The sequence below is a fragment of the Electrona antarctica genome (genome assembly GCF_951216825.1).
Source record: "Electrona antarctica genome assembly, chromosome: 13".
Lineage (NCBI taxonomy): Eukaryota > Metazoa > Chordata > Actinopteri > Myctophiformes > Myctophidae > Electrona > Electrona antarctica.
The window spans coordinates 3,417,692-3,489,780 of NC_136794.1; the positions used below are offsets into that span (position 1 = coordinate 3,417,692).

General features: G+C 45.1%; 2 protein-coding genes across 2 annotated transcripts; both read right to left on the reverse strand.

Annotated features, from left to right (window-relative positions):
• Positions 1-17,458: 17,458 nt before the first annotated feature.
• Positions 17,459-44,098, reverse strand: olig1 (oligodendrocyte transcription factor 1; the record flags this gene model as incomplete). The annotated part of the gene is made up of 4 exons (XM_079518277.1): positions 43,938-44,098; positions 18,713-18,908; positions 18,498-18,552; positions 17,459-18,372 (listed from the first exon to the last, which is right to left on the reverse strand). Exon 4 carries the CDS (start codon positions 18,338-18,340, stop codon positions 17,459-17,461), a length of 882 nt encoding a protein of 293 aa, XP_079374403.1. The 5' UTR covers positions 18,341-18,372; positions 18,498-18,552; positions 18,713-18,908; positions 43,938-44,098.
• Positions 44,099-47,007: 2,909 nt separating this feature from the next.
• Positions 47,008-48,015, reverse strand: olig2 (oligodendrocyte lineage transcription factor 2; the record flags this gene model as incomplete). The annotated part of the gene is made up of 1 exon (XM_079518626.1): positions 47,008-48,015. The coding sequence occupies one exon, from the start codon at positions 48,013-48,015 to the stop codon at positions 47,008-47,010; it is 1,008 nt and encodes a 335-aa protein (XP_079374752.1).
• Positions 48,016-72,089: the final 24,074 nt, after the last annotated feature.

Here is a 72,089-nt window from a genome sequence, read left to right on the forward strand (position 1 = left end):
CTCCATTTTCGTCACAGCTAAACCCCTTATCCCTAAACGTCTTTGCCTTTTTTCACTATTTTTAAAAACATTTTTGAATAGTTCAACTAGCCGATCTACATTGACACGTTGTGAGCTTGTAGACTGGCCATTTTAACTATTCAAAAATGTTTTGCAAAATAGTAAAAAAAAAAAAAAAAAAAGCAAAGAAGTTTAGGGATAAGGGGTTTAGCGGTGACGAAAATGGAGCCCTCAGGGTTTACGAATCCCAACCAAATGGAACGGTTTCCATAAACAAAATACATTGATTTGAGAGGCTGTATAGCTATAGTGATTTGCAACTTATGTATTCATTATTAACATAATTGTGCTTTGGAATATTTATAGCCTAATTGTGTCATGTCTTTATTGTAAACGTTGTAGTAATTTGCAATCAATGTTAAGACCAAAGGAAATTGATGCAAATAGGGAATGCAATGCATACCTTTTATTTGTTATTTAAAACAAACAAACAAACAAACGTGAGGTATACATATGGTTTTCCCTGGAAGATGTTTCACTTGGTTATAACGTTGGAAAAATAAACAGATAGACAAACATTGTGTGTGTGTGTCTGTGTGTGTGTGTGTGTGTGTGTGTGTGTGTGTGTGTGTGTGTGTGTGTGTGTGTGTGTGTGTGTGTGTGTGTGTGTGTGTGTGTGCAGGCGCGTGCGGCATGCATATAGACGGACAGACAGACAGACAGACAGACAGACAGACAGACAGACAGACAGACAGACAGACAGACAGACAGACAGACAGACAGACAGACAGACAGACAGACAGACAGACAGACAGGGCCGTATATAGGCCGAGGGCGGGGGGGAGGAGAGAGTGATATGAAGGCTATCTCTTAAAATGAACCAAACACAACGATTCTCAGAGACCTTTTAGATAACAAATTCCATCTATTATAATTTCTTTTAACAATTCAAAGTTTTATTGATTTGAAACCGTTTGCTATTGTATTATTATTTCCTATTTAGCCCCCCCCCCCCCCCCCCCACCCCCACCCCCCTCCTCTGACCATGCATGTGCACTCATGCAGCGCTAACGGTGAAAAACTAACCCGTCCGAGTGAACACAATGCCGGGGCGCTCCCTGTGTGTGTAGAGAAGACCCCCCCCCCCCTGCCGCCCCGCAGACTCCCCACGTAGACCCGCACTGTCTGACAAGCCCGCCTGCCAAACAACTCAATTAAGCAGAAAAGGAGGGAAGAAAGAGGAGACCAAACAGAGAGACGGAGAGAAAGGAAGGGAAGAAAGGAGACAGAGGAAACAGAGGAGCGAAAAGGCCGGTGCCTGTCAGCAGTTCAGCACGGCCCTGTGTCGACACCCGGGCAACTCTGGCTGGGGAACTGGAGACGCCATGAGAGAGAGAGAGAGAGAGAGAGAGAGAGAGAGAGAGAGAGAGAGTTGTAATGTGTTAACTGGAATTCCTGACTCCGAGGCCACCAAGGGTTCACAGGGCAAACCGAGGACCAGGGGTTCATTACCACTGTCGTGATAGACGTAGGCGTGCACACGCACACACGCACACACGCGCGTGCACACACACACAAACTAACAAAACAAAAAACATAATAATGGATGGATGTGATATAGAAATCAAAGTTAAAAGAAATTAAACATATCCCTATCTAATAGAAGCCGTGCTAAAGCATAAAACATCAGGTATATCTTTAGTAGCAGTGTCAGGTGCATGTGTGCAAAGAAGCAATTAAGGCACATCTCACTTGATCTGTCTCATAATTTCCATACATTCTTTTTTATTCTTGTGTTTTAGCTTTTTGACCATATATCCTCATTTAGAGCTCTGATAGGGGGAAGGGGGGGGGGGTATCTCTTTCTAACCCTTGCCCCGTGGGCCGTGAGCTGTGAGGTATACAGGTATATCTCCAGCGCTTCCCGGAATTTCATATATCATCATGGTTTGTTGCTAAGATGATCTTTGTCCTTCATCATTATTTTTGCCCTGCTCGTGCACCTGCTCTCATACACGAGAGAGCTCCCTGTGTTTACAATTTAGGGCATCTGTCCAATGAAACTATGAGTATACACTCTATAGAGTGCTAATATAATCTAAATTACAGAAGTTTAGCCCATGCGTGTGCCTGTAAGGTCGTCGAGGCTAGTAAAAGTGCTACGGGTGTGTTTTCAGACTATGCCGGAAGATTGGGAGTGAGTCTGCAATTCTGATTGCAATTCATTCCATAGTTTTGGAGCCAGAAGGGAGAAGAGTCTGGTACGTGTGGAGCGTTGTCCAGGGTATTTTAGAGAAGGGAGAAGAGTCTGGGACGTGTGGAGCGTTGTCCAGGGTGTTTTAGAGAAGGGAGAAGAGTCTGGGACGTGTGGAGCGTTGTCCAGTGTGTTTTAGAGAAGGGAGAAGAGTCTGGGACGTGTGGAGCGTTGTCCAGTGTGTTTTAGAGAAGGGAGAAGAGTCTGGGACATGTGGAGCGTTGTCCAGTGTGTTTTAGAGAAGGGGGAAGAGTCTGGGACGTGTGGAGCGTTGTCCAGGGTGTTTTAGAGAAGGGCGAAGAGTCTGGGACGCGTGGAGCGTTGTCCAGGGTGTTTTAGAGAAGGGAGAAGAGTCTGGGACGCGTGGAGCGGTGTCCAGGGTGTTTTAGAGAAGGGGGAAGAGTCTGGGACGTGTGCAGCGTTGTCCAGGGTGTTTTAGAGAAGGGGGAAGAGTCTGGGACGTGTGCAGCGTTGTCCAGGGTGTTTTAGAGAAGGGGGAAGAGTCTGGGACGTGTGCAGCGTTGTCCAGGGTGTTTTAGAGAAGGGAGAAGAGTCTGGGACGTGTGCAGCGTTGTCCAGGGTGTTTTAGAGAAGGGAGAAGAGTCTGGGACGTGTTGGAGCGTTGTCCAGGGTTTTTTAGAGAAGGGAGAAGAGTCTGGGACGTGTTGGAGCGTTGTCCAGGGTGTTTTAGAGAAGGGAGAAGAGTCTGGGACGTGTTGGAGCGTTGTCCAGGGTGTTTTAGAGAAGGGAGAAGAGTCTGGGACGTGTTGGAGCGTTGTCCAGGGTTTTTTAGAGAAGGGAGAAGAGTCTGGGACGTGTTGGAGCGTTGTCCAGGGTGTTTTAGAGAAGGGAGAAGAGTCTGGGACGTGTTGGAGCGTTGTCCAGGGTGTTTTAGAGAAGGGAGAAGAGTCTGGGACGTGTTGGAGCGTTGTCCCGGCTGTTTTACTGAATGATCTGCCAGCCTCCCTGTGTTGCACTTGCAGCCGACCTTCTGCAGCAGTCGTATCGGTCCTGGGAGTCGACCACTGCATGTCAGTGCCATATTGTCATGTCCCCTGACAGGATTCTCGGGGTTGTATAGTATAGCGGAGTAGAAAGATTTTAGGACCTTTTCCGACTGCCTGGTGCGGTGCATCATGGCGTGTTGCCATGGCTTTCTTAGTGCCACGTACCACCTGTGTGTGCACGCTCCACGTTGGTATAGGTCCGGTCCAGGGACGTGCACACATAGACATCAAAGGGGGCTTCAGCCCCTGCCCTTTTACCCGTCTGTAAAACAACTGCCCTTTCCAGACCATGAATGCAGCATTTACTACATGGTGGAAGAAATGCAGATGCCTCTCCTTTCCTTCCTTGCCATGCCGGAAGGCAGCATTCAGGAGAATTGCTTTTTTTCCCCGAAGTCTCCTGAACGTTTACACAGTATTTTTCGTTGAACAAATTCGTTTAGAAATCCATGTCGTACAACCGCATCTCCACTAGATAAAGAGTGCTGGGTTGCGCCCCGAAAATAGCTAATCTACAAGCTCTCAACGAGTCACGCTGCAACGCGTTGTGAGCTTGTAGATTTTAACTATTTTTGTCCAAAAGTGCCCTCTTAACGGTCCATAGGCCAAACCATATAGGCCGCAATTCACAGCTGTCAACACTTCCACATTGTCCATGGCAATTAACCGCTCAAGGGCTCTAAAGGCCGACCAGTGACTTTTCTGTTTTCGCTCTTCTTTAAATATCTTTAACGCTGCAGGGTTCAAGTGGTTAAGGGCACTATCATTCACATGTAAATGTTCCAGTCATGTAAAACATTATAATGTTTAATTGCTTTCCAGAAGGTTATTTAATACATTTTAATAAACACTCAGGGAGCCCATTTGGTTTACATACATGAAGCTGTGCGATTGTGTGATGTCAAAATAATCAAATAATAATATAATATTTTTTATATATACAGTGTCAACAAATCAACACGAAAACATATATACAAATTAATTTCTGTTGTTGACTATAGAGATTAGTCAGATGAACCATTTAAGCCCTTGCAAAAAAAAAACATTTATTTTATTAAAATATTTTTTTTTTTGTATAACCGATCAAATAGAATATATCATACTTGGATTTAACTGTTGCACCCCTATAATGACCCAGCTGTTTCCATAAGTCGTCGCGGCGCTCTCGCTCGCATATATATACACTACAGGTGGTTGTATATAGCGGGGTAATGAGCTGGTGCTTCATGGCCGCCTGTAAAGCCTGTAACGAGCGCCAGCTGCCTGAATGGGAACGGGTGGGAGTGAACACGAAGCGAAGTGAGAGGAGACGAGAGGGCCACTGGGATCAGCGGTAACACCGTTTGTATTGCGCCTCTGTGAGATATAGAACAGGGGTGGGCAACGTCGACAATGGAGAGGGGCCACTATAGTTCCACACTCACTCCAGAGGGGCCACTATAGTTCCACACTCACTCCAGAGGGGCCACTATAGTTCCACACTCACTCCAGAGGGGCCACTATAGTTCCACACTCACTCCACAGGGCCACTATAGTTCCACACTCACTCCAGAGGGGCCACTATAGTTCCACACTCACTCCAGAGGGCCACTATGTCTCCACACTCACTCCAGAGGGGCCACTATAGTTCCAAACTCACTCCAGAGGGGCCACTATAGTTCCACACTCACTCCACAGGGCCACTATAGTTCCACACTCACTCCAGAGGGGCCACTATAGTTCCACACTCACTCCACAGGGCCACTATAGTTCCACACTCACTCCAGAGGGGCCACTATAGTTTCACACTCACTCCAGAGGGGCCACTATAGTTCCACACTCACTCCAGAGGGGCCACTATAGTTCCAAACTCACTCCAGGGGGGCCACTATAGTTCCACACTCACTCCACAGGGCCACTATAGTTCCACACTCACTCCAGAGGGGCCACTATAGTTCCACACTCACTCCAGAGGGGCCACTATAGTTCCACACTCACTCCAGAGGGGCCACTATAGTTCCAAACTCACTCCAGAGGGGCCACTATAGTTCCACACTCACTCCACAGGGCCACTATAGTTCCACACTCACTCCAGAGGGGCCACTATAGTTCCACACTCACTCCAGAGGGGCCACTATAGTTCCACACTCACTCCAGAGGGCCACTATAGTTCCACACTCACTCCAGAGGGGCCACTATATAGTTCCACACTCACTCCAGAGGGCCACTATAGATAAGTGTTTTTTTAACAACACTCCTCTGAAACAGATTCATGACTACGACTAAGTATTTGGGTTAATATACAGTATATGACTCTTGGTTTCGCTTTTTCTGTGACGCTCATAACCAGCCAACATTATTGTCTGGCTTTCCTAATCATCACCTTTCCAATATTGTTAATAGCCCTATAAATGTCTGTAATCTTACATACATTTCATGTATTCCAAATACCATATACACAGCCATATATCAGTCCTATCAGAGACTGACCACATCAGCATGTAAACTTGTAGCACTGTGTGTATACTATTACTCACCCAGTAATTAATTCCTAAGACTTTGAGTCAGATATTGTCCTCTATAGTTTCATATCCATGTGAAAGTTCTGGCAGAAAACATAAAATATCGCCACTTTTACATGAGGAAAAGCTAGGCTGAAAATATAAAAACTTCCTTTGGGAACAGTCAATGTTTGGGAAGCACAAACATTATGGCGCACACAATTGACAGGTGTGTTGCGATTGCTGTGGGGTAATTGATCACACAACCTATTTTGTGTGCCTCATACATTTGTGCTTCCTAAAGTTTTGATATGTTCAGTCCTGCACTCATTCCGTAACCTGAATCCGCCAGATGGGGCAGCAGAGAGTACACTGGGTTCCCCCCTCCTGCTCCCATCTGGGAACTCTCAGGCAGACTTGATGCCCGGCCACAAAACGGCCTGGCCAATCAGCAGCAGCTTCTAGCAGCAGCTTCTAGCTTCTAGCTGCTGCTGATTGGCCAGGCCGTTTTGTGGCCGGGCATCAAGTCTGCCTGAGAGTTCCCAGATGGGAGCAGGAGGAGCGTACTCTCTGCTGCCCCATCTGGCGGAGTCAGGTTACTCATTCCGGGCCCCTCGGCGGAGAGAATGTCGTCCGTGTGCAGCTCGTGGAAAAGTGGAGATATTTGACTAAATACATATTTTCTGCCAGAACTTTCAAATTAATATGAAACTATAGTCCCCAAAAGTCTTAGGAATTAATTATTGGGTGGGTGCACACACTGCACAGGCAGTGCTATAAGTTAAAATGCCGGCGAGGTCAGTCTGGTATGTGGATAGGACCGATCTATGGCTGTGTATTTGGAATACATGAAATATATGTAAGATCACAGACATTCTAATTAAATCTAGGGCTATTAACTTGAAAACGTAGAATATTCACCTAATATACAGTTAGTAAGTTATATGTGTGCTCGTGCTCCGGACAAGAGACTTTTGTGCCCGGACAAGTGAATGGGAAATGTACTTGTCCGAAGGATAATATCAAGCCCCGACTTACACCCGCCTTCTAATGAGAGCGCAAAATCTGTCTTGGAAGAGCAACCCATCGACTAATCTAATTTTTTTTTTAACTTTGTTTTTATTTAAAAAAGAATTATTTCCACCAAATAATGAATAAATGAACAAAAATCAAACATAAATATGAATTCGACTAATCTAATATACAGCAACCTTCCCCGTGTTTCTTCACTAGTCCGATCCAGAAGAACACAGTTTGCCGGCCACTGCTACAGAGCTGACAATGAGGTTATATCTTCCCTTCTTCTTCTTCCCTGATGTCATCGCTATTGGGACACATGCATCAGTAAGCAGGAACTGGGGATGTCAATGAAGGACCGGAAAGTCTGGCATGGCATTGTGAAATCCATGATCTCGACCGCGGTCGAAAAACGATGATGATGATAGTTCCACACTCACTCCAGACGGCCACATTGCATATTACTGTAAATATGCAAATATAGCCGTCTACAAGCTCAAAACTATGCTATATTATTTTAATTGAAATCCTGAATTGTTTGCTATTTTTGAATTGGAATCCTGAAAAGTAAACATTTTTATTTAATTTCAAATGCTTTTCAAATGCCTTTAACTTTATGAACTAAATACAAATACTTTGGACATAAAAAAAAAAGACAATAACATTTTAATACTACTCATTAAGCTACTAATTTGAGGGCCACATTAAGTGAAGGTGCAGCAGGGGGCCGCATGTGGCCCCCGGGCCGCCAGTTGCCCACGCATGAGATAGAAGGTAGAGGAGGAGGAGGAGGAGGGGGCATGGGCGAGGGGGGGGGGGGGGGCAGGAATGTCAGGGTGGGATAGTGGTACAGGAGTGTCCCGATGTTATTTAGGGGAGGAGGGGGATTGAATAAAAGCAGGGGTTAGAAAGTAAATGGGGGTCCTGACCAGCCCCTCTGCTGGGGTCTCATTGAGGAAATGAAATTTATGGCTCGGGACTTCCTATAGGTCTGCATGAGGAGTGAGGACTCCCCACGTTGACTGGTTAAGTGCTCTGGCGGGGGGGGGGGAGACGACGACACTATGGCGTGCAGGGCGCAGAGACAAACGGAACTCTCCGAGACGAGGGCCTGCACAAGTGTGAGACAATGCTGTGGATGTTAAGAGGCGGCGTTGATGTCGTCGACTGATTGCTATGACGAAGAAACATTGCGACTGTCGACTATACCTTTTTTTCACCGACGAAAACTCAATGGCAACTAAAAGAGAACTATAAGCTATGATGACTAAAACTATGAGACTAAATGTATTGACAATTTCGTCGACAAATAATTAAAAACTAGACTAAAATGTTAAGAAGGGACTAGTGGACAAGAGATCCAGTAAGTAGAAGACACAAGTCATGTTAGACTTGGTTGCATGCTGAAAACAGAAGATCTACAAGCTCGTTGTGAGCTTGTAGAGCTTGTAGATCTTCTATTTTTTTTAGCTATTTTGTGAGCTTGTACAGTAGGTTGGCTATTTTCAGCATGTGTGAAATCTGTCGTCTACACGACGGCATCAAAGCCCGGCAGAACACATTTTAGTCGACTAAGTGAACTGCATATTTAGTCGACTAAAATCTTGTGATATTTAGTCGACTAAACTATACTAACATTCCAGGTGACTGGAATGGATGCGGAGTCAGAATCAACCCTGTTAAAGGTATATTCAGTGATTTGACTTAATTCAAATATCACTTATTTTTTCTTTTTTTCTGGATAATCCTCCCTACTATAGAGTGTGCTGACCATATAAGGAGTTCCTCCCTGTCCCCAGTGAGCCCCTGGGGTCAAAAAACCCTAGTTTCAGTTTTGGTGGCGGGTGGCAAAACCTTCATCCAATCAGGATGAGTGGGGCCTTCCTCCAATCATGATCGAGTGGGGGCGGGCCTTGGTGCACATGCTGTTGGCCTGTTGCACTTCCCCCCCACTGTAGAGAGTGCATGTGCACATTTTGTTACCGGGGCGGACTGGGTGGTTTTCCAAATCACCCAAATCACTGAATGCTTCTTTAAGAGGGCGATATAATAATGCTGGAATGCGAGGTGACAGTGGAAGGGATACTGTGGGGCCATGAGGCTGTTGGGGCAGGTTCCCAACCCACTGGTACCACTGGTGGTACTAGTACCAGTAGGAGGGATACTGTGGGGCCATGAGGCTGTTAGGGCAGGTTCCCAACCCACTGGTACCACTGGTGGTACCAGTGGTACCAGTGGGAGGGATACTGTGGGGCCATGAGGCTGTTGGGGCAGGTTCCCAACCCACTGGTACCAGTACCACTGGTACCACTGGTGGTACTAGTACCATGTGGGAGGGATACTGTGGGGCCATGAGGCTGTTGGGGCAGGTTCCCAACCCACTGGTACCACTGGTGGTACTAGTACCAGGGAGGGATACTGTGGGGCCATGAGGCTGTTAGGGCAGGTTCCCAACCCACTGGTACCACTGGTGGTACTAGTACCCAGTGGGAGGGATACTGTGGGGCCATGAGGCTGTTGGGGCAGGTTCCCAACCCACTGGTACCAGTACCACTGGTGCTACTTGAGCCCTAGGGACAAATGTGGAATGAAATATTTATATTATTACAGGTATAGTTCTTCTGACCAAGCAATTGGTTGAAATAGGCTCTCCGGCCGTGCTGAAATGAGTGTGACAGGCAGCACACCCAGAGGCGTATCTACAATAAGGCGAGGGCAGGCGTCCGCCTGTCCAAATCCATTTCTGGCCTGGCCAAAATCCATACAGTGAAATCGAGTGGCAAAGTGAGTGGCAAAGTGAGTCCAAACAGAAAAGTACAATATGATTGCATTAAACAACGTTAAACTCACTTTGCCACTCACTTTGCCACTCACTTTGCCATTCACTTTATGCATGCGCATACCCTCTATAGAAGATTTGAGGACGGATAAATCACATTCGAAATATCATCAGTTGTGCTGATTAGTGATTAGACAGAGTTTTGTCAGAGCTGCAGCATTATTGGCTTATAGCAGGGGTTCTCAACGTTTTTGGCCGGGGACCCCCGGAAATGCTTTGGCAATGTCTCGGGACCACCGCCCCGCCCCCTCCCGACCCCCAATATAAATTGACTGCTACAATAACCTTAAACCATTTTGGGCGGGAACCCCTTTTGGTGTTTTAAGCATTGTTATAATTTAGCTATTGAAAAATAGCAGATCTACAAGCTCGTAGCGCGCCACCGAGTGGCGCGCTACGAGCTTGTAGGTCTGCTATTTTTGAAAAATCGTTTTTTTTTTTTTAAATAATTTGGGGACCCCCTCAAATAATTTGGCGACCCCCCGAGGGGTCGCGACCCACGGGTTGAGAACCCCTGGCTTATAGGAATGGAACAAAGAAATGGCAGGTATATACGCTCCTGTATTTTAACATCAGTTATTATGGTGGTATACTTGGAGAGCCAAATATTTTCTGAGGTGGTACTTTTTGTTCAAGTTTTATTTATTCTGAGTAATTCAACTCATTTCCAGTGTCGTCGAGTAATACAATATCATATTAAAAACATCACAATACATCAGAAGACCAGGGAAAGAAAAACAAAGGTATGCATGTGAATTACATAGGTTTACAAATAAAAAGGGAAGACAAATTTCAAAACGATCTAAAAACAGTTACATATTGTGGGGGTCTGTGTGCTCACCAAGGTTTTAAAACCACTCAGGGGAACCAATGTGGTCAATTTTAATGTAGTGTTCAGGTCATTCCATGTATTGGGGCCACAGAAGCCAAAAGCAAGTTCAGAATTAACTTTTGGTACCTTGAATTTGGGGAAATAACTTGATCTGGTGTGGTGGGGTTCAGTGGTAAATGGTAAATGGTGCATTTATATAGCGCCTTTATCCAAGGCGCTTTACATAGATTGTGCATTACATTCACCCACGGAAGCCATGCAAGGTACCAACCAGCACATCGGGAGCAATTTGGGGTTCAGTGTCTTGCCCAAGGACACTTCGACATGTAGACAGGAGGAGCCGGGATTCGAACCGCCGACCCATGGATCATTGGACGACCTGCTCTACCTCCTGAGCCACAGCCGCCCAGTGGTACTTCAGTGGTACTTCAGTCAACTTCAGTATATAAAGATGTTGGATACCAATGTGTTATATAGGGCAATGCATGGTTGTTTTCAACCCTTTTCAATATCAAGGCCCATTATTTATTTGACATTTGATCCACAGACATTTATCCTCTCAGACCCATTTGAGCCACGGACCACCATTTGATGACATTAATCCTCTCAGACCCCAAAACTAAAGAATATTTTGTTGTCAAGATTTTGTCCACAATTCAATGCTGTTGCGGCAAACGTTAATGAAAATAACAATTCTTCTACATTCCCAAATTGTGTAGACTTCTGGTAAATTAAGTAATGCAGATGTTTAACAATAATTTAACTCTTGAGAGCGTAAAATGAAACCAAAATATACACCCGTACGGGTCCGTTTAACAAGAGTTAAAGATCTATAAGGGTCCATTTGGTTACCAACTCTCCATCATTTAGCTGGGGACCACCTGGAACCCCCCTCAAGGACCACTGGTGGTCCCCGGACCACTGGTTGAGAATCCCTTATAGGGGACAGTGGAAACATGGCCACACCAGACCCATCAGTGTTGATTTTGTCGACTAAAACGAAGACGAAAAATGTTCGTCGACTACCTTTTTCCACTGACGAAAACTAACTGGAAACTAAATAAAGCTATGATGACTAAAACCAAGACTAAATATATTGACAATTTCGTCAACAAATAAAAACTAGAATAAAATGTTAGGAAGGGACTAGTGGACAAGAGATCCAGTATAAGTCATTTTACAATTGGTTGCTTGCTGAAAATAGCCGATCTACAAGCTCACAACGTGTCGTGCTGCAACGTGTTGTGAGCTTGTAGATCGGCTATTTGCAGCAAGTGCAAAAACAGTCATTACGACAGCATCAAGGCCCGTCTTATACATTTTAGTCGACTAAATCAACTGTAGATTTAGTCGACTAAAATCTTGTGATATTTAGTCGGCTAAACCTAGACTAACACTAGGACATTCCAGGTGACCGCAAGGTCGCCAGTTCGAACCCGGGCTCCCCCTGAGTTGGTGTCGAAGTGTCCTTGAGCAAGACTCTGAACCCCTAATTGCTCCTGATGTACAGGTTGGTGCCTTGCATGGTTTCCTCCAGCATCGGTGTAATGAATGTGTGTGTAAATGGGTGAATGTAATGCACAATCTATGTAAAGGTGTGTGAATGGGTGAATGTAATGCACAATCTATGTAAAGGTGTGTGAATGGGTGAATGTAATGCACAATCTATGTAAAGGTGTGTAAATGGGTGAATGTAATGCACAATCTATGTAAAGGTGTGTAAATGGGTGAATGTAATGCACAATCTATGTAAAGGTGTGTGAATGGGTGAATGTAATGCACAATCTATGTAAAGGTGTGTGAATGGGTGAATGTAATGCACAATCTATGTAAAGGTGTGTGAATGGGTGAATGTAATGCACAATCTATGTAAAGGTGTGTGAATGGGTGAATGTAATGCACAATCTATGTAAAGGTGTGTGAATGGGTGAATGTAATGCACAATCTATGTAAAGGTGTGTGAATGGGTGAATTTAATGCACAATCTATGTAAAGGTGTGTGAATGGGTGAATTTAATGCACAATCTATGTAAAGGTGTGTGAATGGGTGAATGTAATGCACAATCTATGTAAAGGTGTGTGAATGGGTGAATGTAATGCACAATCTATGTAAAGGTGTGTGAATGGGTGAATGTAATGCACAATCTATGTAAAGGTGTGTGAATGGGTGAATTTAATGCACAATCTATGTAAAGGTGTGTGAATGGGTGAATGTAATGCACAATCTATGTAAAGGTGTGTGAATGGGTGAATTTAATGCACAATCTATGTAAAGGTGTGTGAATGGGTGAATTTAATGCACAATCTATGTAAAGGTGTGTGAATGGGTGAATGTAATGCACAATCTATGTAAAGGTGTGTGAATGGGTGAATGTAATGCACAATCTATGTAAAGGTGTGTGAATGGGTGAATGTAATGCACAATCTATGTAAAGGTGTGTGAATGGGTGAATGTAATGCACAATCTATGTAAAGGTGTGTGAATGGGTGAATGTAATGCACAATCTATGTAAAGGTGTGTGAATGGGTGAATTTAATGCACAATCTATGTAAAGGTGTGTGAATGGGTGAATGTAATGCACAATCTATGTAAAGGTGTGTGAATGGGTGAATTTAATGCACAATCTATGTAAAGGTGTGTGAATGGGTGAATGTAATGCACAATCTATGTAAAGGTGTGTGAATGGGTGAATGTAATGCACAATCTATGTAAAGGTGTGTGAATGGGTGAATGTAATGCACAATCTATGTAAAGGTGTGTGAATGGGTGAATGTAATGCACAATCTATGTAAAGGTGTGTGAATGGGTGAATGTAATGCAAAGCTCCTTGGATAAAGGCTATATAAATGCACCATTTACCTCACTATGTTTTAAAACGTACTAGTTTTCTAGTTTGTGTGTGTGCGTGCGTGTGCGCATGTGTGCGTGTGTGTGTGTAACTATGCATGTGTGTGTGTGTAAACTCGACGGCAATGCAAATGAGGGCAAACCTCAATGCCCTTTTCGAGAATAAAATTAAGGTTTCAATCAATCAATCAATGCGTGTGTATTGGCTACGTACACGTGATTCACGCGCACACGTAGCGTCGACAACAATCCCCTCTCAAGTTATAGCCACCAAACTTCAGTTTCCCATATTAGTTAGGAGTGTGATATATCGCACATCAGCGCTCAACACACACCCTTAATAACTCACTGGGAGGATGGCGGAGCCCTCCGTGATGGTAGCAGAAAGATCCAGAATGGGAGAAGATAAATCTGAGAGAGCCGTGTGTGTGTGTGTGTGTGTGTGTGTGTGTGTGTGTGTGTGTGTGTGTGTGTGTGTGTGTGTGTGTGTGTGTGTGTGTGTGTGTGTGTGGAGCTGAAAGGACGAGCAGGCCTACTCATCCATTTCTCCATTCAGAGCGCAGGAACGATTGATGGCCCTCAATCAGTCCTCTGAACAGACTTGGATAATTTAACTCCCTGCATGCTGGCTGGTCTCCCTGGACAAGCAGGCCCAAACCTTCAACACAGGCTGTGGTGCTTGGACATGGGGGGGGGGGGGGGGGGGGAAGAGAGAGAGAGAGAGAGAGAGAGAGAGAGGGAAAGGAAACAACACGGTTTCTCTGGGAGGAATATAAATCTTTGTATTGCAATTTCCTTGAAAAGAAAATACAAAAGCTTTCTGTAAAAGACATTTCTGTATACCAGCATATTCTCATGATGCTGGTTAAAAACCGTGGAATAGTAATGTCAGTGAAATGAGTATAGGCCCATACAGTTGGAGGCCATCGATATTGTCCTTTTCTTTTTGCTGAGGTTTGCGTGATCTGCGCAAAAGGACAGTTAACCCATTTTGGGCGGGAACCCCTTTTGGTGTTTTAAACATTATGTTATAATTTAGCTATTGAAAAATAGCAGATCTACAAGCTCATAGCACGCCACCGAGTGGCGCGCTACGAGTTTGTAGGTCTGCTATTTTTGAAAAATCGTGAAAATATTTATTTCAGAAAACTGGAGGATTTAGAAGGATTTTTTTAAATGTTGAGGTCAGGCCTAAATGGGTCAAATGATAAGGGACAATATCGGTGGCACCCAACTGTATGTGTGTTTTCCTTTTAAACTTTTAAACCGTTCAAATCAACAGTAGTGGCCCGCACCGTCGCACACACACACCACGACTTCAGTTCAAAATATTTCTTTCATTTTTGAACAGGGACAAACGTTTCGGCTCTCCAGCCTTCATCAGTGTTCCTTCATCAGTGTCAACACCGATGAAGGCTGGATAGCCGAAACGTTTGTCCGTGTTCAAAAATGAAATAAATATTTTTTTGAAAGTCGTGGTGGTGTGCATGCGACCCACTACCGTTATTTATTCCTTTTAAACTTAAAACTTAGTTGTTAACAAACCCTAGTATACAGCACCTCGCTTCACATTTATACAACGGTTTCAGTGACACACTTAACAGCAGCTCAACCTGAGCTGCGTGCGTGCGTGGACTGCGTGCGTGCGTGCGTGGACTGCGTGCGTGCGTGCGTGCGTGGACTGCGTGCGTGCGTGCGCGCGCGCGTGCGTGCGCTCAGTGAACGACAGTGATGAAAGGAAGATGAGTTAAAGTGTGGGCACAAAGACTGACCAGATAGCCCTGCGTGGTTCCAACAATGACACCATACCCAGCACACGATGTGAGAGCCTCTCAGAGAGAGAGAGGGAGAGAGAGAGAGAGAGACCTTGCGAGTGCATGGACGGGGGGGGGCAGGGCAGGAGGAGAATGAACGCTATAGGTATAGGCCTATACTGTAACAGCCTGGAGAGCAACACGGACACAAAGAATATAATATAGCAAGGTAAGTATAATCCCTCACATACACCCATCACAGACATAAAGCAGCTATATGTAAATGACATGCCCCCAAAGTTTGGTCTTCTCACTTTGATGTGTGAACCGACCTTCCAACCCCCACCCCTTCCTTATACTCTATTCGCCACCCTCCTTTTTTTTCTTCCTTGTAAGAAAATCAAGCCTTATTAGGCCTAATCTCACTTAATGGCATCTAGCTCTGCCTTTGTCGTTGTCGTCCCCCCACACCACCTCCACCACCTCCCCCCCCGATCGACAGCAGATTCTTTCAAGGACCATTCACTCATTCACACGTCCACGCACCCCGACTGGTAATCCTCTTACACCGGGGTGGCAATTATTTGGAGTATTTTATCAGTATTATGATTATGATTATTTTCATTCTTATTATTCATGCAGGGCAGGGGGGCCAGGTTGTTCCGGGGCCCGGCCCGGCCCGGCCCGGCCCGGCCGCGCCTTGTGGTCGCATGAGGAGGAGGGAGAAAAAATACCCTCCTTCTTCAACCAGCCCAAACCTCTTGTTCTCGCTCAAATGAAGCTCGGCCTGCTTTCTTCCAGAGGGGTGGAGAGCGAACCCCATTCAAGGAGACACATTTTCTGGGCGTTTGAACGTATTGTGAAGTGCGTGTAATGAGCAGCACCAAAGCACCCCTCCTGGCCCTTTTAGCGGGGCAAGAAACATCAAGAATTTGATTAGAAGATGGATGAGGGGGGGTAATCAAAAGACCTCCTTTATGCGCGGGAGTAATTGCACGGGTGGCTTTCCCTTGATTTATTCTTGGTCGCAGCACTGTGTTGGAGCACTGGAAATATACCAGATCTACAAGCTCACAATGTATAGCGCTGTGACGCGCTGTGAGCTTGTAGATTGGCTATCTTCAGTGGGCGACACCAGTGCAACGACTAAGCATATAACTCAGGCTTTTTGATCTCTTTGCATGTTGAAAGACAGTGGTGTAAAGTAACTATAGGTACTGTATTTATGTACATATGAGAAATTTGTACTTTACTTGAGTATTTCCAATTTCCAATACTTTTACTTCTACTCCACTACATTGCAGGTCAAAAACTTGTACTTGTAACTTTAGTTACAAAAAAAATCATTTTGATTAGAAAACATACTTTAATCACTTCAACCCTATACATTTCGGCCATTTGAAAATAGCAGATAAAAGACACAATGTGACGCATTGTGAGCTTCTAGATCGGCTGTTTTCAAAAGATTTTGTAGACATTTTGAACTTGTGAAATGGGACATTCTGCAATATGAGTGCATTCACTTTTAGTACTTTTCTTACATTTTGATGCCGATACTTTGTACTTTTACTTGAGTACATTTTGAATACGGGACTACTTGTAAGGGAGTAGTTCTACATTGCAGTATTGATACTTTTACTTAAGTGAAACATTTAAGTACTTTTTCCACCACTGTTGAAAGATAAATAGAGGCAAAGATGGAACCGGCCAGGGCTCAGAGGTAGAACTGTGTCATATTTTGTAGTAAGGTTTGGAGGGAGGGATATAAGAAGCTTCTCAACTGAACTAGGCCCTCGATCCGTAGCATCAGACTTTTATCATAATAATATTAATAATATTATCATCTCTAACGAGAGAGAACAACACATGGCAATGGCTGAGATGCTGAGCTAACTTTCTGCTGAGTGGACGAACACATGTGTGTTCACGTGTGTGTGCGTGTGTGCGTGTGTGTGTGCTCATCTATGCACACAGGTGGCACAATGCACAAATACTAGTCATCAATTAATTATAGGTGAACATGACATGACATCGATTGCTCGTATTCTCTCACAGCCACACTCATAGATGTACAACATGTCTCTCAACAATTCAATACATTTTTATTCCTGAAAATATGGAATGTTTATAGATTCATTCATGCATACTATTCTTCCAAAAGGAAATCAGCTTACAATATATAAAAACAGATCCATATAACGTTTCTAAGGGTCACCCAAAGGCAAAAAGTGTGAGTAATTACCGTAAAACACAAGGCACGAGTTAATTAAAAATGTTAGAAAAATAGCAATATCATAGAAAACAAACCCCATTGCATACTGTACATAAAGTCATCAAGTGCATTCATTTGTCGCTGTCATCTCTGTCCATAATAAAGTTAGACGCTTCGGTGGTGGTGGTGGGGGGGGGGGGATCCGCGGACGGACGTCACTTGGGGAACCTGGGACCCGGACTGGACCCGTGACTGAACCTGGGCAGCCTGCACACCCCACAGGGGCACAGCAGGGACCCTCCCGGCCCCCCTGCAGAGCCCCACTGCGACTCCATGGGGCCGGGCGGGGAGAGCAGGGGGCACTTCGAGGTAGAGGAGGAGGTCGCGGAGGAGGAGGAGGAGGAGGAAGCCGCCGCCGAGGCGAGGAGGGACTCCGGCGAGGAGAGGAGGAGCTGATGACCCGGGGCGGCAGAGATGAGGGGCCACCCTCCTCCCGCCGCGTGCAGCAGCAGCCTGGGCATCGGGCCCCCCGAGCCCACCCCCATGCCCATCCCCATCCCCACGCTCACCTCCCCGAGCAGCCGCCGCATCTCCTGCAGCGAGGAGCCCAGGAGGAGGATGTAGTTCCTGGCCAGCACCAGGGTGGAGATCTTCGAGAGCCTCCGTCCCGGAGGAGACGAGTGGGAGGAGTGAGAGGAGGAGGAGGAGGAGGAGGAGGAGGAGGCGAGCGGCGACGGCGAGGAGGACGGGCCGCCGCCGTAGGGCACCATGACCTCCCGCAGAGCGTCCATGGCCACGTTGAGGTCCTGCATCCTCCGCCGCTCGCGGCTGTTGATCTTCCGCCGCAGCTCCTGCTGCTCCTCGGGGCTCATCTCACGCTGAAGCTTGATGTTGTTGTTGTTGTTGGCCGATCTGTGATGCAGCATGGAGGGCCCGGGGGGGTCGACGACACGGGAGGAGCCGCCGGGGGGGCCGCCGAACACCCCCGGGGGGCAGCGAGGGAAGTCCTGGACGGAACCGGAACCACCAGGCACGCCACAGAGGGGTAGAGAGTGCTCCTGTTGTGCTCTGATCATGGGGTTCAGTTGAATGTTCATAGTCTTGTTAGTCAGTGGAGTGAGTCACTGGTCTTCAAGGTTCACAAAAAAAAAGATTTTTTTTTTAATTGAACAATGAATAATACAAAATATTCTGTCCAAAAACACAAATACAGGAGATCTAGTCCTTTGTGTGGAATACAATTCTTATGCTGACCTTCTCTCACAGCAGTTGAATGTTCATAGTCTTGTCAGTCAGTGGAGTCACTGGTCTTCAAGGTTCACACACAAAAAAAGAAAAGAAATCTTACAAAATGTCTTCACTGCAAGTTTTTGTAAGTTGAACAATGAATAATACAAAATATTCTGTCCCAAAAACACAAATACAGGAGATCTAGTCCTTGGTGTGGAATACAATTCTTATGCTGATACCTTCTCTCACACCAGGTGTGGCTGTAACTCCTGTGTGTTAAAACGATCCTCCTTGAAGAAGATAAGTGCCACCCTGCACAATATACAAGCGGTTGGCCTCGGCTGTCTTCTTTTGCTGTGCGGCGGGCGGGCTGTGCGAGTGTGTGGTTTTCCTGAAGGGCCAGCTCAGTTTTATCTCATTTCCACGGGAGCCCGTCTGCGTTGAATGACAGCTCACAGAGAGGAGAAGTGAGCTAAACGCTCCCCTCCTCACACACACACACACACACACACACCCACCTCGGCTCCAACTCCTCCCCAAGGCAAAAACGTGAGGCTGCTTTTTATCAACACACAGATGCATTCATATGATATCATCATACAGACACCCGCCATCCAGAACTCCAGTTAATTCATGAAAATCTATTAAAGCAACAAGAAAAGTCAAATGTGAAATGGAAAAGTGCGATCCATTGTGCTTTTTTCCCCCCTGTCCCCCGGCTTTTACAGAGCTTCTGAAAATCAGAGCTGACAGCCACTTAAGGCTCTCAGCAGGAGAGTCCTTATACATAACAGGCCATGCTAGGCGAGATAGCCGGGAGTCTCTCCCCTCTCTACAGTAGTAAGGATAAAGGATAAATGAGGACATTGTCGCTCTCACAAGCGGCTGGCATGACAAGACACTAGTGTCTTTTACAACAAGGCCTCCTGAGCAGAATCTGCTCCAGCCTCCATTCATTGCATGATGTGAGGTGACAAGGAAAAGGAACCCTGGAAGATTTTACAATCGAAAACTGTGCTCAAGTTAACTACAAACAACCGTGTAGTTAACACCGTGCTTTGAACAACAAAGCACGGTACTTGAAGGACCATAGTGACCTCAGTCCTCTCGTGCCAATTTGGAAACCTGCACTCTTTGATAAGCCCTATTTTATATTCAGTCATATGAAAATTCCACAAGCTTACAATATGTCGTGTTGTGAGTGTGTAAATCGCAATTTGGAAACTTAAAAAAAAACTTTGATGTTGAAAAATGTTGACACATTTTGAACATTTCCACCACTTGCCCAAACATAGGGATGTCGGTATATACGAAAGTGGCTATAATACGAACTCATTCGCAATCCATTAGCCTACGGAGAGTAGGTGTTAAATGGTATTAACATGGTTTTACAAGTCGTTCAGTTGGCTGCCAGTGAATAGCTACACGTCATTGTGTTATACGGGGGGAGCTAATTGACACTGTCGGGGGTTGGAGGTTATTGTCACTCAATTCTGAGTGGCCCCCGCTAACCAAACTGGGCTCGCAGAGGGTGAGAGAGAGAGAGCTGGGCACTGTTCCAGGCATGGCAGACGAGACAACGGGGCCAATTGACTCCGACGCCACACAGGTGAAGCTGCATGGCGTGTTGCAACTAAGCGAGTCAGGGCTGCGAGACCTCAGTTGTGCCATTCATGGGACGCACAAAAGGCCCTCGCCAGCATCGACACCATCATCACCATCACACATCCCGTCCGTTTTACTCTCAGTCCTATAGCCCCCCCCCCCTTTCCATAGAGACGCCCCCCCCCCCCACTCTTCTCACACACCACCCCCACATACAAACAGAAAGCAAGTTGTTTTGCCATGAAAGCAGAAGGACATGCGGAGGAGGAAGATCCTTTCTCTTCTTCTCCCCCCCCCCAGAGCCCCATTTTTCCATCTTGTCTTGTGCGGGAGTGAAAGATGCGCGCGGAGGCGCTTCCCGTCCCTTTCCCTGCCAGTGGTCCGGTGGCGTGCGGCTGGTGCTGTGATTGAAGCTGAATGGAGGGGGGGCTGCAGACGGACAGGAAAAGAGGGGGGGGGGGGGGGGGGGGTGTCGTGAAAAGGGGCCAGGCGGATGGCCCCAGCACCTGCAGGAGAACATAGTGCAGGCAGCCAGGATGAATGTGTGTGACTTTGTGTGTGTGTGACTGTGTGTGCGCGCGTGTGTGCGTGCCTGCGTCTGCGTGTGTCCGTTTCTGTGCGCGCGCATGTTCAATTTGATTTCTAGCCCCAACGTCTGACAATGACAAAACGCACACACAGGGCTCAGACGAACGGCGACGATGAAAGAAATCTATCTGAGATGCTTTTGACCCTCGTCGGAGAGACTGTGTGTTTTGTGCGGCGGAAAAATAAATCGGTTTGTGTGTCAAAAGAAAGGAGGCCACCTGCAAGGAGGGGGGGGGGGAGGGGGGGGAGGGGGGGAAGAAAGAACCTGGTGTCCACCAGAAAGCCACCCCCCCCCCCCCCCCCCCCCCCTCTCTTTCTCTCCCCTCCACCTCTTTTACGACAGGGAAGAAAAGTGGGTCTGATTTGGAGCAACAACAAAAAAAGGCCATGCCATGCAAGCACATCCGGCCTTCTCTCCCCGAGAAAATGGGAGCCCCAGCTTCCAGGGGCCTTTTGATGAGTCTGGACCAGGGCAGGAGCACCGGTGGCTTCAGGGCTAAGGGGGAAGACTAGCGTCTTTATGGGGGGGTGGGTTGCTATCCATCTGGGCAAAAAGCCGTCCGATGGTGGGGCTGCACCTGGGTGCTAAATGATGCATCTGTGTGAAGCCATTTCCTGGGGGGTGGCGGAGAGGAAGATGACTGAGCCAAATGATCCTGGGTCAAGCCAACCGTACAGGACGGGAAATACACCGAAAGCAATACCACAATCTGGAGATATAGTTTTTTGACTTTTTCCTTGTGTGCTACAATGAATGCACATGATTCCGATGGAAGTGATAAGAGCATAATGTGGTCTAATAGAGAGAGCATGAACGTTTTCCTATACAGGCAAAAATGATACAACAAAATCTATTTGGCTTTGAATCAGACGTGCACAGCAAAAGCTCTATTGTATTCTAAATAGAATATAGTTTTACATAATTACACACTCAAACCCCCGGCCTACCGATTATTGCCAGTATTGTCAGTTATGAAGCTTCACAACAATGTATTCGGGGACAAAATATTCTGTGAAAATTGCTGATCTATAAACTCACAATGCGATATTTTGTGTAGATTGAAACATGGGGCAAGGGGCATAGTGCTGCCAACGAATATTCCATATTCGAATGTAAAAAATAAAAGAATAATCAAATGTATTAAATAAAAAATTAAAGAATATAAAAATAAAAAAAAATTGCTTTGTGTGAGTTCTGGCGAGACTCTGTGCCACGTAAACTAAAACATTATACAAAAATGTGGCTATTAAGATGATTATGAATCATTAATTTGATCTTGCAAGAGCGCATTTCTCAGCACCAACCCATACAGGACCGGACCATAAAGAAAGAGAAAGTTTTACCGCATATTAGGCTGCAATATTCACATACAGTACATTCAAAATCATTTGAAATTCGTTCGAATCCATGTGGTGTTTTAAAAGGAATATTCGAATGTCATTTTTGGCCAATTCTGGCAGCACCTAGAGGGGCATAGTATGTATGGAGCCCTTGGAAATCCGGTGAACAAAGTATAAGGTGGTTAACTCTAACCAGTGAACCACATTCTGACCAGTGTTGTTTTCGTCGACTAAAACCAAGACGAAAAATGTTCGTCGACTACCTTTTTTCCACACAAAAACAAAAACTACATGGAAACGAAGTTATGGCGACTAAAACTAAATATACTGACAATTTCGTCAACAAATAAAAACTAGACTAAAATGTTAAGAAGGGATTATATAGTGGACAAGAGATCCAGTACAAGTCCTTTTACACTTTTGGTTGCATGCTGAAAATAGCCGATCTACAAGCCCACAACGCGTCGTGTAGATCGGCTATTTTCAGCAAGTGAAAAAACAGTCATTATGACAGGCCCGCCAAAATACATTTTGTTCGACTAAATCAACTGTAGATGTTGGGTGACGGGAGCGCACTCGCCTATTAGTTTGCATTGCACCGTGCGCTCAGTGCGTTATTTTCCGAACGCGCCCTTAGTCGACTACAATCTTATGATATTTAGTCGACTAAAACTAGACTCGCACTAAAACATTCCAGGTGACCAAAATGTGACGTGAAAAACTATTCAAGAGAATATGACTAAAACTAGAATCCAAATTTGCTGCCAAAAACAACACTGATTCTGACTGCTGGACAGTGCTGGTGCAGCACTCAACCATACCTCCTGCTTAATGGAGTCAATTAAAAGTAACGAGGTATGTGATTGAGCTCTTTGTAGTCTAGGTGTGAGGAGGACTCACCACATTATCATCAATTGAAGGAGTCATTCCAAATTGGACGTGATTAAAGGACAAACAATAAAGGAAAAAAGGCCCCTATATATTCCTGCATCCTCGTCTGCTGGCCCTTAATACGCTTGCTTATTGCTATTAACGTGATTCTGAAGGAAGACAGCATGACAAATAAAAGATCTTCTGGCTACTTTCTTCTACTACATGAATAATGGAGAGACTTCTCCATCTGTATATGAAGGTCAAACCAATCATGCTAACTACATGTGTCCCACGTGCCAAAGCCACAGCAACGCTGGAGACTATTTAGCGCTCAAAACAAATACCTTGCGGCAATGCTGCTCACAGAAAACAACACGACCCAAAACAGCCTTATTGTGTTTTTCAAAGTGCAAAGAAAATCTAATGAGAAATTAACAGATGCCAATGACTAAATTTCCCCCATGTGTCCCTGTGGGTAAACAGGTGCAAAGAGGAGTGACAATGGAAATATAACAAGCCCGGGCTTTTTCAGAGGGAAATGTCTGTGTCGCATCAAAGCCAGAGACAGAGGACAGACTTGTCTAGCTGTTCCCCCCCGATTTCTTCTCTATGGGGCCTATAGCCAAGGATATGAGAAGATTACAAGCTGTTAATAAGGTGGAACCAATCGGCCGAAGGCCTGCTTTTGTCCTTCCCAGCATGCTTTGGGAGAGCTGGCCTGGGATTCTGGGCATTTGGTGCTGAGCACAGGGTGGTAGGGGGTGGTAAAGGTGGGAGGAGGCGTGAGGCTAACCTCTGGGGGTCTTTTGTGAAATGGAACCAAAATGCTTTGCTCTCAATAGCAGCGCACACTCCGTTGGTCACGGCTGGTTAAATACAGATGGACGTTTGCCACATTCATGTTTTCTGTTGCTAACTGCTCCACTGACACGCCTGTCATTTTAAATAAAAAAAAGAGGTTGCGCATCAGCAATGGTTCTCTCAGCGGAGTGCAAGACCAGGGTTGCCAAGTCTGCTTATTTCGCACAACTTTTGACTTATTCTAGTCGCAGATTGCGTCTGGTGTCTCTACTTTTAAGCCCTGGCTAAAGTATGTGTGTAATAGTATAATAAATGACCAAAACATTCATTATTAGTGACATACATCACATTCATAATGATAAATGCATCAAATCTTTTTTGGGGGGGATTATATGGCCATATAATTGGGCTTGTTTTGGCTTGTTTTTTTTGTTTTGTTTTTAAGCGAGATTTGGCTTTATTTCTCTCGCAAGACATTTTGGCTTGTTTATGTTGGTGGGTTGGCTTATTTGTCTCACGAGAGATGGCAACACATGTGCTAGACCCAAAATCCAGTATACATCAAAAGTAGGAATCGAAAGAATCCCCAAAACGTAGCACCTTCACATTTTCAAATAGATGTACAAAGTACAAAGTACTCATTTCATTTCCACCATTTTTATTGGCACACACCAACAAAACGAACATTGAGTTGATTAAGTTCTGGAATTTCGTTTGACAGTTTGTATTATGACCTCAATGTATCGCTTTCAGTTGAATTGTTTCAACAATGCAGATACAAGTTGTTTTCAGCTCTGAAAATGAATATAAGTTCAGAATACTGTTGAAACCTCATCAGCGCAGATGGCGCTCTGTGAAACAGCATATTAGTTAAAGCAGTGGTTTTCAACCCTTTCCATATAAAGTCCCATTATTGTCTCCACCAGGCCGAAGGCATGGGGAGAGAGTATGTTTTGCACTCCGTCCGTGTGTGTGTGTGTGTGTGTCCGTCCTTCCGTCCTTCCGTCCGTCCGTTATCAGCTAATCTCCGGCACCGTTGGCCCGATCCATGCCAAACTGTGCACACACACTCCCTGGATGCCAACGACGAACCTCTGCCCCAAATATTCCTCAACGGCCAGTTATAGCGCCACCATGAGGCCGATTTAGGCAAAACACATTAATTTAGATAACTCGTACACATTTTATCCATACATCACACAATTCGGTATACACCATCTCCATAGTCATGTGATCAACACAGATCTGCACAATTTCCCATCTTCCATCCTGATTGGCTAAGATTGGCTTCCAAAACTCACATTATTGGTCCGTTTCGAACAAAATGCCACAAATCACAAACACAGTGTCCAATTTCCATGAAATTATACACGCACATTTCCACTAGGCCGAGGACGACATGCCACTATTTTTTTCCCAAATCAGCCTCACGGTGGCGCTATAACAGGCCAATTCCTGTTTTTAACTGCATCGACAATTTATGTATGTGCACTCCCTAGAGACCATGGAAAAACATTTTCCCTGCATCCCTCCACATCTGCCGGTTATAGCGCCACCATGAGGCCGATTTCTGCAAAACACATTGTTTATGTTAGTCGCACAGATTTCATCCAAATCTCACGCAAATCGGTACACATGATCTCTGTAGTCATGTGATCAAGACGAGCCTGTTGGATTTCTCAGATTCTACACTGATTAGCTAAGATTGCCTTCCAAAGTTTTCAGGAGTAGCCCGTTTTGTACAAAATGCTGCACATGTCCTGCTCATCCAGAATTCTATCCTCAGAGATGCTATGAGTGATCTGGCTCTGCATTTCCTCAACAAAATGAAGAAAATTGTTGCAAGAAACAAACAAACAAAAAAATATGTTTATATTACTCCTAAACATTTTGCCAAACATCACACACACTCCTATCCTCCTGGTGGAGACCTGTGCCCAGAAGGGCACTTTTTCTAGTTTATTCTGCATTTGAGCCACGGACCACCGTTTGATGACATTTAGCCTCTCAGACCCCAAACTAAAGAATATTTGGTTGTCGTTGGGTAAGATTTTGTCCACAATTACATCCATGCTGTATTGATGTTGGTACCATTGATCAAAAATAACAATAGTTCTACATTCTCTAATTGTGTAGACTTCTTGTACATTAAGTAATGCAGATGTTTAACAATAGTTTAACTCTTGAGAGCGTTAAATGAAACCAAATGTAATGGACCCGTCAGGGTCCATTACATTTGGTTTCATTTCATGCCTTTAACTCAAGAGTTAAAGGTCTAACTCTCCAATGTGATCATTTAGCTGGGGACCACCTGGAACCCCCCTCAAGGACCGCTGGTGGTCCCCGGACCACTGGTTGAGAACCACTGAGTTAAAACATGGGGAGCTCCTTCTTGCATGCCCCCCCCCCCCCCTCCTCCCCCAGACACCCCTCAAAAGCCCCCAATTCCATTTAACCGTGACATTGATTGATTCACAGGATCTCAACATCCAGAGACATCCTTGTCCCCCAGTTCAACACACTGGAGCTTCTTCTCGCCGCAGGGGAAAAGCCAGGCCAAGGGGAAGCCCAATTAAACCCTCAACAGGCCCAACTGGCATTCACAGCACAAGGCCATGGGTGGCTTTACAGAGGTTATGTCTGCCTGTATAGAGGAGGGCGGTGCAGAGCGACGCAAATCACTGTTAAAAGGTGAAGGCTGGCAGTGGTGTGATGGATGAGAGGATTCACACACAGTCACACACCCCAGAAATTTGACTTTTTTGAAAATGGGAGTTGGGATATGAAGGGGGGGGGGGGAAAGGGGTTGGCTTGGGAATGTCACACCAACAAAAAAAAAAAAAAAAAAGACAGGACATGTACAAAAGTGGCAGGGCCAGTTTCATACCCTATGCCATTAGGCTCTTTAAAACACATTTTGTGCCCAAGACGTCTGTGGACGTCCTTGGTATTACCGCACGGGCATAGCCCAAGACGTCTGTGGACGTCTTTGAAAAAAAATATATATATATATATTTATTTTTTTATTAAAAAAAAATCAAAAAAATCAAAACAATGATTATTATTTTGTTTAATACTTGGTGCCAAAGTTTGTGTTTTCGCCATTGAGAATGCATTTGGCGTTTAAATTAAATAACTCAGAAAACATTTCAAAGTAAAAAGTTCCAGCATGTGTCTCCACAGTCAGCTGAATTATAAAAAATGTGAATGGATTTTCTAGGTGAAAGTGATTTTTGGGCAATTTTGCGTGGGCTCTCAATGTGTTAATAAGAGTATACAGCCCTAACTAACCCCTCAAAAAACCCTCGCCTGGACTAATTGTGTTAATCCATCCGCCCCCCGTGTTACTTCTGACATTCACTCCTACCCCACAAGGCAAAGAGATGATTTTGAATTACCTTTTTGTCGCACTTCCAAACATCAATCTTTCATCAAATTTAGAGGCCCTCATCTATGGAATTCCCTAGATGCTTCACTTAAATCCTCTTTATCCTTGTCAATATTCAAAAAACATCTAAAGAAATATCTTATTTCTTCCTCTCCGTAGATTACATGATTTACTTTGATGTGTTATATTTTCTTTCGTGTGTTTGTTGTTTGTATTGTTTATTTCCCTTTTTTTGTGCAGTCTGTGTTTTTTTATTTCTTTATTGCACATCTGCCCCCCTTTCCCAAACTTGTAGACTTTTGTATTGTTCTTAATTGAACTTTTAATCTGTTTTAAATCAATGACCTCATACAGGAAAGGATTCCAAAAAAGCCAGCTGGCTTCTTCCTTTCCTTGCATTGTATTTTTGTTTTTTGATATGTATTGTCTATTTTTTGTACTACATGCTAAATAAATAAACCTAAAACCTAAACCCCCTCCCCCCTGAACACACACACACACACACACACACACACACACACACACACACTTTAAAACGTGTTTATATTGTCTATAGTATTGTCTTTTTTGTGGTGTATTTTATCATGTTATCCGTACTGACCTAAGCAAAATGAATTTCCCTTGGATAATAAAGGATATCCATATTTATTTCTATACACAACAAAATATAAAAAGAGGAGGAGACAAGAAACCCATTGAAGGGCTACGAGGCCTCTACCTATGTAGAACAACAACATTAAAAACATTAGTTATTAAAATGTTTGAAAATGGAGTTGGGGGTGTATGTTTAAATAAAAAAATCATATTTTAACCATGTTGAGTTAGTAGTCAAGGCTAATGCTGTAGCTGTTATTTTCTTCTGGAAAAGGGTGATCTAGGGAAGGGACACATTTAGCACTTTGAGATTCAAACGAATGTAAAGTGTGTTGTAAATAAAATCCATCATCATCATCATCATCATCATCATGACTAAAAATACAATCCCAGAGTTTTCAAAAGTGTCACTTTTAGCCCGTCCAGACTAAAAATACAATCCCAGAGTTTTCAAAAGTGTCACTTTTAGCCCCGTCCAGACTAAAAATACAATCCCAGAGTTTTCAAAAGTGTCACTTTCAGCCCCGTCCAGACTAAAAATACTATCCCAGAGTTTTCAAAAGTGTCCCTTTCAGCCCCGTCCAGACTAAAAATACAATCCCAGAGTTTTCAAAAGTGTCACTTTCAGCCCCGTCCAGACTAAAAACACAATCCCAGAGTTTTCAAAAGTGTCACTTTCAGCCCCGTCCAGACTAAAAATACTATCCCAGAGTTTTCAAAAGTGTCACTTTCAGCCCCGTCCAGACTAAAAATACAATCCCAGAGTTTTCAAACCGAAACGCCGTGTGTGCTACAGTGTTGATTTCGTCGACTAAAACTAAGACGAAAAATGTTCGTCGACTACCTTTTTCACTGAGGAAAACTAAATGGAAACTAAATGAAAACTAAGCTATGATGACTAAAACTAAGACTAAATATATCGACAATTTCGTCAAGAAATAAAAACTACACTAAAATGTCAGGAAGGGACTAGTGGACAAGAGATCCTGTATAAGTCATTTTACATTTTTTTGCATGCTGAAAATAGCAGATCTACAAGCTCACAACGTTGTGAGCTTGTAGATGGTGTAGAATTTGTAGAATCTGTGTAAAATCTGCCATTACGACGGCATCAAGGCCCGCCAAAATACATTTTAGTTGACTAAAACTAGACTAACACTAAAACATTCCAGGTGACTAAAATGTGACTAAAACTAAATGAAAACTACCGGTATTCAAAAGACTGACTAAAACTAAAATCAAATTTTGATGCCAAAAAACAACACTGGTGCACTAGTGTTTTCAAAAGTCTGTAGTGTCGGGGGGCCAGACACTCGCGTCGCCACTCAATAGAAGTTGACAAAAAAAAGACACATTTACGTTGAATTGTTATTGTGAAAACCATACCAGTGAAAGATTATATAAAAATACGCTTGTTAAAAAGGTTGTGGTGTGCCTTTAAAACCTTTTGTAACCATAAAGACTGGTTGGTAGAAATGGTTAAAGAGGTTAACATGTTGACCGGCTCTTTACTATTCATGCGGGACAAGCCTTGAACCTGACCGTTGTCGTGATAATTCTGAGGAACGTGTCTGGACGTCTCCAACAAGTGAAGATAAATGACTGAACAAGGGTGTGGGCGAGGCGGAATGGAACACCATTACCCTCTCATCCATCTTCTGCCAGTAGAAGTACTCTCTCCACCTGTCAGCATAAGTCTGCGTGCGTGCGTGCGTGCGTGCGTGTGTGCGTGGGCATGTATGTGTGTGTGCACGCGTGGGTTTTTGCGTCCATGCACTCTTGACCTATGGCTTGACCTATAGTGTCTTTGCATTAGTTCGCAACACATCGCATCGTATGACTATGCTGCTATTTTCTTTTCTTTTTATGCCACGATTTTCCAACCCCTTTTTCCATGTCAATTATCTAATGTAATCCTGGGCGCTACACTTCCTCTGCCAAACGGGGGGTGGGGGGGGGGGGGGCAGCGGACAGACCTCATGCTTCCTTCTATGCATGAGGAGTCCAAGCTGCTTCTTTTCACCTATCACTGGGGGGGGGGGGAGTTTCCCCGGCCGGACGTAGCGCGTGGAAGGAACACGTTATTCCGACCAGTTCTTTTCCCCTCCATCTATAGGCGCCCCGGCTGGCTATGGGGGAGGCTATGCTGCTATTTTCAAAATAATCTTGGAAACATTCGCACACAAATCCTGGCCCATGGTGGGGGTCACTGCTGGCACAAAATATTCCAATTCCAGATTGGGGTCCACGGCCAAATGCATATTGCATGACACACGTTACATCACACACACACACACACACACACACACACACACACACACACACACACACACACACACACACACACACACACACACACACACACACACACACACACACACACACACACACACACACACACACACACACACACACACACACACTGACTTCACTTGCCTGCATCGAGAGAGGTGGACAGTGGACACATCTGTCACTCAGCCCTTGCTGAGAGGTGCACTGAGCTGAGCTCCCACCACTACAGTTGGAGGCCATCGATATTGTCCTTTTCTTTTTGCTGAGATTTGCGTGATCTGAATAGCAGATCTACAAGCTCATAGCGCGCCACTCAGTGGCGCGCTATGAGCTTGTAGATCTGCTATTTTTGAAAAATCGTGAAAATATTTATTTCAGAAAACTGGAGGATTTAGAAGGATTTTTTAAAATTTTGATGTCAGGCCTAAATGGGTCAAACGATAAGGGACAATATCGGTGGCACCCAACTGTATGTTTGCCATCTTTTCCTCGCTGCCGTCCTTCTCCAGGAGGTCGGCTCATTGACCTCCCAATGCGAGGCACTCCTCAGAGCCTCTCCCAGCAGATAATCCTCCGCTAAAGACCAGAGAAAGCGGGCCGTCGTAAATAGCCTCCCACCGTATACTCCTCGCTCTCCAATCTCTTCCTCCACTCCCATCAACCTTGACAGATTTTCTGTCCGAGCTCCCATTGACCCCCCCCCCCCCCCCCCGCTGATTGTCACAACCTATTACAACTCATACCAGCAAAACGTTATCTGGGATTATTATGCACGGTAGAATGTGTTAACGAATTGAAACCGACTTTATCAATGTTAGAAAAGTATCTTGCCACTAACAAATTATTGTTCCAATCTGGCTTCAGAACATCCCACTCCACTGACACATGCCTTCTCTATTTGAGCGACCACATCAAACAAGAGGTGGATGCTGGCAAATACTGCGGCATGGTCATGCTGGACCTCCAAAAGGCTTTTGACACCGTGAACCACTCCATACTGGTTAACAAGCTTAAAGCAATTGGTTTCGATAGCACATCAGTGAGCTGGATGCAATCCTACCTGGAGGGGAGAGAAACAGATGGTGGAAGTGAACGGAACACTGTCCCCCCCCCCCTCCCAGTGAGCTGTGGCGTTCCACAAGGAAGCATACTAGGGCCTCTACTGTTCCTAATATATGTAAACGACATGACTTCAGCTTGTGACTGCAACTTGTTCCTGTTCGCAGATGACTCGGCACTGCTGGTCTCGGACAGGGACAAACTGCAGGTTGAAAATGCCCTCAGCTCTGAACTCGGTAGAATCTGCACCTGGCTCGCTGATAACAAACTATCTTTACACCTGGGAAAAACTGAATCCATTCTCTTTGGATCTAATTGTAATCTCAGCAAGGCAAATGGCTTCTTGGTTAGAGTGGGTGACAATGTTATCACACGTAAAGATGAAATTACCTACCTAGGTTCCATCCTGGAGGCTAATCTTTCCGGTGATAAAATGGCCACCAACGTAATCAAAAAAGTCAACCAAAGAACAAGATTCCTTTACAGGATCTCCTCACTGGTCGACAAAAACACCTTGAAGACCTTAACAGGAGCCCTCGTACAAGGCTTCTTTGACTATGCATGCACCTCCTGGTACCACAGCACCTCAAAGGCCCTTAAAACTAGGCTCCAGACTTCCCAAAACAAACTGGTCAGGCTCCTACTTGGCCTCACCCCCCGAACCCACCTCACCCCTGCCCACTTTGACAGACTGTCATGGCTTAGGGTTGGCGACAGAGTACAGCATCTTGCAATGGGTCTGGTCCACAAGATTCGATACTCATGTACCTGTCTAGATACTTCCTTAATGTTAACGAAGTCCACACCCACAACACCAGTAGCCTGGTTAATAAACCAGACCGAATCAGCCGTTGGCACAGTGTTGTGTGATATTAGTCTGGCTTATTAGCCAGGCTACAACACCAGAGGGAGTGCAACGAACCATGTACAACCCAGATTCGGCACAAACAAGGGACTAAATTATTTTCGCTCCTATGCCACCAAAATGTGGAATGCCCTACCAACAGTCATTAAGACATGCGAATCCCTTGACTCCTTCAAAACCGCTCTCAAAGGGCACCAACGGATGGCTGCAATTCGAAACTGGCCCCCGTAAAATCTGAATCTCCCCCCACCGCCCCCCCCCCCCCCCCCCCCCCCCACCCCTTTCCCCTCACTGTATATGTTTCTTTTCCCTTTTTACCTCCATTATGATGAATTCCTGTTCTGTTCTTTGTCTATATAGAAGTGTCTATTTGTACGTCTCTAAATGTATGGTGGACCCTGTTGTAAACAAGTGTAATGCTTAATTGGGTCGTCCACTCACAGTTAACAGCCTTTGTATTGAGTTTGTGCTTGTAAATGTACTGTAATTCTGCAAACTGTTAATACAATAATCAATCAATCAAAGAGAAGGTGTGCGCGAAGATGGTTTGAGCGCACAACAGCGCTAATTCGATTTACGACTCGATGCACTTGGGGCAGGCAATTTAGAGAGGACATATGTCGCAGGGCAACGTGATACCCACTATCGGTTTCATAGGGAGAAACCTGTGAGCGCAAATAATTAGCTTAACCATTATCAGACATTTCTGTGATCATATACAGACACATCTTTCAGTCATGTTGTTCATTACGCGGCACCTTTCCATTTTTGACTATCGCGTAAATGAAATGAAATGATTACTATATTTACCCAGGGTATCTGGGCTAAGCTCAAGAACTTGACACATCTTTCAGTCATGTTGTTCATTACGCGGCACCTTTCCATTTTTGACTATCGCGTAAATGAAATGAAATGATTACTATATTTACCCAGGGTATCTGGGCTAAGCTCAAGAACTTGTTTCCAGCCAGGCCCTGCTCATAGAACACATTTCATCGTAGTGGTTCAATGCCTTGTTCAAGGGCACTTCAGCGGTGGTAATTTTAACGTGTCGGACCGCTGATTCGAACTGGCGACCTTCCGGTATCAAGACCGCTCCGCAATCTGTTCGGCCACCGCTGCCAGCGTACTTTCACTACACCAGTGGTTTTCAACCAGTTGTCCTTGAGGGGGGGGGGGGGGGGGGGGACCCACCCAGCTATAAATGATTCCAGGTGGTCCCACCCAGCTATAAATGACGGAGAGTTTGTAACCAAATGGACCCGTAATAGTTCTTTAACTTTTGAGAGTGTAAAACGCTCTCAAGAGTTAAATCATGAAAGGATCCCTGCATGGCTAATATACGACAAATGTGTCTTAAAACATTATTTGCCCTCTATAACTATTTTTTTTAAATAAAAACACCTTAAATATTTGATTTCTTTCATAAATAAGAAAAGGGACTGTTCCTGTTGCAAGTTGATGATGTCATATGCCCATGTGTGGTCCAGCCCTATGGAATTATGGAATGCACGTGCTAATAAAAAACTATTTTAAATATTACTTTGATGCTCATATTAACTTTAGGAAGTATTACCGGTAAGTTGTTTTTTATTAGCATGTGCATTCCATACTTTATATTATAGGGCTGGACCACACATGGGCATATGACATCATCAACTTGCGACGGGAGCAGTCCCTATTGAGTGAAAGATTCTCTATTTATGAAAGAAATAAAATATTTAAGGGGTTATTATTTTATTTTTTTAAATGTTTTTTTTTGTGGCTTTCACCTTTATTTTATATTTTTGGAGGGACAGACAGTAGGCTGACAGGAAATGGGGAGAGGGATGGGGGGGGGAGACATGCAGTAAAGGCCATTGGGATCGGGAGTCGAACCCGCGGCACACTGACTGGACAGACTGGATTACCAGCCAAGGTGCCTGGACCACTGAGCCATGGCCCAGGCCAAGGTGTTATTATTTTGTAATTTTAGTTATAGAGGGCAAATATAATGTTTTAAGACATATTTGTCTTATTAGCCATTATACTTAATTTACAAGAAGAATTAGAGAACAGAATTGTGGACAAAATCCTATCCAACGGTAATTAAGTCTCAAAAGTCTCATCAAATGATTCCGTGGCTGAAATGCTGAAAAAATAACGGGCCTTGATATGATAAAGGTTGAAAACAACTGCGCTACACGAATTACCATCACCGAAAAAAGCTCACAGGACGCTTTATAGGGTTCATGTTGCTAAACTGACACTCAGTGATGTTTTTGGCAGCAAATTTTGATTTTAGTTTATAGTCATAGCATTTTCAATATAGTTTTCATTTAGTTTTAGTCACATTTTAGTCACCTGGAATGTTAGTCTAGTTTTAGTCAACTAAATATCATAAGATTTTAGTCGACTAAATCTACAGTTGATTTAGTCGACTGTTTTTACACTTGCTGAAAATAGCCGATCTACAAGCTCACAACGCGTCGCAGCGCAACACGCGTTGTGACCAAGTGTAAAATGACTTATACTGGATCTCTTGTCCACTAGTCCCTATAACATTTTAGTCTAGTTTGTATTTGTTGACGAAATTGTCGGTATATTTAGTCATAGTTTGGCTTAAGTTTTTATTTCGTTATGTCGTTTTTGTCAGTGAAAAAAGGTAGTCGACGAACATTTTTCGTCCTAGTATTAGTCGACGAAATCAACACCGCTGACACTGCCGTGCATAATGTGTCTCATTCTAATAAAGCTCTGGGCTTTGCCTTCACACCCTGTCATGTTTGTTGGCCCCTTTGTCCAAACGTCCCAGCTGCCACCAACAGTCATGAGACTCCGGAGTTGGCAAGGCCAGTGAGAGGTGACAGACGTGTTCATGACATGGTCACCCAAACCATATGGGACGTCATCCCAAATGGTATACTGATAGGCTGCTCCCCAACGCGCGCACGCACGCACGCACGCACGCACGCACGCACGCACGCACGCACGCACGCACGCACGCACGCACGCACGCACGCACGCACGCACGCACGCACGCACGCACGCACACACACACACACACACACACACACACACACACACACACACACACACACACACACACACACACACACACACACACACACACACACACACACACACACACACACACACACACACACACACACACACACACACACACACACACACACACACACACACACACACACACACAATCCCCCTCCTTCTCTCATATCATAATGTGCCCCCATATCACACAGCCGTCTGGTAATCTGAAGGTCCCTGGTTGGAATATGGATCGAGGAGGTCCTTAATGCGTAAGACACTGTTCCCCAACCCACACCCTGAGTGCACGATATAGCACCCACTGCTCCTAATAGTTAGGATGAGTAAATAATACAGAGGACAAATTCTAGGTAAGTGAAAAAATGTTGATTGGCAAATATACACTGACAGCACCAACAACAAGAACAACAACACATAGGCAGGCAGAGATACATGTTGTGTGTCAGTCTGCATGTCACTCTGATTTAGGGTTTTCGCGAACAAATCACAGCAATGATGAAGACCGTATAGGTCGGAACATGTCGGTTGAATAAAGTTTTCCTTCTTTTTAACCTTTAAGTGTGCCCGGATCTCCGCTTTGTTCTATAAATCACAGCAATTGTTCAGTAAATTGTGGTTCTGTTGCATGGCCGTGTGATTTTTTTATTTATTTTTTATCTTAAATAATGCCAATGCCAAATAACAATTGTCCACACTAGAGCGTTGCAGTCCCGCCCCCTCGAGAGACCCGGAAAAGAATTCCCCGTTCATTTTCCTCATAGACTTTTCAAAAAGTATTTATTTAAAGACGTTTACGCCGCGGACAAAGCCAACTCGAGTTGTGACAAATCATGACAATAAACACAATGTTTTGGGCCGAACAAAGAATTTGTTGTTTTTCTTCTTTGTATTTATTTGTTTGGTCCGAAATAGTGTGTTTGTTGTCATGATTTGTCACAACTTGAGTTGGCTTCGTACGACGCTTAAAAAGGTCTTTAAATAAATACTTTATGAAATGTCAATATGGGGAAAATGCATTGGGAATTATTTCCTGGGCCTGACGTCGTCGTGAAAGGGGGCGGGACTGCGACGCTCTATATCTCATCTTGATCCTCTCTATAGAGTGAGGTATTGTGACGAGAGCAACTCTCATGTGGTCACTGCAGGCCTGCCCTGTATGATTGCGTGCTTATGTATAAGTGTATATGTCTACTGAGGTTGGGGGGGGGGGGGCAGGTGCTCGTGGCACCCCCATAGGTCAGTCCCCTGAATGGCATTTAGGAGGCCCCCAGGCCCCCAAAATTTGTCGTCTTCTCTGTCCGCTGCAGCACCTCGCTGGCCCCCGTGGGCTCCCAGTTGCACCCCCTCTGAGACCTCTGTGTCTGTGGAGTTGGGCTGATTCATGTTCCCCGGGGCCGCCCTGTTGCTCTCCTCGGGTTCACTTTGATGTTTAATCCTATCCTGGCTGTGTCCCTCTTTCATTACGACAGAGCCGCTCGGCCGGTCATGAATATCCAAAGGTCCGCTTACTTGACAGGATTATCCCCCTTTTCAAAGCACATTGGGGACGATTCTTCAAGCCCCCCAAAAAAAAAAAAAAAAACACACACTCAATGGAGATCCTTTGCACTCTTGGCTTTCTTTTCTTTGACTCTCCTTCACTCTCTCCCTCTCTCTCTCTCTCTGTCCTCTTTCTGTCTTTGTCCACGCCAGGCCGTTCGTAAACACATTGATCCACCGTATCAGGCAGTTCATCTGCTCCCCTTCATAGACTTTCCAAACACACGTTGTGCACGTTCATGCATGTAGACAGGATCACACACAAACACACATGCGCCTGCACGCGCGCGCACGCACGCACGCACGCACGCACGCACGCACGCACGCACGCACGCACGCACGCACGCACGCACGCACGCACGCACGCACGCACGCACGCACGCACGCACGCACGCACGCACGCACGCACGCACGCACACACACACACACACACACACACACACACACACACACACACACACACACACACACACACACACACACACACACACACACACACACACACACACACACACACACACACACACACACACACACACACACACACACACACACACACACACACACACACACACACACACACACACACTTTGATATTATTTTCCTTTCCAATAGGTGAGGAATGATATAACAGTATCATTCAGTCAATGTACTAAGATTACAAGCTCCTGGGTTATGCACGCACACATCCCTTGAATATTTCATACAGTATAGTCAAAACGTCGAGGCACTGCGTTCACGAGGTGATATGGGCATGGCGATATGGAGAAGATCAGTCAAATACCACCGAAATAACACGTCGGTTCTAATACTGTAACGTTGCCGCACAACACTCACACAACAAGCAGACAGTCTTCAGGCGTGCTGTATTTCCAACGTGGAATTTATTTAGAAGTCATTTAGAAGTCACAGTGTATTCATGGCTTGCGCGCCAACCGGGAGCTTCACCACAGCCTTCACTTCCTGTCCGTCCCCATAACCAGTCCCGTGTCCCCTAGATAATGTGTCCGGCTGTATGGCAGACACATTACAATATGTCAACTTATCAAGATGGAGCTCTAGTCGTCATGTATAATGACAGTTAACTAGTCGTGCATATTGCATTCCATTACCGAGTACAGAATCATGCTGCCATCTTCTTTATCCATATAGATGTGTGTGTGTGTGTGTGCTCATGTGTATATGCGTGTGTGTGTGTGTGTGTGTGTGTGTGTGTGTGTGTGTGTGTGTGTGTGTGTGTGTGTGTGTGTGTGTGTGTGTGTGTGTGTGTGTGTGTGTGTGTGTGTGCGTGCACATGACATACCGCGGAGTAAACACGAATCCCATGGGAATCTTGTTTCCTCCGAGGCTTCCCCCTAACGACCTCCTAAGTCTCATATTCATCGGCTGATGATCCCTTAGAGACTTTTTTTATTCCGTCATTAGCATTAAGACCAATAGTTTATTGTTCGGGGCTGCAACTGATGCAGCTCTTCTGTTTGCTCATGTTCTCTGCGTCTCATTGTCCGTCTCCTGTCTCTAGCTTCTGTCTCTCTCTCTCTCTTTCTCTCTCTCTTTCTCTCTCTCCACCACCTTTGATGCATCGCACCCATCCTATAATCCTTTCAGCTAACAGAACACGATGTGTGTGTGTGTGTGTGTGTGTGTGTGTGTGTGAGGCTCAACGGGCTGTACATCTGTGCAATGTTTTGGGAAGGGTTTAAGTCCAGTGTAAGTTTGTGTCCGACTCACGGCCCCGCTCTTCTGTCTGGAGTTATGAATATTCAAGCTGACAGAGTATCAATTTGAGGAGTTTTGGGATCAATGGGTGAGTCGCCGTGGCACAAGCTGTTTGATCGCATGCAGTCTAGGAGGCTCGGAGGCCATGCAGCCACCATTAGCCAATCTGCTATGGGGGAAGAGGAGCGACTGTGGCGACTGTGGCTCAAGAGTTAGAGCAGGTCATCCAATGATCAAATGGGTCGGCGGTTCGAATCCCGGCTCCTCCTGTCTACATGTCGAAGTGTCCTTGGGCAAGACACTGAACCCCAAATTGCTCCCGATGTGCAGGTTGGTACCTTGCATGGCTTCCGCTGCAATCGGTGTATGAATGTGTGTGTGTGAATGGGTGAATGTAATGCACAATCTATGTAAAGCGCCTTGGATAAAGGCGCTATATAAATGCACCATTTACCATTTAGGAGAAGATCCTCTGTAGGTTTACTACCAAATGGATATGTCTTGTTGGTCATAAAATACCCCTACTGATATTAGCGATAGAAATGCTTTCTAAATTGACGTTATATTGTGCCCACGTGTATAGGCCTATATCATCAGAAAATACTCATGTATGTTTGTAAATGGCTTTTCTTGAAGGCCGTCTTGGGGTGTAATTAAGAAGGAGAGGTTATTTTGTTAAAGTGTGCAGGCCCAATGAGACAGAATTATGGGAAGTGTGTGTGTGTGTGTGTGTGTGTGTGTGTGTGTGTGCGTGTGTAGGGGCCTAGGGGGGGGGGTGGGTCTAATTAATTTTGAAACGTGATACCTCGTGATCCCCATTAACTGCTAGAGTAATTGCATTTCATACAGAGCAAATGGTGTAGATGGGCTGGGCTCTGACGGAGGGAAAGCAGATGTTTGTAAAAGGAGACAAGCTGTCTTAAATCTTGTGTCTTTTTAATGTTGTCATTCAACATAATTAGCATTTTTTCCCCCCACTTTTCACAAACAGGACAATCCGTATTTGTATAGGTATTGGTCCACACTGTCTGTCAGGCACTTTATATGTCATTCTGAGTGGAGCAACGTTGGTCCAATACATATAGCCTCTTTGATGAAATGAAATGAAATGAAATGAAATGATTACTATATTTACCCAGGGTATCTGGGCTAAGCTCAAGAACTTGTTTCCAGCCAGGCCCTGCTCATAGAACATTTCATCGTAGTGGTTCAATGCCTTGTTCAAGGGCACTTCAGCGGTGGTAATTTTAACGTGTCGGACCGCTGATTCGAACTGGCGACCTTCCGGTATCAAGACCGCTCCGCAATCCGTTCGGCCACCGCTGCCACCAGGAAATGAATGGAATAATGCACAGATACAGTAGGGTACAGCAAGAGAGCAATATTATACTGAAAGTGCACAGTACAATCCCGAGTGGTCAATCAATGGTCATTTAACCCATTTTTACCCTATGTCAGCGGTGCTCAATATTTCATGTCAAGGATCCCAAAAAATATATGTAATTGGCCACCGACCTCCATCTGAAAATATGTTGTTCCAGGGACCTCCCCAGAAGCAATGATTTGAGTTAAAAACGTTGAAAACGTCTGGAAGAATATATATTCAAAGATTTGAGGCACATTTTTTTTTAAATAGCAGACCTACAAGCTCGTAGTGTCGTGCTACGAGCTTGTAGATCTGTTATTTTTCAATAGCTAAAGTATAACGTAATGCTTAAAACACCAAAAGGGGTTCCCGCCCAAAATGAGTTAACTCTGATAAGCCTTTTCCACCGGCTGGCTCCCAATGGGAACCGGTTCAGTTATTTGTGGTTCTTACTAGTTCATGAGCCAGAACTCCAACGTTGAGTGTGCAAAACCATACCTATATTAAATTGTTATCACCATGAAACTTCCCCAGTTGATTACTTATACACGAAGACAATGATGTATTGTATTACACATTTTTAATGTTTAACTATGCAAATGAGGCATTATATAGGAAAATGTGCAAATATGAAAAAGCTACTACTGTGGAAGGGTTATCATATATTAATTTACTTATATTGATCCTATAAACAATTTAATATAGGTATGGTTTTGCCCACTCAATTCATGATTTACGTTCCAATTTTGGAGCTCTGGCTCATGGACTAAGAACCAAAAAGAACTGAACCGGTTCCCATTGGGAACCAACCGGTGGAAAAGGGGTCTGAGTGTAACCTTACCTTATCACCTAGAACTGGAGTATAAATATGCCTTTAGGGTCCAGAAATTCCAGGAGGTTTAATATACACAGCAGTTTAATATACAGCTCCATCTCAACGAATTTGAATATTGTGTAAAAGTTAATTTTTTCCCCTAATATAATTCAAAAAGTGAAACGTTTATATATTCTCAATTCATTGTGCATAAAGTGAAGTATTTAAAACCTTTTTTTTTAAGAATCTTGATGATTATGGCGTACAGCTCATGAAAATCAAAAAATCCTATCTCAACAAATGTTACGAGACCACTAAATATATATATATTTTTAAACGAGAAATGTCGACCATCTGAAAAGTATATTACTGTATGCAGTCAATACTTGGTCTGGGCTACTTTTGAACAAATTATTTCATCAATGTGGCGTGGCATGGAAGTGATCAGCCTTTGTCACTGTTGAGGTCTTATGGAAGCCCAGGTTTGCTTTGATAACAGCCGTAAATGCATTTGTATTGTTGAGTCTCATGTCTCACACGGTCACCTTCCACTTGACAATACTATGACTATAGATTCTCTGTGGGGTTCAGGTCAGGCCAGTTCGCTGGTCACTTGAGCACAGTAATACCATGGTCAGTACACCAGTTACTAGTAGTTTTGGCACTGTGGGCAGGTGCCAAATCGAGCTGGAAAGGAAAATTAGCATCTCCATGAAGCTTGTCAACATACTGAAGCACAATGTACTCTAAAAAGAAGGCTGTGTTGAAACCATTGTTACAGTTGGAGGCCATCGATATTGTCCTTTTCTTTTTGCTGAGGTTTGCGTGATCTGCGCAAAAGGACAGTTAACCCATTTTGGGCGGGAACCCCTTTTGGTGTTTTAAACATTGTTATAATTTAGCTATTGAAAAATACCAAATCTACAAGCTCATAGCGCGCCACCGAGTGGCGCGCTACGAGCTTGTAGGTCTGCTATTTTTGAAAAATCGTGAAAATATTTATTTAGGAGGAGGATTTAGAAGGATTTTTTAAAATTTTGAGGTCAGGCCTAAATGGGTCAAATGATAAGGGACAATATCGGTGGCACCCAACTGTACATTTTCACTGTCAGTGGATCAACACCAGCGGATAACATGGCCAAAGTCCTCACTGTGTTTTGTCAACAATGTCAACAATGTCCAGAGTCTCAACACAACCATCTATTATGATGTACTGTGTGCCTCCGTACATTGACAAGCTTTACGTTGATGAACAAGAAGTAAAGTAAACTAGAAGAAGTAAAGTGAACTAGAAGATGTAAAGCAGAAGAAAGTAAAGTGAAGTACAGAAGAAATAAAGTAAGGTAAAATAGAGAATAGAGAAAACAAAAAGGTTTTCCTGACAGACTGAAGAATCCAAGTCGACCCCCACATTCATGTGCAAGCAGACAAAGTGGTCAGTATGTGTCTTGTTTGTAAGCCTTATTGTGAAGATTGTGTATCACTGGATGCAACTGTAAGAACGTCCAAGTTTAATGTCTTGTTTCTTGTCTTGTTTTGTATGTCAGTTCTAACGGTGTTTTACAGCATGGTGTTAAGGTGTTTTACAGCATGGTGTTAAGGTGTTTTACAGCATGGTGTTAAGGTGTTTTACAGCATGGTGTTAAGGTGTTTTACAGCATGGTGTTTTAATAACATGGTGTTAATAATAAACAGCAGTAAAAAAGAAACTCAGAGACTCGTGCGGCGGATGCAGGGCGGCACAGATAGATAGATAGATAGATAGATAGATAGATAGAGCACCAAATGGGTGGGCACACATGCTGTCACTGACGGGGGTCCCGTTGACCACCTGACATCAAAGTAACCAATGGTTCCGTTTGTAGACTGCTACACACGTAATCTGAGTTCCCCAGCTCTGACATGCAAACGGGAGGGGTGAGAAACTACTATTGGACACCACACGCGCGCGCACGCACGCACGCACGCACGCACGCACGCACGCACGCACGCACGCACGCACGCACGCACGCACGCACGCACGCACGCACGCACGCACGCACGCACGCACGCACGCACGCACGCACGCACACACACACACACACACACACACACACACACACACACACACACACACACACACACACACACACACACACACACACACACACACACACACACACACACACACACACACACACACACACACACACACACACACACACTATTGAATTGTATTTGGTCTCAAAGTATCCCCAAATTCAAAAAACACAGGAACTTACATCTAATTCACCCCACCGACGTCAAATTCTACACACGCGTTCCACCCCCCCCACAGGGAGTGCAGTGCCCGGTGTCGAGTCCGTCGGATAGCCGGTTGTACAGAACCAGTACAACAGCCTCTGCCCGGGCTCTGGACCTGATCACCCCTATATCTCCATATGGAGCATGGCCTGTTCTGACATCACAACCCTTCATATTTGGGCATGCTTGACACAGAACTCCATATAGGAATAAAGGGCCATAGAGAGACACATACAGAAATCTCCATATATGGGCCACAGTCACAGACAGATGGGCTGAACTTAGCCGCAATTTGCAACTCTAGATATTCTAGAAAAATCCCCCGTAGACATGTTATGAGCTACTTTCTGTCAAGAAATTCTGTGCAAGTGATTCTTTTTCTAAGTGCTGGAGTTTGGAAGCGCTCGTCGTAAGTCACTGAACGTCCCTGCATGCATCTGTTTCGCATTTGCACATAATGCAGGAGGCAGCAGCGCGACCCCTTAATACAAACGAGCGCTTCCAAACTCCAACATTTCTTCTTCTTGACAGAAAGTAGCTCATAACATGTCTACGGGGGATTTTTATGAAAAACAAGCTCGGCAGATTGAAAGAGAATAATTCAAGCTTGGACTACAGCTGCAATGTTGGTGAGTTTAACGTTGTGTAAGATAAGCAGATCGCAAACGCAAAATGATGAGTGGGGAGTCAATGGAGGGTATTGCAACTCTAGATTCATCCCATTATAAAAAAATCTAGAGTTGCAAATTGCGGCTAGGCTGAACTGGTACTCTGACACGGGTACAACGGGTATTGCAATTGGAGCATGGAACCTCCTACTTCCCAACTTCCATCGTTACCGACTCAGTGCTCTACAGCCAGGCACCACTGGACTATTGAAAGGACAAGGGCACCCACTTTAATGGCTGAAACTATATACCCGTCATTTTCCAATGTTAAAAGCAAACGTGATAAAATAAAAGTATCAAATCCCCAAATTCACCAGAACACACAAAATGACATCTAATCAGTTAGAAAGTTTCTGGGGACCCCCCCAGACCCCTCACAGTGTACAATGTTGATTAGGTAGCCCTGACACACACGCACACGTGCGCACACACACACGTGCGCGCGCACGCACGCACGCACACACACACACACACACACACACACACACACACACACAGCTAGTATAGGCTGTATAGCCTATCAACTAGCTTCCAAATTCCAAAATAGCACTCAAATGACAGCCGCACAACCAATGAAAATCCATTCGGCCTTACAATTATTACAAATGTGTGTATGACCTTTGATGTCTTCAATCGAGTAGTAGGCTTAATCCATAATCAAGGGCGTAGGCTACGGTACACTGTTGTGGAGTTTGTCGGGCCCAGTAAACTGTTTTAGCTCCTCCTCCAGGGATGCACATGTATGCTGAGTGACTTCATTCCAAAAACTTTGCAATAGACTTTTGGCATTGTGAGGCTGACACATTTTAGGCTCAGAGTGGCTTCTCGTTTGTATATAATCATAAACAGAGACGCTAGTTTCCGTCACACTTTCCGGGGTGAAGAAAAACGAATCTTCAATCTGCCGAACAGCAAAAACAACACATAATTTGTCAGCCTGTCAGGCATCAGGCACGACCAATCAATCTAAGGAAAAAGCGAGCACACAAAATGATCTAGTTAGTATATATAATAATTACACATAGTTATATAATTAATTTTAAAGCATAATCTACTATAGCCTACTATAGATAGATAGATAGATAGATAGATAGATAGATAGATAGATAGATAGATAGATAGATAGATAGATAGATAGATAGATAGATAGATAGATAGATAGATAGATAGATAGATAGATAAAATGTATTATTATTAGCCTATTATTCTTATGATTATTATTATGATTATTATTATTAGCCTATTAATCTTGTTATTATAGCCAACTAAGTATTGTTCTTGCTATGGAAAGTTGTCCAAGTATTCTTGAGTGCCTCTGTGTAGCCTATATTCCACAGCTCTGAAACGTCCTACAAACGTTGAAGGACTTTCCGTGTTCTTATAATTCACATCATTTGAATAATTCAATTGTAATAAATAGACGAATAAACAAGTAACAGTCATGAATATTCACCAGTCGGTTTTTAGTCCATATCGTTCCAGCTTCAAAAGCCTTTCGAAAACATTTGCAACAGGATGCACAATCTGCTATGCAGCTGCTACCTTTTCATAATGTATACCGAGCTATATTCATTTATTCTCGCGTATTTCTCCAAACAGAGGCTTATCGTATGTCTCAGGGATTGTTTGCTCGAATATTTTGCATAGCTTATCCAAATATTTTAGTGCCCTCCTGTCAAGCAGTCTTAAAGGAAAACAAAACAGCCAAAAGGCCCGCATTATGAGCTGTTCTTTTTTTCTTTTCTTTTTACCCATCTCATCAAAGTGTAAAACATTCCAGAATGCTCCAATTGGACTCGTGCCTAAATAATCCAAACATGCTTGCGGTGACAGCAAAGGCGTGTGTTGAGCGCGTGGTGGACAAATCCAAGTTCAGTGCCAAAAAAGTAATAAGTCACCTTATGCGCAAAGTCTGAAGGAGAACCAAAGTTACAAACAAAATATGTTCTTCTGAATATTCTGACGCATGTAATGCAGCCACATGGACGTGTTGTAGCCTAAATGTTAGGTCAAGCGGGTGAAAGTCATATTTAATATATTATATGAAAAACAATCGGTCATTTGATTTGAAGTCAAACTGAATCTGAAATTGGTTCGGTTTTTCTTTTCTTCGTTTTTTTTCGTTAAAATAAGGTCAAAATAAGGTCAAAGAAGGTGAATCTACAAGGTTATGCGTCTCCATATTTGATATAGAGAGCTGTTATGTATTATTGTTTAATTATGAATAAAATACGTTGACTTGCATGGGAGAAAAGGTCACTGTCTAATTATTCTGTTCCCTTTATAAGGAAATGTATAGACTATGGCCTTTTGTTAATTTATGATGCATATTTGTCTTTAAAAATTAAACATTTTCTCAGAGATGTCCTTCACTGATTACTTCAAAATATCAATAATAAAATGATAAAATAATATAGCTATTGTTGTGTTGTTGTTATAAAATAAATTATTATTATTATTATTATTGTTGTTATTATTATTATTATTATTATTATTATTATTATATAGGCCATGCAGTGTTTGGTCGTTTATTGGTGGATATATATATATATATATATATATATATATATATATATATATATATATATATATATATATATATATATATATATTTAATCAGTGTTTCATAAATATCAGTGTTTTGTGAAATGCGTGTGTGAACAGAAACTCACAGGCTATAATATATATATATATATATATATATATATATATATATATATATATATATATATATATATAGCCTTATAGGACATGAAGACGAAAACAAGTATATTTTTCCAATTAGACGTTTTTTATTTTACATTTAAAATTCCAACATAATCACAGTAGATTCTTATGAAATCCCATCGAAAATAAGTAAATAAATATCATTTAGCACTTTTTTCTTTTTCTTTTTTTAATAAAAAAATAAAGGAGGTGGTCGTTCTTTCTTCTTCGCGTCGGGGCAGTGAATGAATGGCATGCTTATTGGCAACAAAGGAAAATTGGTGAAGATCAACATATATACACAAGTAGGCCTATACAGCCGCGTGCGAGGGGCTTGGCAGTGATAAACAACATGGAAAGCTGCAGGTGCAAACATGGTATAATATAACCGTGGCTGAAAGAAAGACACACCCCATGGACATTAACAATGGTCTAATATAAAATATCTTCATACATACTATATAAACAGAATAATAACCAATCTACATATTTACACTCTCTACATCATGTGTGGCCTCCTTCAAGTTGGGATGAAACTTCAGTTCGGAGAGCTTCACCTCCGGCTCAGAGCAAAGGAAAGCTATAAACTATAATCGCCGGAATGCAGCGAATACTTTAAAAACAAGAAATAAAATAACAGAAACCGAACAGAACAAATACATAAAACAGTACAATTTTGCATGAATAAGCTGATGTTTCGTTGTGGTTCTTTTTTTTTGAGAGAGAGAGGGGCTCAAAACTGTAAAGAAAACACCTGTTATATTATCAGTTATAATAACCGTTAAGTTAGAAACAAAAGCACACCATCACGTGCACGCAACGAATAATTCACCAACAGAGATAAATAAACATAAAAAAACATGTTGACATGGTTTCTTGAAGCGCTCCCGCCGCAGCTTGTCAATCAACGGAGCAAAAGTTCGTCTCCATATAATGCCATCGCGCTATGGAGTTCGTCCCCATAGCGCGCTAACAGTGATAGTCACTTCGAGTCCGCGGTGAGCCGCGGCATGACGACGCTGCTCATGGCGGACACGTGTGGTGGTGGAGGAGGAGGAGGAACTTGGCACATGCTGCACGGACAGGGCATGGACCCCGGCGTGGCCACCGAGCCCACGGCGCCCCAGTGCGGGAAGGCGCTGCTCCCCAGCGGGCCCACCGCCGCACCGCCGCCGGGTGCCTTCAGGAGTCCGTGGCTCGCGGGGTGGGCATGGTGGTGGTGGGCGTGATGGTGGGCGGCGTGCGGTCTGACCGACGTCAGCGTGGGGATGCCGGAGGACAGCGACGCCGTCGACGACACGACGGGCGGGAGCAGCGGGTGGTGCACCACGGACGGGTGCGAGGCGTGCGCCGGGTGATGGCCGGGCAGCGGCGCCCCGTGCGCCATGGTGGCGCAGGCGGCGGACACGGACACGGGGTGGAAGCCGTGCGCGGCGGCGTGGCCGCCTCCACCGGCGCCGTAGATCTCGCTGACGAGCCGCTTCATCTCCTCCAGCGAGTTGCTCAGCATCAGGATGTAGTTGCGCGCCAGCAGCAGCGTGGCGATCTTGGAGAGCTTGCGCACCGAGGGCCCGTGCGCGTAGGGCATCACCTCGCGCAGGCCGTCCATGGCCACGTTGAGGTCGTGCATGCGCTTGCGCTCGCGGCTGTTGATCTTCAGGCGGATGTGCTGCAGCTCGCCCTCCGACAGCAGCTTGCGGTCCTTCTTGGAGAGCATGCGCAGCGACGCGAGCGAGTCGTCGTCGTCGTCGTCGTCGTTGCTGCAGAGGCTGCGCATGTCCGCCGGGATCAGGGTGTTGTGGTGACCGTCGCCGCCGGGTGGCGAATCGCTCTGCGTCGAGGACGACACGGCGCCGGAGAAGCCGTGGTGGTGGTGGTGATGGTGGTGAGCGGCGGACTTCTTCATGGCCGAGAGGAACATGTGGTGGTCCACCTCGGGGGAGGATGGCCTGCTGGACACGCGGCTGGCGTCGGAATCCATGGTCCTCATTTAAGCTGCGGGTTTCTGGAGAGAGACGAGAGAGAAATGTAAGTATATAGCCGGTAAGTCAACTTCATTGGAATCTCTCGGAGATTCAAACGCGCAGTGCTACTGATTCGGCCTATAATATGGCTACTATACGTGGAGAAATATGCCGATAGGCTACATTAATTTAGGCTATAATATCATGGCATTTTCGAAAGATGAAAGTGCAGACTGCATGCTTGTATCATAGTCTAATGTCAACTCATGCAAAAGCGCCACAGCAAACAACAACATACTGAAATTGTTAAACCTACCGTGGAAACAAATTGTCCAAGCACGATGAAGAGAAAACGTGATGCTGGATCCACAAACATGCACTTGTTACTATAGTAGTATACTCCACAAATCGCTTCTGACTAGACTGACAGCCCTTTTGGCACGCCTGGGCACGAGCGCAGGTTCTTATAGCCGGCACGGCAGCGCCGAGGGGCCGTTGGTGTCACCAGGACAATGCCCGTCGCTGTCCCTGCCGGCCTCTCCGCCAGCCAATCAGCTCCCTGCGAGGGATGGGCGAGGGGAGGAGGATGGATGGGGAGGACCCCTCTCCTCTCCTCTCCTCTCCTCTCCTCTCCTCTCCTCTCCTCTCCTCTCCTCTCCTCTCCTCTCCTCTCCTCTCCTCTCCTCTCCTCTCCTCTCCTCTCCTCTCCTCTCCTCTCCTCTCCTCCCCTCCCCTCCCCTCCCTTCTCCTCCTCCTCCTCTCCTCTCCTCTCCTCTCCTCTCCCTCTCCTCTCCTCTCCTCTCCTCTCCTCTCCTCTCCTCTCCTGCTCCAGTGTCTGATGTAATTACAAAGAAACACTATCTTCATTAAATGAATTAGACACACATGCCGCGTATGGCTTCTTGAGAAAATGTTACTTGTGTGTGTGCATGGCAGCACATATTTGTTTTATTATAGCCATATAACGAAACGAACATTCTCTCTCGCAGCCGGTTTATTTAAAGTGTAGGCCTATAGGCAGTCACAGAAAACATATAGGCAATGCTATATACAATATAGCCTATCATTTATGATTTAAGTTTTGTTTTGTTTTTTTCGTCAGTTTTTCCTTTTTGTTTTGAATTGTTTTTGAACAGATTTCAACGACCCTGCACAGAATAATAATGATCTATTAATCGGCCCAACAGGTCTAAACTATAAAGCGAATTAAAACGGGCAATAAAATGTAGACCTATTAATCTAAACCCAGTTTAAAATCGGAAAGCTGTTCGTGATTTCAATCGAAAATGTAATTTAGAAAAAAAAATATATATATTATAGTAGAAAAGAATTAGACACTGACATAAAATTACTCCTTTTAAAAAACCCACACAAGTTCAAAGCCTATATAGGCTATACGTGAGCTTATAATGCAATATGTTGCGGGTTGCAGTTGGAGTTAATGTGGTGCTTATTGTTTTAACCCATTCACCCCGCCCGGAGCGCCCGCAGCAGCTGATGGCCGCCTCTTTAAGCGCATTTCTAACGTTAATAAATGAAGCGTGCAAAATTGGTTTTTTAACGGTTATGATGATCTGTGAAATTTCAATTAGTGCAGTATGGACCCAGTGCCGTGTGGCCCTCTTGTTGGCGGCAAAGACAGGCTCTAGCAGAAGGAACACACACACACACATACATAACAGGCTACCGGGTGATTTGCTGTTTGGTAACTGAAGCTGACATCGTGGTCATTGTCCAGATTGAAATATTATGACATGCTGAATCAGGCAGTCAAAAATATTAAAATCGCTATAATTGTCTCTAAATGTTGAGCTCTTTTAAATCCGTATAGGTGTAGCCTATACAAGGCAGGCTGTGTTTTAGTTTGTTTTGTCTTGATAAAGTATAAAGTGTTATTTAAATTCCAATAGTGTAGCCTTGCAATATAGAGTGCTTGTTCAGTGAGTATATGCAGGGGCAGAAAATACATTTTCAGATCTGGTTCGGGATATCACTTTTATCCAGTCAGGAGAGAGAACTCATGATGGAGGGGGGGGGGATGCAGACATAATTGGAACACTATAAAATAAGATTCAAATGTTGATGAAATTGCTGACCCACCTGAACATGTATTTTCTGTTTACTTTAATAGCTAGACAGATATAAGAGAGAGATGGGTTTAAATTGAATAGAAAATAATATGATTGAGTTTGTTATAACAAAAACTCTATTGCAATGATAACTCTTGCATGGAATATAGAGCTTGACCTTATAAAACAATTCAAATTGAAATAAACTAAACAAATTGCAGCAACCTTGATTGGCCCGTGTATTTCCAAATGGAATGGCGTTAATCTTTTCTGTTATCTGCTTGATAAATCAAGTCAAAATGTGTTCATATAGTAAAATTCTAATGTCCGTTGGGTCTTCATGTTAATCATTTACAAAATAAATTATAAATAATGGAGTCAAGTAAATATATATAGAGTAATCAGTAATCTGTTCTTTGTCTATATAGAAGTGTCTATTTGTACATCTCTAAATGTTTTGATGAATTGAACATGGTGGACCCTGTTGTAAACAAGTGTAATGCTTAATTGGGTCGTCCACTCACAGTTAACAGCCTTTGTATTGAGTTTGTGCTTGAAATGTACTGTAATTCTGCAAACTGTTAATACAATTTTTCAATCAATCAATCAAAAGTTTTACTGAGCTGTTTTCACCTCTGAATCCCTTGTTTGTTATTTACCCCCCAAATAAGATTATGCTAATGAGGGCGGAATCTTATAAAATCATGCAGTGTAGAGAAAGGGTCTACCCCATTGTGCTCATTTCGAAATAAAAACAAATGTCTCATGACAGTTTCCTGAAATACTTTGTTTCTATATGAGTGCATGGTGCTCAATATTTCATGTAAAGGACCCCCAAAATCATATGTAATCCCAAAAGGGATTCCCGCCCAGAATGGGTTAAGTTATGGATCATTATTTTAAATGCCAGCCTATATGATATAGTGACTGACAGCTTGCCTGTCATAATTAGAACAATATAGCCTATAGCAGTACTGTATAATAGTATAATTAATAAGTAAGTAATATAGCCTTTTGAACCTTGAGCTATATAGGCCTGTATATATCTGGCACAAGAAATTGTAATAAAATCCCAGTTTAAAAAATAAAATAAAAACATAGGTCTACATGCATGTAAATGGACACGTTTATGCATTTATAAAAAGGTGAACTAAATTTGATTGGAAAGCTTGTGTTTGCTGAGTGAGTTTCTTCATAATTCCTTCTTGCCCGTCACTCCTGTATCCCTCCATTTATTTATGAGATCATGTTCTTAACCACTTGACATTAGGCTGGAGATTAGATTATGGGGGTGACATATAGCACTTTTCAATACAGTATTACACATTTGTTTTTATACAGCCAATTAACAAGTTTATCATGAATATAAATATTAAGATAACACATTACATAACATTATCCATTTCATATTAAAAGAACGGAATCATTTTCAATTCAATGAAAAAGTATTGCGTGTGTTGCAGCAGTTTCAACTTTTAAGACTTAAATTATCCTATTATAGGCTATATTCTTAAATTAACTGCCTAATAATGATTATAGTTTCTGAATGTATATGTTTGGTTGTGTGCATGCAAGTCTGCAAGTATTCTGTATATGTGTGCATACGCCTGTGTGTGTCAATGCATTCCTGTCTGCGCACTGCATGAGTGCGTGCGTGCGTGCGTGCGTGTGCGGGCACGCGTGTGTGTGCGTGCATGTGTGTGTGTGCAATGTGCATGTGTGTCTGTGCATGTGTGCGTGTGTGTGCACATGCGTGCGTGCGTGCGTGCGTGCGTGCGTGCGTGCGTGCGTGCGTGCGTGCGTGCGTGCGTGCGTGCGTGCGTGTTCCTGCCCGCCTGCCTGTCTGCATGTGCCCTATAGCTGTATGATGTGCTTGGCAATGGCGGGGGGGCCATCTGTGAGTGTGTGGCCCAACTTTACAATGCTAATTACAGCAAGGAAGAAGACATGTCGCTGGTACAAGCGCTTCAGTATCTCTCCCCGGGCCTATTTATTCATCTACTAATCCCTCCAGGGTAAACAAGCATGCATGCCCCACGCAGAGAGGGGGAAGACGGTATATATATAAGGGGAGCGAGTCGAGGAAAAAGTGCACTGCAGGGGAAGAGTTTGAAAAGGAGTGAAATAGAGAAGGGAGAAAGAAATCTAGGGAGTGAGGGAGTGAGGGAGAGAGTGAGGTGACTGCATGAAAGTGTGAGAGATGACCTTATAAAGGGACACTTCACCCCTTTTGCAACCAGATCTTATTTTATGTTTGGGAGACAAGAAACACTTTCCTGTTTTTTTGTTGTTTTTTTGTGGGTAATATGTGTTTTTAGATATTTTGTCATGGACACTGGGCTCACTTACTTCCTGCAGGACTACCTCCACCCTATCCACAAGGAGGAGCAGTGCACCAAAGCATTATGGGAATTGTAGTCCAGGAAGGAAGTGAGACCTGCAGTGTCCATGACATCATGTACACTTTGAAATACTAAAATATCTAAAAACACACATTACCCACATAAAAAAAAACCAAACATCTCCCAAACATCATTAAATAAGATCTGATTGCAAAAGGGGTGAAGTGGGCCTTTAACCGTCTGGCCGCCAAGATCTATTACTCTATTTAGTATATCGCGCATTGTGAAGGTTTTCCGCTTGCAACCCTTATTTAGAAGAGCCAAATATCCACACACAACAATATAATTATGTAATTGCAATGTGACAGCTGTGTGTGTGTGTGTGTGCGCGTGAGTACGTGAGTGCGTGCGTGCGTGCGTGCGTGCGTGCGTGCGTGCGTGCGTGCGTGCGTGCTCGTGTGTGTGTCAAAGTGAGAGAGAGTCAGAGAGAGCGCCTGTGTGTGTGTGTGTGTGTGTGTGTGTGTGTGTGTGTGTGTGTGTGTGTGTGTGTGTGTGTGTGTGTGTGTGTGTGTGTGTGTGTGTGTGTGTGTGTGTGTGTGTGTGTGTGCGAGCGCGCACGCGTGTGCATGTGTGTGTGTGTGTGAGAGAGAGAGAGAGAGTATATTTTTATATTGGGCGAGAGACATATAGTAGGTTGTCCGTAATGTTATCAATAGGAATTTAGATGAAAAGCGAGCATATCTCATTCCCTTTCCTCTCCACCTTTGACTCTCACACTCAAAACGCTCATCACCCCCTCCAGCCTCCACAACTCACTGTTTCTCCATCTCTTTCTCTCTCTCTCTCTCTCTCTCTCCTCCATCATCAGTATGGGTGGTGCTATATGGGTCCAGTGTTGTGGTGAATACCAATAGTGAGGGGCAGCATATGTGAGCCATACTTAATCCTGCTAATCTGCCTGGCAAAAAGAAAAAGAAAAAAAGACAACAGAACAAAAAAAAGAGAAGAGAAAAGAAATGAGGAGAGTGGAAAAGGGATAGGGAATTCTCCACCCCCCCCCCCCCCTCCCCCGCCCGCCTCAGTCTCTCTGTGTCTGGAGAGCTGACCAGTGCAGGCCAAATGAACTGAAAAACATGAATAAAGTCTCCCCTCTCACGCCTTCTTCTCACTCTCTCCCTGGAAATCTTGGAAGCAAATGAAGTAAAATTCTCCCCTTTTGTTGAAGTCTGTAGTGAGAAACGTGAGAGACTGTATGCCACTGCTCGCGCGCGCGCGCGTGTGTGTGTGTGTGTGTGTGTGTGTGTGTGTGTGTGTGTGTGTGTGTGTGTGTGTGTGTGCGTGTGCGTGCGTGTGTGCGCGCGCGTGTGTGTGTGTGTGTGTGTGTGTGTGTGTGTGTGTGTGTGTGTGTGTGTGTGTGTGTGTGTGTGAGCGCGTGCGTGCGTGCGTGCGTGCGTGCGTGACAGGGGTGGACTGGCCACAGGACGTACCAGGCATATGCGCCCGGTGGGCCGACGCTCTGGTTGGCCGGTCTGGGTCAAATTAGTTAAATTAGTTTGTCCGTTGGTTGTGTATCATTTATGTTGTACTGTAAATGTGGTGGTGTTAAGGGCTTGTATTTCACGTATTTATATATGGGCCTCGCCCCCGAAAAGTCAGTAGAGTATCTGCGCGCTGGTTGTGGTTGCGGTTGCGAAAATGACCAGGCCGAATTTTTGTCTCAGTCCAGCCCCTGGTGTGTGTGTGCGTGTGTGCGTGCATTTGTGCAACACACACACGCGCACGCACGCACGCACGCACGCACGCACGCACGCACGCACGCACGCACGCACGCACGCACGCACGCACGCACGGTTATGGTGCTCCCGCATAATTCTCGCCTATATAACTTACAGGTGTGAACCCTCGCATAACATCACTGGACAAAATTGGGACATGGCAGGTTTTTGAGAAACATAGATGTCCTTTTCTGTCCCACAAGGCTCTCTCTGGACACTGGACACTAGCCCATTTTGGGCGGGAACCCCTTTTGGTGTTAGCATTATGTTATGCTTTAGCTATTGAAAAATAGCAGATCTACAAGCTCATAGCGCGCCACCGAGTGGCGCGCTACGAGCTTGTAGGTCTGCTATTTTTGAAAAATCGAAGAGCGACTGACATAGAAACATAGCTTTTTCAGAAAACTCTCAGGAAGTAGAAGACATTTTTAGAATCTGATCTCAGGTCAGAATGGGCTAGAGTGTTGGACTGTCTATACGCGACGCCGTGCGAGGGAGCTTTAGCGCAACAACAGCTATTAGGAGGTAATTAAGTCCTAACACCAGCGAGCCTCCCATGGTTACTGTGACACAAACTGCAAAAAGGAAAGCTTACAAGCTCCTTTAGACGGCCGGACAAATTGAATGCAACTCATTGGGGGCTTTGGCTATTATTCCAGCGGCCCCATCTGGCTGGGGAAAGATAAAGGGGATTTGCTGGAGGTTGTGAGGGGTTGAGCCTTCATGCGGGCGAATTTTGTGTGTTGCGTCTGTGCGCGTGCGTGCGTGCGTGCGTGCGTGCGTGCGTGCGTGTGTGTGTGTGTGTGTTAGTTTGCGTGCGTGTGTGCGTGCGTGTGTGTGTGCGTGTGTGTGTGTGTGTGTGTTAGTGTGCGTGCGTGTGCGTGTGCGTGTGTGTGTGTGTGTGTGTGTGTGTGAGAGAGAGAGAGAGTCCAGGGAAAGGAACGGGGCGGTGGGGGGCGAGGGGTATGGGGGGGCGATGCAGGGGATGGGATAGGGAGTTGTTTTGAGGGGTCCTGGGGGATTTTTCTCTCTCTCTCTCTCGGCTTCTATTCAACAGGCAGCCTGAGATTTGCTTTGGCCAAATGTTACAAATGTTTCGACAACCTGGTCTCTGATCCTTGGGGGTCACCGAGGGGGGGCGTGGGGGGGTACCACGGCTTTACATCCACAGATTTAACAAAACAGCATGGGGATGAATATATTTCCACTCGTATTCACTGGCCCGGAGGACTCCAGATGCTTGTTTTAGAGAGAAAAGGAGTCCAGCTTGAGCCTCTGCACCGTGCCCAAACCAGGCCGGCCTCGGCTGATTTGCCTCCCTGGTACATCCGTGACCAATCTTGCGCGGACAAAGAAGTGTCACGTTTTGCCGGAGTGATGTGGCCAATTACTGCTTGAAAGTGACAGTCGTTAAGAGAGGGCGTGAAAAGGATATAAAATACATCGAAAGAGGCTGAGACGAGTCTGAGATAATCCACGAAGGCATTCAACCACCAGGATGACATTTGAAAACATTAACGTAGCCTTGCACAGCATTTACTGCTGAAGTTCATGTCTTGCCCCATATAGTTTTAGACATCAAGTAATTTGGTTTCCAATGTTAACAAAGACTATACATATATAGGGCTATATCTTGCGCTACCTCTTAAACCTTATCACTAAACTTATTTGCCATTTTTTACTATTTTAAAAAACCTTTTAAAATAGTTCAAATAACCGCTCTACAAGCTCACAACGTGTAGATGTAGATCGGCTAGTTGAACTATTTTAAAATGATTTTCAAAATAGTAAAAAATGGCATATAAGTTTAGGGATAAGGGATAAGGGTGGCGCAAGATGATAGTATACAAGCCTGATTTATGTCATTGTACAATGTCATCACACACCAAAAGTAACATAATTATCACAGCGTGTTGTTGAAATGTGATGCATAGTGAGTTTATAGATCTGTTATTATTTTATTTATTTGCTAAGATATTTTGGGGGGATTTGTCTGCCTTAGTAGATTGACAGGAAATGGGGAGAGCGATGGGGGGGGTGGGGGGGTGGGGGGTTACACGCAGCACAGATCGTCGGGATCGGGACTCGAACTCGCGACACGGTGTCAGGCTAGGATTACCAGCCTATAGGTGCCTGGACCGCTAGCACAATGCAGCCATAGATCTGTTATTTCAAACTATCTTTCAGTATATAAATTAGGCATAACCTCTGGTTGAAGGGAGTAATTGCCGCAAAAAATAAATAAATAAATAATAATAATAATAACTGTAATCTAATCTGGCACTTTTGTTTTTCCTTCTAAATATAGAGGTTCAGCAAAGCTTGTGTCATAGAGATCCATCCATCCATCCATCTTCAACCGCTTATCTGTAGTCGGGTCGCGGGGGCAACAGCTCCCGAGACGTTCCAAGGCCAGTGAGTCGTTGTGTTTCCTCCAACTGCCCCTTGGTCTGCCCCGGGGTCTCCTCCCAGTGGGACGTGCATCAAGGACCTCCCTAGGGAGACGCATAGAGATGATGAAGCTAATTGGATATTAGGTCATCAGCATTAGGTGCTGACTGAGTCCTGAAGCAGAAGCCTATACCTACACCACTGGTTCCAAAACTATCATGTCAAGTCAAGCATCTTGTCCAAAAGGACCTCACCGAAGAAAGACCTTGCGGTCTTGTTTCCATTCTGGTCCCATACACTCACACACAATCATGACATGAACAACAATCCAGAACAGCAACAACAATTGATATAATAATAATAATAATAATAACCCTACAACAAAACAAAACAACAACAACATGAAATTTCTCTAAACATGAGATTTATAGCCCTGTACAGGTTCCGAAGTAAATCGGAAAGGGGATAATCAGGATAAAGTGGTGGGGGGCGATCACTTCCTCTCCCTTTGACCTGCTGACAGGTGCATTTTTAGGCCTGTCTTCAAGGAAGCCAGTGATTTGCTTGTTTTGAGGGAAGGGGGAGGGCATTCCACACGTGAGTAGCAGTGGGATCTGTGGGACTCTTTTCTTTTAATGTTTTGTTTTGTGGCTTTCGCCTTTATTTTATATTTTGTATGGAGGGACAGACAGTAGGATGACAGGAAATGGGGAGAGAGATGAGGGGGTGACATGCAGTAAAGGCCGTCGGGATCGGGAGTCGAACGCGCGGCACACTGCCAGACTGGATTACCAGCCAAGGTGCCTGGACCACTGAGCCATGGCCCAGGACGGATCTGTGTTACTCTGACTAGACCCTTTAGCTGCCATGTGTGTAGCTCCCCTCCCAGTGCAGTATAGTTGTATGTAGAGCGAGCCCTGTTGAATGACAGCGATATAGCTCCACTCTACAGTATCCTGGGTGCTTGGTTACAATAGGACTATAAAGGAGCCTAATAATGACAGGAGGGGATCCGCAGGGTCCTCGTTCAGCTGGCCATTGTTGGAAGAACCGAGCGGGGTGGGGGGGTGGGGGGGGGAGACAATGAGGAGTGGAATGACAATGGAGTACACATACAAGCAGCCCCATGGCTGGCTTCAGCCATGGGAAGAAGGACCTATTGCAGGCTGTCCCCTTTCTGCTGCAATTAGCGTCATATGGAGGAACTGCTGCACGGGTCGCTGAAATTCCTCCAGTCTTGCTATAACAGCCCCTGACACAGACATGGACACGCACGCACGCACGCACGCACGCACGCACGCACGCACGCACGCACGCACGCACGCACGCACGCACGCACGCACGCACGCACGCACGCACGCACACACTTTCATCACGCACGCATCACGCACGCACGCACGCACGCACGCACACACACACACACACACTTTCATCATACGTAACGAGGGGGCGGACTACTTTATTACCACCCCTCTGCTAACCAGCCGTCACACACACACGCACGCACACACACACACACACACACACACACACACACACACACACACACACACACACACACACACACACACACACACACACACACACACACACACACACACACACACACAGGCACTCAAACCAGCACGCACAGCCCTCCAACAGTGACAGGTTGTGCTTTTTGTCTGTCGGGGTGAGATGGTGAGTTCCATGCTGCCCTCTCCGTCACCTCATTGGCCTGAAGTCGATGAGTCACGGTGCCATTGTCCTGCACTCTGTGACCCATCTCTATCTCCCTCAAGGACTGTCTAAAGAGGACGAGACGCGAAGACCGTACGCGCGGCGCCATGTTGCTTATGGTGCTCCATGGAAGGAAAGAAACATGCGCAGTTCAGACCAAGGAAGCTGAACGCGGAAGTGTTGGCTGCATATAGCCCATTGCGCATGTTTCTTTCCTTCCATGGAGCACCATAAGCAACATGGCGTCGCCCGTACGGTCTTCGCGTCTCGTCCTCTTTAGACAGTCCTTGATCTCCCTCTATCTCTATCTGTTTTGGCTTTGTTGTCCCTTCCTGTCTGCATGCTCTCCCTCTCTCTCTCTCTCTCTGTTACACAGACACACACACACACACGTGCGCGCACACACACGCACACACACGCACACACACACACAGAGAGAGAGAGAGAGAGAGAGAGAGAGAGAGCGAGAGAGCGAGAGAGAAAGAGAGAGATGGTCAAAAATACATAAAAAAGTATTTTTGAAACAACTTACAAAATACTGGTCTGAGAAATGTGTTTGAGGTACAAATTAGGTTTTTGAATTTTGAAAATAAATGAAAATACATCTCACATGTTCAAGTCCCAGCCAAATACAAATGACACAACAATACAACATTTTTTATTTCAAATTCATATTTCAAATACACAAAGGCCCCTGTTTAAAATGCTCCCGATCTCTGTATATAATTATTAATCAGGGTGGAGTGTGCCTTGCATGGTGTTTGTGGCATGCGTGTGGCTGGTATTATTGCCTCTAGGGCAGGGGTGGGCAACTTTGACGATGGAGAGGGCCACTATATTTCCACACTCACTCCCTAGGGCCATATATTACTGTCGTAGCAAAAATAGCAAAAATAGCAAAAATAGCTCAAAACACGTCGCGCTGCGACGCGTTTTGAGCTTGTAGATCGGCATGTGTTTGACACCACTATTTACCGGAAGTGGGCGTGGAAAGCGGGCTGTGAGATAGGCCTATGAGGTCGGTGCCTTGCATTATGTGCGACATGCAGACATCCAGGATGTGGGGGAACACACAATCACAGGCCTCTATGGATTGTCATTCGCGTGCATTGTGTATACCAGTGAACTGCAATAAAATAAACAATTAGATAGGAAACTCACTAGGCAACATTTCATCCGTCTTACACAAAATCGCAATGTCTTACATGAATAAAGTAAAATAAAAATGTCAACTCCCCCGTTGTTGCTGTTGTGTTCAAGGATGATATGTGGCTTCCTGAAGCCCCCCCCCCCCCCCCCCCCCCCCCCCCCCCCCCCCCCCCCCCCCCCCCCCCCCCCCCCCCCCCCCCCCCCCCCCCCACACACACACACACACACACACACACACACACACTCCCTGTAGACTCCCCTGGCAGATGGAGTCAGCAGCATGTAGACATGGTGTCAGAGTGAAGAGCTCTAACTCAATCTGGAGGACTTAAAAGACAGAAGTTGAACATTGTGGTTTTATGAGTGTGTCCTGCAGCCACTTAGAGGCCCTCGTTTCTTTCTGTTTTTAATTACCAACCCACCAACCAACGCACACACACACGCACGCACGCGCATGTGTGTGTGTGTGTGTGTGTGTGTGTGTGTGTGTGTGTGTGTGTGTGTGTGTGTGTGTGTGTGTGTCAAATACCAGATTATCTTTCCTGTCACTGTCACATATCTTTTTTTCTCTTTTTTCCCACACATATCTTTGATGAAAGAGAGCTTCTTTTTCATCTCAGGACGGTGCAACATATTAGCAAAAATAGCAGATATAGACCGTGCTCACGACGCGATGTGAGCTTGCAGGTCGGGCTATTTTTTTGTGAAGAGATTCGGTGTAGAGGGGGGAAAAAGGAGCCGGCGAAGTATGTTGAAAAAAACTTGTTTTCACCAGAAACGACATTCATTGCGCCGGTTTGGAGATACAGGCCATTGAATGCAGTACATAGAGTGCAAGTGGATGCGCGAGCATCTTCAAAATGGCCGCGGCCTAGGGCATTAAGCAACTAGTCGACTAGTTTACTATAGTCGACTAGTAAATCCACTAGTCAACCTTGTTGGTACTAGTTGACTAGTTGATAAGAAAAGAAAAAGAAAAAAAAGTTATTTTTTTCCCCGATTTTGTAGGCCTCAAGATCAGGTAGATTATAGTTATAGTCACCATGTACACAGTTTTTCAATGTACAAATATTTATTTCCAAAAAAAAAAGAAAAAAAAAAAGCTTATTTTTTTAATTTATTTAATTTTTTACATAATAGGTAGTTAAACAAATAGTCGACTAGTCGACTAGTAAACTAGGCAACTAGTCAACTGACTAGAAGTGAATGCCCTACCGCGGCCACTGTCCCACTTTTGCACTTTTGACTGTTATGCTAAGGAGCAGCAGCTAACGATACGATCGGATCAAAACATGGATTAAAGAATATAAAACCTGGAAAACGTAGTCTACGGTTCTGGCGGACTGCACTACTAATTTAATCCTACGGTTACTACGGTTCTGGCTGGCTGCGTATTTAGGCCTGACGTCGAAATAAAGAAAAGCGTTCGCTCGGAAAGAATATATATTCAAAGATTTGTGCCGCATTTTTACGATTTTTAAAAAATAGCAGACCTACAAGCTCATAGCGCGCCACCGAGTGGTGCGCTACGAACTTGTAGGTCTGCTATTTTTCAATAGCTAAAGTATAACATAATTCTTAGTTAAAACACCCAAAGGGGTTCCCGCCCAGAATGGGTTAAGTTGCTTTGCTTTCCTTTATGTAAAAAGGGCCTCCAAAAAATGGAAAGTTTGTGATATCAACAATCTGTGATGTGAGTGTGTCATCATACACTTTAAATAATTTGTTTTGTGGCTTTCGCCTTTATTTTATATTTTTTATGGAGGGACAGACAGTAGGCTGACAGGAAATATGGAGAGAGATGCAGTAAAGGACATCGGGATCGGGAGTCGAACCCGCGGCACACTGCCAGACTGGGTTACCAGCCAAGGTGCCTGGACCGCTGAGCCACGGCCCAGGCTGTGTCATCATACACTTTAAGGTGAGTGGAGAGAGAACTATAGTGACAGACAGTGAGAGGAAATTTGAAAGAATTGTGTTATGAATCAGCACCAATCCCTCCCCCCCCCCCCCCCACAAAAACAAAATGACCAATGTACTGAAAATTAAAAATTAAAATCTAAACCTAAAACCTTTACATTTTCCATTTAATTCCCTTGTAAGTGATCTCTGGGAGTAATTGTTCTTTGATTGCTCATAAGAGGTGAGACAAGACACCATAGAGAGGCTGTTCAAAAGGCATGGAGTGAGCAGACAGGATACAAACCTGAGAGAGAGAGAGAGAGAGAGAGAGGGAGAGAGAGAGAGAGAATGGACAGGTCTCTAGAGACACAGAAGTGAAGGGGGGGGATCTTTGCCCCCCCCCCCCCCCCCCCCCCCCTCCCCCCCTACAGCAACTTGCCACACTATAGCTCTCCTGCATGCCATTCTTTTGCAATTATGTTGTTATCAAGCCATTTAGCCTCTCTGAGAACGGGGAAGAGGGAAGACATGAAAGGAGCACGCTGATTTAATTAAACTAATACCAATTCAGGTTGTCGCTGAGACGCACGCGGCCGGGGGGGTTTCATTAAGAGAAGGAGGCCAACGGGAGGAAAGAAAGGCATGCGTGCGTGCGTGTGCGACAGTGCGACTGTGTGTGTGTGTGTGTGTGTGTGTGTGTGTGTGTGTGTGTGTGTGTGCGTGTGTGTGCGTGTACGTGTAAGCATGTACGTATGTGTGTAAGAATGCGAGTATAAAGTTGTGTCTCCATGAGTATACCGTTTAAAGCTCTTTGGCCGCTTCTGTGTTGCTGTCCTAGTTCTGGTCCAGAAAAGCATAACTTGAAGAGGGGAAAGGAGGAGGAGGGGGTATTGGGGGGGGGGGGGGTTGAGAGGGGTCTGGGCTCCTCTAGAGGGGCCTGTTTGTCACCGTGAATCAGCTCAGGGTGGTTCACATCATCTCGGCTATTGATGGCTGCCCCTCCCCATGTTGTAAAACAAGCTCCTGTGGGCCCGCCTGAACACTGGGGGCATTGTGTGCGTTGCTGCCTCCGTCGCAGGCAACATACCACCCAAAGTGTCGTCCACACCCCCCCCATCCATCCCCACCTCACCCCACCCCAGCATCCCCAATCCCACTTTCACTCCTCTCTCCTTCTTTTGCTGCACTAGCTCTTCCCTCTCTCTCCCTCAGCCTCAGTCATCGTAATGCACCCAGAGAGAGAGAGAGAGAGAGAGAGAGAGAGAGAGAGAGAGAGAGAGAGAGAGAGAGGCCACAATACTAAGTCTGCCTGTTTGAGGGCTGAGGCTCGGGTGCAGTACTTAGTTTAGACAGTACTTGGTTTAGACTAGTCATTGGTTAGACCAGTCATTAGTCCTAATCTCAAACCCTCACCCTAAACCTAACCTCCCACGGGGCAGCACACCTAAACCTAACCTTAACCCATGTCTAACCAATGACTATAGTTTATACTAAGTATGCACCCCCTGAGGGTGTCACGCATGTCCACGCATGGTGCGAGAAGATGGGACCAGCATCAACGCCACCACCACCACCACCACCACTGAAGAAGCTGGCTGATTCCGCAGAGAAGCTGAGGCGGCCATCGTATAGGAACACACCTGTTATTATATTACACCTGTTTAGAAGCGTGTATAGAACGAAGGGGGAGCGAAGGATGGAGGGAACAAGCGAGCGACGGCGAGAGGAGAGCAGCGTGGGACTGGCATGGGGGGGTGTGGGGTGTGGGGGGGAGGATATAAAGCGGGTGGTGAGAGGTTTTTGAGGGCCGCTGCTGCATGGTGTAAAAAAAAGAAGAAAAGGGGGCGTTCCCAGGAGCTTCCCCGTTAACATGGTAGGTTAATGGGGAAGATTGATGGATTGAGACAGCGAAACAAAACAAGGGGGCGGCGATAAAAAGTAGAGTGGGGGGGATACTTAGAGAATAGAGCGGGGTGAATGGTGGCTTGTAGCCATGTGTGTGTGTGTGTGTGTGTGTGTGTGTGTGTGTGCGTGTGTGTGTGTGTGTGTGTGTGTGTGTGTGTGTGTGTGTGTGTGTGTGTGTGTGTGTGTGTGTGTGTGTGTGTGTGTGTGTGTGTGTGTGTGTGTGTGTGTGTGCAGTGTGTTTGTCACACAGGCAGGGAAAAGGAGGAAAATTTACTGCCCCAGGGGGCAGGGAGTGGGTGTGCTCGGTACCCTAATTACCAGGGCTGGCCTCCAGGAGCCTATGGGTGGTTACAAGACAAGTGTGAGGGGCGGGAGAAAGAGACAGGATACAAGGGGTTAGCGCAGGTCAATGCTGACCACCTAAGATGCCCCCCACCACCCTCCATCCGCCGCGAGTGGGGGGGGGGGAAAGAAAAATCTGATCCAGTCACTATAGTGCCCCCCGCCCACCGTTTCTTAACACATTTAGACCTGAGGACGATTCTACAAATGTCTTCTAAATCATGACAGTTTCTGAAAAACCTCATGTTTCTATGTCAGTGGTTCTCAAACATTTTCATGTCAAGGACCCCCAACAATATATGTAATTGGCCGCCGACCCCCATCTGAAAATATGTTGTTCCAGGGACCCCGCAGAAGCAAATATACTGTGAATTTTCAAAAATAGCAGATCTACAAGCTCGTAGCGCGGCACAGAGCTTGTAGATCTGCTATTTTTCAATAGCTAAAGCGTAACATAATGCTTAAAACACCAAAAGGGGTTCCCGCCAAGAATGGGTTAAGTATCCTCCCAACCTGCACCCTTCTCAGTTCTCCCCTCCTCGCACACACACACAATGCTGTAAATAAATATGGCGTCCCTCTCTCTCTCTCTCTCTCTCTCTCTCTCCGCAGGCCAAAGCTGATAATTTACTGCCCGGCCATTCCGCTCTGCCCATCTCTTTTCCATTTCTCAGCGGCCGTTGCCAGGCGGTGAATGCATTGGGGGACGTTTTAGAGGAGGACCTGCCGGGGGCCTGTGTTTCTGGAGGGTCCGTCCTTCCAAGGCTGGAGCACCCTGGAGTGGACATGCACACACACACACACACACACCCAGACACGCACGCACACATGCCCACCGCTTCACACACATTTTGTCCATATGCGTACATGTGCATCAATGTCATCCCTTGCGATCCGCAGCCAACTCACAAACAGTGTTAATTTAAGCCCAGTCGTGTCAAAATGGACCGAAATGGTCTTTTTTTTTTTACACTCCTCTCAGTGTTAAATTATTTAGACTGTGTAAGAGTCTGAGGCAATCCATGGAGGAATGCTGCCATCATCTCACACACACACATGCGTACGCGCACACACGCACGCACACACGCATGCGAGCGCACACACACGCACGCACACAATTCTAATTAGGCGTGAGGTTAACGGGGTGCATCAACGTGCTGTTGTCTCTATAAACGCTGACAGCAAACAAGGTCAAACTCTCACCCCAACACCTTCACATAAACCCCCTCCCTCCCTCCCTCCCTCCCTCCCTCCCCCTCATCCCTCCATCCACGTGGCTCAAAGCGCTCCCCCGTGGCCCTGCGTGCGGAGGTTCAGCGCCCCGCAGCCTCCGTCCTCTCCGTCAGTCACAGCGGATCTGTTTGTTGCTTTCCAGTTTCCTATATATACGCGTCTTTTTTCCTCTTCCACGCCATTGTCCCATCCATCCGCTCGATCGATCGCCCCGCAGTGTTGATTTTGATTTTAGTTTTAGTCATAAATTATAGTCTCTCGGAAAAAGGTCTGTTGGCTGCCATATATATGACGTGATTTCCGGAAGCCAGACGTTTGAGGCGCTATTCTCCATATGCAGACCGCGGCCATCTTACCATATAAGTTAATGGCAAGGTGCTACCTAGGTGCACCGTGCAACTTCCATTGGCAGCCCATTCATCCAAACATAAAAGTCCTATCTGATTGTATTACACAACGTCAAACTCACCAACATTGCAGCTGTACGGAAAGCTTGAATTATTCTCTTTCTATCCTCAAAGTGTTTGTTTCATAAAAATCCACTGTAGACTTTGTGTCCTTGCAGGTGATTATTTTTCTAAGTGCTGCATGGAGTTTGGAAGTCCTCGTTAGATATCACTCAACTGCCCTGCGTACCACCTGTTTATAATTAGCACATAATGCAAGAGGCAGCAGGACGTTGCGCTTTACTGAAAACGAGTGCTTCCAAACACTGATGGAAACATGGCCGCTGTCTGCAAATGGTCTATAGCGCCGCTCAAAAAAACAGCTAACAAAGAGAATGAGAGTGTGCCACCAATGCTGCCATGGCAGAACCACACAAGGCTAACCTCCCCCCCCCCCCCCCCCAACACACACACACACACACACACACACACCCCCACACCCCACCCAACCAAGATGTGCAGGATGCAGTGGTGGAAAAAGTACTCAATTGTTTTAGTTAAGTAAAAGTACCAATACTGCAATTTAGAACTACTTCGTTACAAGTAAAAGTACGGAATTGGCTGGGCCGTGGCTCAGCGGTCCAGGCACCTTGGCCGGTAGCCTGAGTCTGGCAGTGTGCCGTGGGTTCGACTCCCGATCCTGATGCATGTCACCCCCCCCATCTCTCTCCCCATTTCAGTGTACAAAAACAGCCATTTTCAAATGGCCAAAATGTATAGGCTTGTATAGGCTAAACGCTAAAGTAAACTAAAGTTTTCAAATAATTGTATAGTGGAGTAAAAGTACAATATTTGCCTCTGAGACGTAGTGGGGTAGAAGTAAAAGTATTGGAAATTGTAAATACTCAAGTGAAGTACGTAAGTACAGTACTTAAGTAAAAGTACTTAGTTACTTTCCACCACTGGCAGGATGTTAAATTTAAGCTCCTATCCATAGTGTGACGGTGCAGGTACATATAGGTACATCCGGATTGCCGAAAATAGCCAAAAAACCTACAAGCTAAATGATAGTTACAGTGCAACAACACAGCCGTACGATAAACGTATGGATTGGGCATGGCACAGCACTGTATATGGGCAGAAAAAAAAGAGGGAGAAGGACATAAGAACGGAGGAGGGGGGGGGGGGGTCTCTCTTTTTTCTGGTGGAGAAAATAGTGTCTCTATTCGTCCGTAAATCAGAGTGTTGTTGAGACACAGACAGGTCTAAGACGCTCGGGGGGCCGTGCCCAGTAAAGGAGTCCGAGACACAGCCAGTGGCAGCTGCACCGAGCTCAGTGCCCGGCCCGGCGTCAACAGAGAGGGGGGCTTTTGTGTGTGTGTGGGACATGAGGCGGGCACACACACACACACACACACACACACACACACAGAGTGGCATGGCGTGGCAAAGCATGGTCTGGAATGTGAAATCGTTGGGGCTTGTATTAAGACTGGGGTCAAGTGTGTGTGTGTGTGTGCGTGCGTGCATGCATGCGTGCGTGCGTGTTTGCGTGCGTGCGTGCGTGCGTGCGTGCGTGCGTGCGTGCGTGCCGTGTTTTGACCTGACCTGTAATGTAAAATGGAAGAGCGGTTTGCACGCTGTTGCTTTTCGGTCTGGGTTTCAATGCTTATAGACTTGTGGTATATAAATGTCAGTGTTCTAATACATTCTATTTTTAATAGTGGCCTCAACACACACACACACACACACACACACACACACACACACACACACACACACACACACACACACAAACACACACACACGCTTACATAACAATTCACAGCCTGTCTTCACACCCCTATCCTAGCTGTTAACAACGTAACACATGGGTGCAAACCAGTATAGCACCTGCAATGTGTGTGTGTGTGCGTGTGTGTGTGTGTGCGTGTGTGCGTGCGTGCGTGCGTGCGTGCGTGCGTGCGTGCGTGCGTGCGTGTTGAATGCATGTCTGTTACTTTAACAGGCAGGTGTTAATGAGGGCCTGTGCTGGACTGTATGTGCTATGGCTGCTCCTATAATGAGGTGGCAGGCAGTCAGTCGTCGAGGGGCCGGCCCGGGGCCATGGCACCACTAATGGACCCCCGTAGCCTCTAATAGGCAGTAATTACAGTGTGTTTATACCAAGTGACTCATTCATGCATGCATGCGCCATTGGAAAGGTTATACCTCCAGCTCCATACGCCACAACTGCTATGCTCCCACCCTGGCTGGGACAGTGCAGTGACAAGTTCACGCCCGGTCGCATCTTCATTTGCTTCGCACCACCTCCTCCTCCCACCCGGAGCTGAACGTGAATCCCCCCCCCCCTTTTTTTCCCTCACTGTATATGTTTCTTTTCCCTTTTTACCTCCTTTATGATGAATTCCTGTTCTGTCTATAGAAGTGTCTATTTGTACGTCTCTAAATGTTTTGATGATTTGAACATGGTGGACCCTATTGGAAACAAGTGTAATGCTTAATTGGGTCGTCCACTCACAGTTAACAGCCTTTGTATTGAGTTTGTGCTTGAAATGTACTGTAATTCTGCAAACTGTTAATAAATTCTTCAATCAATCAATCAATCAATCAATCAATAGTTTAAGGGCCCCAGACAGAGGTCTCCGTCCTATTAATTATATATACAATATTGTGATTGGCCGGAATGACAATGGACATGATTTGATTGTCTGAGCACGGGATGTGATGTATGATGATGTATGATGATAAGAGCGCCCCTCACTTCACACGAGTGTGATTTTTGAGGGGCGCTAGCCCCTCCTATATTCAGCTATTAGTGTCGATTTTCGTCTCGCATAAATTCCCGTTGACAATGAATGGAGAATGCATGTGGACGAGCAAATCGACATGTTACGTCACACGATGACGTCGTGATGATGTATAAGAGCGCTCACTTCACACGGGTGTGATTTTTTAAAAGTTGGAAATCTTAGTTTGCTGATATTTTTTCATTGATTCTCTTGGTTTGTTGTGCAATCCGTACGTAGATGATGATTTATACGGTTTGCATGCTATGCAAAATCCATTATTTTCTGTGACGAATGCAAACTCGTTTATATAAACTCGTTATGCTATATGAATGGGTCGCCTAAAATTTGCCAACTGGCCTGGGCCGTGGCTCAGAGGTCCAGGCACCTTGGCCAGTAGCCCGAGTCTGGCAGTGTGCCGCGGGTTCGACTCCCGATCCCAACGGCCTTTACTGCATGTCAATCCCCCATCTCTCTCTCTCCCCCAAAAAAATATAAAATAGAGGCGAAAGCCACAAAAAAAAACATTGCCAACTGTAATAAAGTTTACAAGCTGACTATAGACGCTGAGGTCAGTGTTGTTTTTGGCAGCAACATTTTAGAATAGTTTTCATTTAGTCAAGTCACATTTTAGTCACCTGGAATGTTTTAGCGTTAGTCTAGTTTTAGTCGACTAAATATCATAAGATTTTAGTCAACTAAATCTACAGTTGATTTAGTCGAACAAAATGTGTTTTGGCGGGCCTTGATGCCGTCGTAATGACAATAGCCCAGCTGCGACGCGTTGTGTGCTTGTAGATAATTGTTAATTGATAATTGTAAAATGACTTATAGTGGATCTCTCGTCCGCTAGTCCCTTCCTAACATTTTAGTCTAGTTTTTATTTGTTGACGAAATTGTCAGGATATTTAGTCTCAGTTTTAGTCACCATAGTTTAGTTTTCATTTAGCTTCCATTTCGATTTCGTCAGTGGAAAAAGGTAGTCGTCGACGAAATCAACACTGGCTCCAGTCCTATACAGTTGGGTGCCATCGATATTGTCCCTTATCATTTGACCCATTTAGGCCTGACCTCAAAAATTTAAAAAATCCTTCTAAGTCCTCTGTTTTCTGAAATAAATATTTTCACGATTTTTCAAAAATAGCAGACCTACAAGCTCGTAGCGCGCCACTCGGTGGCGCGCTATGAGCTTGTAGATCTGCTATTTTTCAATAGCTAAATTATAACATAATGTTTAAAACACCAAAAGGGGTTCCCGCCCAAAATGGTTAACTGTCCTTTTGCGCAGATCACGCAAACCTCAGCAAAAAGAAAAGGACAATATCGATGGCCTCCAACTGTACCTGACAGAGAACGCTCACATTCAAGCATCTCCACCTCGGAGTGCACTCTGACCTCTACCCAACCTCCACGTGGCCTCTGGAAGACACCCTACCCTTTTGGTGGAAGCCTAGGAAGGCCCTCCTGGTGACCTCATCAATTACAATTCCACCAGCCGAGCAACAGGTTCGCCCTCTTTCTCTCTCTGGGGCGTCACTGTTATTGTCCTATACTCCACTCACTCTCTCTCTCTCTCTCTCTCTTCATCAACATGCCACCCTCGTCCTCTCCCTCAGCCCTCTCACTTCAATCATGTCTCCTCTCTCTGTCCACCTCCTTGCGGAAGCCCATGGCGGCACACAGTGATCCTCCTGATCGGTGAGGTTGCCAGGTTTGACGAATACCCTCAGTCCCCATCAGTGATGTAAATAGGTTTTCAATGTAATGAGTCCCGGGATGCAGGGGCGGTCTTTTAGATGAGTCCCTGCAGGGACATTTTATGAGTCCCACTTCAACGACGTTATAGGAGTCATATGTTGCCATTTTTACAAATTGCAGCATTTAACTCTCATTTCATTTTATATGGTTATAATGTGGTTATATTCATGTAGAAAACAGAAGAAGAAATGATTATTATAACTAATGCTAGCAAAATAAACTAGAATATAAAACAGTACAGTAGTACAGTAGTGCATCCCGTGGATGCAGAGGTCGTTGTTTTATTGCATCCCTTAACTATAACCTCAGTCCCCCATGTGAGACTCTTCAACAAAATGGAGAGCTTTGATTGAAAGCTCTTTATCGGTGTATGTTACCCATAGAGTATAAAGAAGGATAGAGACTGAACTGGCGCGAAGCTCCGCCCCCCCCCCCCCCCCCCCCCCCCCGCTATTCATGTCAGTGGAAGTTGCTCAGTGGCGTTTTGAAGCACCCGGAAGGACCGTCTCAGAAGGTCTACTTCCGGATTTTGCCAACCAAATTTTGGTTGGCAAATGCGGAAGTGCAACCGAGCGCTCAATGTTAAAGCCCAGCTGCACGGGGTTTCCTCGTCATGAATCCACGGGTCAGCCTGTAGTCCCTCCTCTTACCACTAGGGCCCAGTGCTTCAACGTTGGAGTGCCTCACTGGCCCCATGATGTTATCCCAAGTTTGAACGTTCAACCCCTCACCTCACGACAGCCCCTTCCCCACTTCCTATTCCAAGACACACAGACCCCCCCCTTTCCTTCCTCTCCTTTTCTTCTCACTCCATCTGTCATTGTGCAACGTGTCTGTTTACACAAATAGCGGGTCTCGATCTGGGCACTTTTTCAGGTGTCTGACGGCGGTAATCTGTCTGGGATTCATTTGAATTGCTATCATTGTATGAAGAGGAGAAAGACCGGTGGTGGAAAAAGTACTCAATTGTTTTACTTAAGTAAAAGTACCAATACTGCAATTTAGAACTACTTCGTTACAAGTAAAAGTACAGAATTGAAAATGTACTTGAGTAAAAGTAAATGGTAAATGGTGCATTTATATAGCGCCTTTATCCAAGGCGCTTTACATAGATTGTGCATTACATTCACCCATTCACACACACATTCATACACCTATTGCGGCGGAAGCCATGCAAGGTACCAACCAGCACATCGGGAGCAATTTGGGGTTCAGAGTCTTGCCCAAGGACACTTCGACATGTAGACAGGAGGAGCCGGGATTCGAACCGCCGACCCATGGATCATTGGACGACCTGCTCTACCTCTTGAGCCACAGTCGCCCCGTACAAAAGTATCGGCTTCAAAATGTACTTAAAGTACTAAAAGTAAAAGTATTCATATTGCAAAATGTCCCATTTCACAAGTTCAAACTGTGTACACAATCTTTTGAAAATAGCCGATCTACAAGCTCACAATATACGTTGCGTTGCGACGCTATAGGTCAACAAAACCACCCAGTCAGTCAGACCACTGCAAGCCGCCCGAAAGGATGAAACGAAAAATCCAGACATCAAGAAGATATCACGGATCGCTCCCGAATTCAACACTCAAGTATTCTTAGCTTTTGAAAGCATTGTAGGTCTATCACAGGGGTGGGCAACTGGCGGCCCGGGGGCCACATGCGCCCCCCACCTTCACTTAATGTGGCCCTCAGGTTAATGTCAGAATACTGATATATTATTGGTTTCAGCCACAACATGCAAATACGACCCGCTGTAATTACTTCAGTCTAAATTAGTAGCTCATTGCTTCAACATAAGTATAATTAAAGGCATTTGAAATTACATACAAATGTTCATTTTCAGGATTCCAATCAATTCGAATATAGCAAAAATAGCCGATCTACAAGCTCAAAACGCGGCGCAGCGCGACGTGTTTTGGCCCTAGGGAGTGAGTGTGGAAATATAGTGGCCCTCTCCATCGTCAAAGTTGCCCACCCCTGGTCTATCATCATGGCTGGGATTCTGCAGGGATCGTCTTTGATGTGGAGATGAATGTTGTTTGGTCTATACTACTGTCTGTCTGTCTGTCTGTCTGTCTGTCTGTCTCGCTGGCCATTCACGTCTCATGAGAACAGCATTGTCCGTGGCCTCTAATCCGGTGGCCACGCTGGGCCGGGGGCCATCAGATCACACACGGCCCTGTGTGTGTGTGTGTGTGTGTGTGTATGTGTGTGTGTGTGTGTGCTTGTAGATCGGCTATTTTTGCTATATTCGAATTGAAATCTTGAATTTTTGCTATTTTTTAATTGGAATCCTGAAAATTAACATTTGTATGTTATTTCAAATGCCTTTAATTG